Here is a 69,666-nt window from a genome sequence, read left to right as displayed (position 1 = left end):
AAAATTAGAATGGAAACAGGTAATTGGGGGGGGGGCAGGAATCTTTGTAACATTTCTCTGATAAAACAAACTCTGACGTCTAAGCTATAGGAGAAATGGGTACAAATCTGCCAATAAATCAGTGGTCAAAGGATATGAACAAGGCGCTTTTCAAAGGAGGAAATCAAAGTTGTCAGGAACCATATGAAAATGTGTTTGTTCTAAACCACAAACAAAGAAATTCAAGAATGAAAAATGCCTCCCTTAGAAAAGAAAACAGCAATGTGACATCCCAGAGTGTCATAAATTTGGGCAGGAGGTTCCCACAGAGGTTATTTATGGTTAAATCCCTCATTCTGCAAATAAGAAAAAGGAGTTTCATTGAAGTCAAGAAGTTTGCCAGGATACAGGTAGCAAGGGGCAAATATAGGATTTGAATTCAGATCCTCACAGGCTAAATCCATTGACCTTTCCACTGTATCACTTTGTAAGAGGGGCTACTTAGGTCTAGAAAATAGTATGAAAAAGATATGAAGGATTTAGTAGAATGCAAGCTTGAGAGGCAGCTAGGTGGCTCAGTGGATAGAGAGCTAAGCCTGGAGCTGGGTTCAAATCTGTCAGAAAGAAGGAAGGAAGGAAGGAAGGAAGGAAGGAAGGAAGGAAGGAAGGAAGGAAGGAAGGAAGGAAGGAAGGAAGGAAGGAAGGAAGGAAGGAAGGAAGGAAGGAAGGAAGGAAGAAGAGAGAAAGAAGGAGAGAAAGGAAGGAAGGAAGGAAGGAAGGAAGGAAGGAAGGAAGGAAGGAAGGAAGGAAGGAAGGAAGGAAGGAAGAAGAGAGAAAGAAGGAGAGAAAGGAAGGAAGGAAGGAAGGAAGGAAGGAAGGAAGGAAGGAAGGAAGGAAGGAAGGAAGGAAGGAAGGAAGGAAGGAAGGGAGGGAGGGAGGGAGAGAGGAAGAAGAAAGACAGACCCTTGGACTTCGTCCCCCAGAAGTAATTCAGTATTTCTCAGAATTCCTCTCCTCTCTCCACCACATTGTATGGTCACGTCTGTATGTAGTTCGGTGTCTCTTCCACTTTTCTTTCTCATGGCTTGAGTTAGCTCCCTTTTAACTCTAGTTTTTATTTTAATTAATCTTATAGTACTTGAGTTAATGTATACTAATTTTAATTCTCACATAGTGAGACTCGAACTCAGGCCTTCCTGGCTCAGAGGAAGCTCCTCCCTCACACGGGCACTGTACCCCCAGAAACTCGGGCAGACTATTAGCAGGGAAATTCCCCGGCTCCCTTCTCTCCTTGTGACTGACCCTGAGAGGGTTGTCCTCCTTGGATGGTCCTGTAGACTGGAGATGGACAGAGAGGTACTGCTCCAGTTGGGTCTCTGGGGGCGGCCCCCTCTGCCTCCCCCGCACGCCTCTCTTCAGCGCTCACCACTCTACAGTCTCGTCTTCCCTGCAGTAAGGAGTCTAAAAGGCCCAGGACTGCTGCGCTCTGGGGGCAGCTCTCCATCCAGATCCAGCATTCCCTTCCAAGGGGATCGAGGTCTCGTTTACTTTTAGGCTCCCTTCAGGCTTGCGGCCGCACGGGGCGCCTCCCGAGCTCGCCTCGAGCCCCCACGACACCAACAAGGGGAGAAGCACCAAGTTCGAAGAAACCGCTTGTGGGCCAGAAGAAGGGATCCATTTAGTGGGGCCCGAATGGACGGCAGCCACCTGCGGGGATGGCTTGTTCTAGGGCACCCCCTCCGCTGCCCAGGAAGCTCTCCATCTCCGGGGAAGCCGGAATCCTTCTGGCCAATGTGGGTGCCCCGAGGTGCTCCTGGGCTTCTCAGGGCTGGAGAGGGATGAAGAAGCCTCAGGAATCTCAGAGGAAGGAGTGGCGGGAGGGGAGGGGAGGGTGCTTGCGCTAAGGCCGCTGGACTGTCCTTTGGCCTCCTCATGATCTCCCTATCTTCAGTCGGAGCTCCTTGACTCCCTACTGGCTCATTATTACTGTCGTAAGAGTTAAATGAATATCAATAAGGGCCAGCTGCGTGGCTCGGTGGATTGAGAGCCAGGCCTAGAGATGGGAGGTCCTGGGTTCAAATCTGCCCTGACACTTCCCAGCTGTGTGACCCTGGGCCAGTCACATAGCCCCCATGGCCTAGCCCTTCCCACTCTTCTGCCTTGGAGACAAGGTGGAAGGTGAGGGTTTAAAAAATAATTCATTCATTTCAATAACGCCAAGTATCATCGTTTATAGGGTTTGTTAGTCATCACTTGAAATAGAAGGGGAAAAATTAGGAGTGCACAGCTTAAGGCTGACCCCATGAGTCAACTTTCCTGCCAAGCTCGCCCCCAGCCTCCACAGCCCCATTGAGGGAAGAAGAGAGAGCGGGGTGCGGATACATCGAAATATATCCTCCCTCCTTTGGCACGGAGCGGAAACACGCAAATGGGATGCTGGGTAAGAGAGTCCTGGGGAGCAAATTCTATCCACCCGCCATCCTCTGCATCCTCTTCCCTTCAACTTCATCCTGTGGTGCAGCGTACAGACCTCTTCACCTGCCCTCAGGAAGACCTGAGTTCGAATGCTGTCTCCGCTACTTCCTAGCTGTGTGACCCTGAGCAAGTCATTTAACCTCTGCCAATCTCAGTTTCTTCAAATGTAAAATGATGAAGCGAATAACAGGACCTCCCTTCCAGGGTTAGTGTGAAGATCAAATGAGATGATACTTTGCAAAGTGCTTTACAAAGCTTACAATCCCGTGTAGACACTTGTGATCATTCATTCACTTCATGACCACCATCGACCTGAAAAAAAGCACAGAACCACCGAAGCAGCTACAAACATCTTCAATCACACACACACACACACACACACACACACACACACACACACACACACACACACAGAGCCGCCCAGCTCTGAGACGCTGCGAACACTGTCTCCAGGACAGGAATTTCTGCTCAGCTAAAGGCCTTGGAGTTCTAGTTCTACCTTAGCGACTAGCCAAAGAGAAACCACTGGCTGGTTCCGGAGGGGCTTGGGAGAAAGTTGTAGCGGAGGCGGGGCCCCCAGGAGAGCCCTAAATACAGCGAGAGAAACCGAAGAACCTAGAAAGGGTGTTCAAGTCTTCCGACATTCGCCACTGGTAGGCAGGAGCTCAGTGGGCGCTGGAGGGCTCGGAGGCCAGGCCAGGACAAGGGCCAGCCTGGGGCTGCCTGAAGGCAAATTCCCACGGGACAAGGGTAAGCGGGAGCTTTCATAAAGCCGCGGGGCCAGCACCAACGTGCGGAATCAATTAAAGCAGATGAAACCCAGTGCCAAGAACTAGAACGTCCCATTGTTAGGTCTGGAAGAGAAGCTTCCCAACTAGCTTCTCTTAGATCCAACAGGAAGCTGTTCTATTACTGTCATGGATGGATGGATGGATAGACACAGACAGACAGACAGACAGATAAATTGATGGAGAGATGATGGAGAGATCGATATAGCTAGCATGATAGATAGATAGATAGATAGATAGATAGATAGATAGACAGACAGGCAGAGAGACAGACAGACAGACAGACAGACAGACAGACAGACAGACAGACAGACAGACAGATAGATAGGTAGATAGGTAGATAGGTAGATAGATTGATTGATATGTAAGATAAATTAATAGATGGATAGAAAGACTGTAGATAGATTGATTGACTGGTATAGGTAGATTGATAGATAAACTATAGATAGATAGATTGATAGACTGGAGATTGATTGATTGATTGATTGATGGACAGATTGTAGATAGATTGATAGATTATAGATTGATTGATCAATATAGATAGATAGATTGACTGATAGATAGAGATGGGTTGATAAATGGGTAAATAGACTGTAGATAGATAGGTTGATTGATTGATAGATAAACTAAACATAGATGGGTAAACTGTAGATTGATCAATATAGCTAGATTGATAGATTTAGATAAATGGATAGATAAGTAGATAGATAAATAGTCAGACAGATAAATAGACAGACAAACAGACAGATAGATAGATAATCTCATTTTTATATGTGAGAGGTATGGCTTACAAATACAGAGATTAAAGGCAGAAACCAGAGACCTTAAAGGACATAGAATCCATCCCACTCATTTTACAGATGAGGAAACTGAGGCCTAGAAAGATGAAGTGACTTACCCCGGGATACACAGTTAATAAGCACATGAGGCAGGATTTGAACTTGACTCTACCTGACTCCAATCAAGTGCTCTAACCATTATGCCACTTAGCTCCTCTTTGGGCATGGTCTGTCTGAAAAAGTTCTGGGGGTTTTAGGGGACCAAAAGCTCAATATAAATCAAGATGATGAACAAGGCAGCCAAGAAATTGAATGCAGTCTTGAGAAGCTTGTTTCCAGGAATAAAGAAGTCATAATTCCTCTGTATTCTGCCTGGGTCAAGTCAAGTCTAGAATGCTATGTTCAATTGGGAGTTGGTCACTTTAAAAGGATATTGAGGGGCAGCTAGGATGCTCAATGGTTAGATCATTCAGCCTGGAGTCAGGAGCACCTGGGTTCAAAATTGGCCTCAGATACTTCCTAGCTTTGTAACTTTGGGCATGTTGTTAAATCCCAACTGCCTGGACCTCCCCACTCTTCTGCCTTAGAATCAATACTTAGTATCTCTACTAAGGCAGAAGGGAAGGGTTGTTTTTTGTTGTTTTTTTTTTAAGAATTAAAAAATAAAAAATGAAAGGACTGATCATTTGGACAACATGCAGAGATGGCAACCAGGATGGGGAAGGACCTCAAATATCTTCCATCTGAGTATTTATTGAATGAGCAGAGATGGGGAAATCTCAAGTAGGACTGGACAGCTCTCTTCAAAAAATATAAAGGTTTGGAAGTACATGGAAGACATTGTTTTCTGTGTTTGGCCCCAAAGCACAGAACTAGGAACAATAGGGAGAAGTTGCCCAATAGCTGAGGTTAACTTTGTTGTCACAAGAAACATCCTATTACTGAGAACTGTCCGAGAGTGGGATGGGCTGTCCAAGAGCTCTGTCCACTGGGCCCGCTAGGACATGGGTTAAACTAAATGGCTGCCAAGGCCCCTTCTGATACCGAGATTCTAGGATTCCTAGGACACAGTGAGCAAGACATCTGCTATAAGATCAACAAGCTCACAGTCTAATGAAGGAGTTTAAACTAAGAAAGACTGTCCTGGGCATCTCACACAGGAAGGAGGGAAAGAGGGAAGGAAGGAAGGAAGGAAGGAAGGAAGGAAGGAAGGAAGGAAGGAAGGAAGGAAGGAAGGAAGGGAGGAAGGGAGGAAGGGAGGAAGGGAGGAAGGGAGGAAGGGAGGAAGGGAGGAAGGGAGGAAGGGAGGAAGGGAGGAAGGAAGGAAGGAAGGAAGGAAGGAAGGAAGGAAGGAAGGAAGGAAGGAAGGAAGGAAGGAAGGAAGGAAGGGAGGAAGGGAGGGAGGGAGGGAGGGAGGGAAGGAGGGAAAGAGGGAAAGAGGGAAGGAAGGAAGGAAAGAAGGAAGGAAGGAAGGAAGGAAGGAAGGAAGGAAGGAAGGAAGCAAGGAAGCAAGGAAGCAAGGAAGGAGGGAGGGAGGGAGGAAAGGAAGAAGGGAGGGAGGGAGGAAGGAAAGGAGGCTGCCCCAGGCAATGAACCCACCAAGCTCTTCTTGTGGGGACCCTTGCAGATCAAAAGTGTTCCAGCCCCCACAAAGATCCTCTGGTCCCTTTCTTTGTCTGCTCCTGGAGCCTGATGGCCCAGGGCATGATGCCAGACTTGGGGTGAGGGGTTCAACTCCCCCTCTGACTTGTCCCAGGGGCGTGATCATGGGAGATCACATCCTCATGTGTAAAAGGGAAGTGAAGCCCAACCACAGAGTCCATGTGGTGTCTTGAAGTTTACCAGCTGTTTCCTGTCTGATCTTCAGAGCTTTCTGAGGCCACCCTGGAGGGGGGCTTCTGGACCCTTTTGGTGCCTTCAGCTGCTGCCTCTAGTGCAGTCCCCAGAGGCTGGCCCCTGCTCAGAGTCCGTACTGAATGGGATCCCAGAGGAGCCCCCAGGCTGCGCGCCCCCATTGGGCAGTTAGTGAGCTGGACCCAAGGATGGCCCCTAAACGCCAGGGATGAAGGAAGGCAACCAGGACCAGGACTGTCTGAATCTGGCTGGGAGGGTGCCGAAAGGCTCTGCCCAGCCTGAGATCTCCGCCGGAGGCTGATGAAGATGTCCCTGGTGGTCAGATGCCCTCCATTCTCCATCTCCCCCGGCTGGCCTGCTGGATGTCCTCATTAAGGGAAGGGAATTAGAGCTCTTCACAAGGGGGCACCACAGGACTCTCTTTCTTTCTTTGTTCTGGGTGTTTTTTAAAATAAATGTTTAAGTGATGTTTTTCGTCTTCCCAGAGTAAGGCCCTTTCCCAAGCCTTCCCCTCGTCCCTAACGAAACAAAGAAGCACAACTAACCCAGCCAAATGGCCACACTGCCCGTGCTTGGCGGGCATGCCTTATTCTTCACCCATAGGTACCACCTCTTTGCAGAGGGGAGAGAATGCGGGGTCATCATCATCAGCCCTCTAAAGTCAAGGATGAGGCAGCTGGGTGACTCAGGGGATGGAGAGCCAGACCAGAGATGGGAGGTCCTGGGTTCAAATCCGATCTCAGACACTTCCTAGCTGTGGGACCCTGGGCTAGTCACTTCACCCCCATTGCCTAGCCCTCACCACTCTTCTGCTGTGGAACAGGCGGCAAATATAGATTCTAAGACAGAAAGTAAAGTTTTAAAAGAAATCAAACGTCTTCTGCTCCAGGAAGTTCTCCCTGATCTTTCTGCACCCTGAGCCTCTCTCAACATCTGCTTCAGGCAGGGGCTCCCTCTTTTCCTCCAGTGGAAGCTCTGTGAGGGCAGGGATGGGGAGCAGGGGGTGCCCTAGACAGAACCACAGTACCCCGCCAAAAAGTAAATCAAAGAACCAGGCCTATTGGCCAAGGGAAAGAGAGGCTCTGGAAAGCCCCTCACATGGACCAAGAACATCCAAGAAACCTGACTTAAGCTAGAATAAAACGAAGAAAAAAGACTTTCTCTTTAAAAAGAGAGCAGGCAGGAAATGGGGAGGAAACCACAGATCTGAGTAAGGACCAGGGGTGGGAGGGGGGAGGTCCCTCCCTTCCTTTCACTGATTGGCTATAAAAACAGAAGCATCCCAAGCGTCTCAGTTCAGAGTAGAGGAATGGGGAAGGATCCTCCCCCCAATTTAAAAAACTACACATTCATTTCTAATCAGATTAGAATTAATTGTCTAATTAATTCTAAAAGTCTGAAATGAACATCAAGTGGGGTTCTGAACCCAACCAGCAGCCCCAGCCCCCCACTAGCTTGGATTAGATGTGATTACGATTTTCTTTCTTTTAGCGCCACAGATAGGGTTGTTACCCCCATCCTTCCCTACGTCCAGCCTCCCTCCCTGCTCCCCTCCTACACGCCTGCCTGTATCATCTCAGAATCCCAGGCTGGAGAAGGCTGGAGATTCTCATTTCCCAGAGGAGACCTCTGGGGCCCAGGGGAAGGGAAAGGACTTGCCCAAGGTCATACAATGCTAAAGTGAAGGCCTTCTGATACTCAGTGGCTCTCTCTGTTACTTGGACTGCTCTCTCCTTATCATAAAAATAACTAACTAACAAACAATAACTTCATGATGTAATCCTATGAGCAGCCTCCTACTCTGGTCCAGAGTATATTTAAACCTCTTATGGTTATTTAACTTTTCAGGGGCCTATTTTTCTCCCTGTGTAGGGTAATCAAGCAAGCAACAAGCATTTATTAAGTTGTTGTTCATCCACCATTTTCTTATTTTAATTTAATTTCAAAGATATTTTAATATTAAACCAGCCCCACATTCCCAGTATAAATCCCCACCTTGTGATATATTGCCATAGTCTCTTTGCTAGTATTTTATTTAAAATTTTTGCATCTGTATTCATTAATGAAATTGGCCTGTCATTCTCTTTCTCTGTTTTTGGTCTTCCTAAGCTTAGGTATCAGTATCATATTTGTGCCACAAAAAAGAATTTGGCAGGACTTCTTTGCCTATTTCACCAAATAGTTTATATTGTATTAGCATTGATTGATTTTTAAATGTCTAATTAAATTCACTTGTGAATCCATCTTGCCCTGGGGATTTTTTCTGAGGGAGTTCCCTGATGCTGATTCAATTTCTTTTTCTGATGGGATTATTTACATATTCTAGTTCCTCTTTTGTTAATCTGGGCAATTTATATTTTTGTAAATATTCACCCATTTCTCTTAGATTTTCAGATCTACTGGCTTGTAATTGGGCAAAATAGCTCCTAATAATTGCTTTCATTTCCAGAAACAGGAGAGCATTATACACGGTGCCTGAAACGTTGTGGGATGATCAAATGTAATTGACCGCTACTAAAAGCAAAGCAATGATCCAGGACAACTCTAAGAGACTTATGAAGAAGAATGCTATGCCTATCTACAGAAAGAACTGTGGGAGTAGAAACACAGAAGAAAAACATATAATTTATCACTTGAATATATGACTATATGATTTGGAAGTTTGGTTTTAAAAGATAACTATTACAAAAATGAGTAATATGGAAATAAAACAATTATGATCACAGTTAAAATAATTATAAATTTACTTTCCTCTTTATTAGTGGTGAATTCACCCTTTTCTTTTTTGATACTAGTAATTTTATTTTCCTTTTTTAAACCAAATTAACCAATTTTCTATTTGTTTTTTTCATAAAACCAACTCCTAGTCTTATTTATTAGTTCAATGGTTCTCTTACTTTCCATTTCATTAATTTCTCCTTTGTTTTTTAGAATTTCCAATTTAGTCTTTAATTGGAATTTTAAATTTGTTCTTTTTCTTTTTTTATTTGCATGCACCAATTAATTGATCTGCCTTTTCTCTATTCTCTAAGCATTTAGAGCTATAAAATTTCCCCCAAAGTACTGCTTTGGCTATATCACATACATTTTGATGTCTCCTCACTGTCATTCTCTTTAATGCAATTATTGATTGTTTCTATAATGTGTTCTTTGACCCACCCTTTTATTAGAATTAGATTATTTAGTTTCCAATTAATTTTTGATTTGTCTTTCCATAGACCCTTATTGATTATAATTTTTATTGCATTATGATATGAAAAGGATGCATTTATTATTTCCACTTTTCAGCCTTTTATTATTGTTTTTATACCCTGATACTTGGGTCAGTTTTTGTGTAGGTGCCATGCACTGATGAAAAAAAGGTATAGGAGTTTCAGTTCCAGAGCCAAGATGGCAGAGGAGAAGCAGGGAAGCTTGAAACCACCATGAGAATCCCCTCCAACAAATCTTAAAGTAATGCCACAAAACGAATACCAGGATGAAAGAACCAACAAGGAGACAGAGTGAAAGAACTTTCAAGAAGAGAAAAACCTAAAAGTTAGGCAAAGAGCATCTAAAGCACTGGGGTAAGAGAGGAGCACAGTCAGTATAGCATAGCATAGCATAGCATAGCATAGCATAGCATACAGTATAGCAGTATAACCATACACCCACACCCTACATCTGCTGTTCTAGGAATAGAACCTAAGCTCAAGGCAACATCCAGACCCTAAGACTCTGCCTGGGCAAATAGAGGTCCAAACCAATGCACACCACTTGAGGTTCCAAGTGAACCTGCAGTGGGGTCTCAAATTTCAGCCCAGGGCAGTTTGTGCTGAAGCAGCCTGATCTTTGTGGACCCAGAGCAAGTCCAGGGGTCCCAGGCAGGGCCTGTGGTGAGGACATAGATCCCAGTTCGGGGTAGTTGGTAGACACAAAGCTGGGTCCTCCAAGCTTCTTGCCAAAGGTTCAAGGACAGGACAGTCTTCTGTGTGCCTGATTTGATCAAGCTCACAGTGAGACCAAAAGCCTACACATCTAAGTCTAAGGGAAGAACTTCAGTTATCAGTATCTCAAGAGTTAATTGACAGGGGCAGCTGGATTGCTCAGAGGATTGAGAGTCAGGCCCAGAGATGGGAGGCCTTGCATTCAAATATGACCTTAGACACTTCCTAGCTGTGTGACCCTGGGCAAGTCACTTAACCCCCATTGCCTAGCCCTTACCACTCTTCTGCCTTAGAACCAATACATAGTTTTGATTCTAAGACAGAAGGTAAAGGTTTTACTTTTTTTTTTTAAGAGAGAGTTAATTGATGGGGGCAGCTGGGTGGCTCAGTGGATTGAGAGTCAGGCCCAGAGATGGGAAGTTCTGGGTTCAAATCTGACCTTAGACACTTCCTAGCTGTGTGACCCTGGGCAAGTCACTTAACCCCCATTGCCTAGCCCTTACCACTCTTCTGCCTTGGAAACAACACACAGTATTGATTCTAAGATGGAAAGCAAAGGTTTAAAAAAAAGAGTTAATTGAATCAGCAGTGGGAGGTAAATCTCAGCGCTCCCAGCCCACAGACCATCATATCATCTTGGAAAAACTGAAACTGGCAGAAACCCAGAAATAAAGCTAAGGGGTAGCATCTAGGAAGGATTGAAGTTTAGGAGGGTACCCTAACCTCCAAGAGAACAGAGCCTACCTATAAAAAAGGTTGGAAAAATAAGCAGACAACAAAAAAAGCATCTAACTATAGAGAATTTTTATGAAGATAAAGGGCAAGGTACAGACACAGGAGGGGACAGTGAAAGCAAAGCTAACACATGCAAAATCCAAAAGAAAAATTAGAAACAGAATCTGAATAGGTTTAAAGAGGATTTCAAAAAGCAATTAAGAGAGGCAGAGGAAAAATAGGGAAGAGAAATGAAAGCAATATAAGAAGAAATGGACCAAATTAAAAAGGAGGCTCAAAAGATGATGGTGAAAAATCATTTCTTAAAAATTAGAATTGGAAGGGGGCAGCTGGGTAGCTCAGTGGATTGAAAGCCAGGACTAGAGATGAGAGGTCCTAGGTTAGAATCTGGCCTCAGACTCTTCCTAGCTGATATTCTGGGCAAGTCACTTAATCTCCATTGCCTAGACCTTACCACTCTTCTGCCTTGGAACCAATTCATAGTATTGATTCTCAGAAAGTAAGAATTTCTTGTTTTTTGTTTTTTTAATTAGAATTGGACAACTAGAAGCTAATGATTTCATGAATCATCAAGAAACAATAAAACAAAATCAAAAGAATAAAAAAAAATGAAATATCTCATTGGGGGGAGGGGAACCCCACAACTGACCTAAAAATAGATCCAAGAGAAACAATTTAAGAAATATTGGACTACCTGAAAGCCATGATTTAAAAAAAAAAAAGCTTGGACATCATAATACAATGTAATGGAGGGGGGAAAGGGGAAAAGGGATGGAGTCTCCCACCACTGAGTTCAGGACCAGAGTGTGGTAGAGATGAAATGGAGCTAAAGGGTGGAGAGAGAGGATAGTTTCTCCCCTCTCCTTCCGTTAGAAAGATATATATTCCTTTCCTTTTGTATATATTCCTTTCTATTCCCATTCAGTTTTCTCCTAACTTTCCTAAAATTTCATTCACTTCACTTCTTTCTTGTTTATTTTTTGGTTCAATGTATCTAAATCTGAGAGGAGAAAGTTGAGGTCTCCCACTAGTACAGTATTGCTTTTTGTTTCCTCCTTAAGCTCATTTAATTTCTCCTTTTAAAAATTGGAGTCTATACCATTTGATGCATATATGTTTAATATTGTATTACTTCATTGTCTATGGTACTTTTTTTAATCAAGATACAATTTCCTTCCATATCTCTTTTAATTAGATCTATTTTTGCTTAAGTGTTGTCTGAGATCATAATTGCTTCTCCAACTTTTTTTACTTCAACTGAAGCACAATAAATTTTGCTCCGGCTTCTTACCATTACTCTATATGTATCTCCCTGCCTCAAATTTGTTTTTTTGTAAACAACGTATATCAGGATTCTGGCTTTTAATTCACTCTGCTATTGATTTCCATTTTGTGGGCAAGTTCATATTCATAGTTATGATTACCATGTATTCTCCTCCATCTTATTTTCCCCTTTTGATCCTAATCTCTCTCTCCTTTCCTTCCTCACAATTCTTTTGCTTTTAATCATCACCTCCTTGCTTCTCCTTCCTTTCTACTAACTTCTCCCCCCCTTTATTCCCCTCCTATTTCTCTATAGCATAAGATAGAAAAGAAAGTATCTTTATAAAAAATTTTATCTCTTGGATCTATTTTCTAGGTCACTCATTTTTTTCAATGAGATACTTGTTTTTATTCTTTTGATTTTGTTTTATTGTTTCTTGATGTCTCATGAAGTCATTGGCTTCTACTTGCCTAATTCTAATTTTCAAGGAATTATTTTTTTTCTGTGAGCTCTTGAAACTTCTTTTCCATTTGATCAATTCTACTTTTTAAATAATTCTTTTCTTCATTGGATTTTTGTACCTTTTTTTATTTGTCCAATTCTGCTTTGATTTCTCTTCCCCATTTTTCCTCTGTCTCTTTTGATTTTTGAAATCCTTTTTGAGCTCTTCCAGAGCCTGAGGCCAATTTATTTTTTTTTTGAAGTTTTCACATAGCTGCTTTGCTTTTACTGTCCTTTTCTGAGTCTGTGCCTTCTTTTTTTATCTCCATAATAATTTTCTATGGTTAGGTGTTATTTTGTTGTTTGCTCATTTTCCTAGCCTTTTTCTCAACTTTTATTTTTATCTTAAAGGTGGGCTCTATTCTCAGGGTAGAGTGGTCACTCTCTTAAACTTCAGTTTTTCCTTGCTCTTACTCTCAGCCCTAGCTCTGGGTTTCTGCACATTTCAATTGTTCCAGGGTCCAGGTCCTCACTAAAGGCTTGGGCAGAGGTGCTAGGTCTCCCCTTGAGCTTGTACCTGCTAGATGCGCTGTTAACTGCCTGGCACTAGGTCTCAGGCAGGGACTCAGTAGACCCTCTTGTCCTTCATTCTCTAAGATGATAGATGGCTTCACAGTGTGATGTCTTGACTTGTGAATGAACTGCACTGAAATGAAGTGGACCTGCACAGTCTTCCCTGCCTTTGTCAGCATCTCTGAAGACCAGAGGCCAGACAGATGTCGGCATGTCGGGGATGGCCGAGGATACAGTGGACAACCTCAGAGTCTCCCACGTCTGACCAAGCTCTACGTGCTCAGAGTACCTGCTGCAGCACCATCCCAGCCCTCAGAACCTACTGCTCCCATTCTTGGGGAGTCCTCCCAGGCGTGGGGCAGGCACTGTCCTAGCTCACCCGTTGGATGCCCCAACAACCCGGTGTAACCGCCCTCTCAGATGGCTCTACCATGGGATGGCTGCCTCACTGCTACAGTGTCCTGGAGCCTCGGGGTCTCACCAGAAGAGGGGCCTTTGGACACCAAAGGTAGATGAGCAGCCCTGAAAAGGGCTCAGCAAGTCCTCCCAGCAGCTTGAGGTGCCACAGTGCATGGAACACTTGCCTTCCCAGCAAGATCCTCTCTGGGCTACTAGGGGGAGCCATAGCACCCAGACCACTCCTCATCCCCACCATACATCCCTTCACAGTTCCAGAAATTGAGGGGCTTTCTCAAGGCCACACAGGCAGCAGAGAGGGTAGAGCTGGGACCATCTCCCCCTGTCTGGCTCTCAATCCTGTGCTCTCTCCACTGAACCGCACTGCCTCTATACAAGAAATGCCTGCTGTTCCTCCAGTGCTGTGTCTGTTTCTGGCTCCAGTTTCTGGGCTGTCTCTCAAAATTCAGGCTTTCCCAGTCCATTAATCTGAGTCCCAAAGCTGTCTCTGTGTCTGTCTGTCTCTGTTTGTCTGTCTCTCTTCTGGGCCTCCCACCTGGCTGCTCCTTCCTTCTCTCCGGCTCTGTAGAAGAGGGTGAGAGCTGAAGGCAGCTTTTGCTTCCTCATTACCAATTGATGCTCCGGGATTAACTTTCCTGTGGTTGGTCTCAGGGCCCAGAGCAAGTCTACGCTGAGGCGCCATTTTGTAGATGAGAAGAGAGCCGCACTGAGCCTCCACACAGTGCAGTGAATTCAGGATTCTCCTTTTTTCAGGACAGGAATTGGCTAAAGTGTCTTGAGCTGCGGCAGGCTAAGACGGTTTGTCAGTACAAAAGGCCAAGTTCTTCTTTGATGGGGGGGGGGCTTTCCCTGCCCCCTTTGCCCCGATAGCAGCAGCCCAGCCCCTCCATGAACCCCCATCTGCCCTGATGGGGGAGTGTCCATGCCAGCTTCATCTTGGGGCCTGCCAGGACGGACCAGGTTTTGAGTTTTCTTTTATCTCACTGAGTTCTTTCCCCTCCCACTTGGGACAAAAGTGAGGGGGTGGCCTGTCTTCCGTGGCCTTCTGCCCAACCCTCTGCAGGGCCCCCCAGCCCCAGCCCCTCAGTCCAAGCCTCCCCAAGTCCATTGCCCGGGAGGCTCCTTTCTGGGGACTGCTTCACCCTTCAGAGCATCTCCACAAACATGTCAAGCTGCTGATAGGCAGGAAATAGAGAGCTGAGAGAGAGCCCTCGGGGAGCGGAAGCCGAAACCTGGCCTTTTGCACAGATCTGAAGAGGAAATGCCATGCCATTGGCTGAGAGAAGTCAGGGGACAAAATTTCAGGCACAGGCTAGCCCTTTCCCCCAATTTAGTCTTGGGAGGCTTAGCCATTCAGTCACACAGCCAGCAGGAGTCCGAGGAGGCTCTGTCTACTGTCCCAGAGGCGGCACATATGGAGAGAACCACATTGAAATGGAACTGGGGATGGAGGGGCAGCTAAGTAGCTCAGTGGATCGGGAGATGGGAGGTCCTGGGTTCAAATCTGGCCTCAGACACTTCCTAGCGGTGTGACCCTGGGCAAGTCACTTCACCCCCACTGCCAGCCTTTACTGTTCCGCCTTGGAACTGATACTCAGTCTTGATTTTATCCTGAGACTCAGTCTTGATTCTAAGCTGGAAGGTAAAGGCTGTGTGTGTGTGTGTTTAATGGAATTGGGAAATGCCTAACAAAAGAAATAAAAATGCAACAAAGCGTGTAATAATGTCGCTTTGTCCCGTGTTTTACCTGGTAATGAGCCTGTATAATCCGGATCAAAAGCCACCCCCAAATCCCCCCAATACTTCGCATAGCAAAGCCCCTGGCTGCTTCGCCTCACCCAGGCCAAAGGCCATGGATTGGGCACAGGGCGGAGCCATCTGGGCGCCCCAGGGATGCTGCCGGCTTTTCTAGCTCCTCCGGTATAGGCTGTAGATATGAATATCCGGAGCTATTTGAGAATCACACACTCATTTCTCACTCCGGGCCTTGGGGGCGGCTCCTGGGATCCCTGTGGAGGCTTTAGTGGTCCCCATTCTAGCTGGCTCTGCCCCCCGGACCTGGCCGCTGTTGCCTTCCAGAATATGATGGCCCAGCCCAGGCAGTTCCAGTTATTTCTTTTTCCATGAACATATTTCGGATTTCCCTGTCAGAGGCAGACTTGTTCCTGCGGTGCAGCCTAGAGCCAGGTGACTTATCCAAGATCTCTCTGCCCACGGGGCAGAAGGGCTGGGGAGCGGACACTATCGGGCCCCGGGCCACAGCTTCCTCCTTAAGGTCCATTAGATGGGCAGGAGCCGTCAAGCTAAAGCTGGGAATTCCAGGCTGGGGAGAGTGTCTGGAGGAAGCACTTGGGGAAGGGAGCCCTTGGGGGCAAAGAGGGCCTTGGGATGGACCGTGTCGGGGCCAGGGATACCCCAGGTCCTGTAGAACGGGTGAAACTGTGGCCCGGAGGATGTGGCGTTCCATCCCGCCCCAGCCGAAGCTGTGACCTTGACCTTGGCCCCCACCACTTCCTTCACCCCCCTTCCATCCCCTTCACCCCCGCGGTGCCGCAGAGCCCCCGGGCGGAGGGAGGGGAGCAGCCTCGGACGCTGATTGGCCGTGCCCTCCAAGGAGCCGGGCGGAAAGGGGCGACCTCGGCCATTGATTGGCCGCGCCTTAGAGCCGGTGAGAAGCAAGCCTCTGCCGCTGATTGGCCATACCCTCTGCGATTCGGCCGCTGATTGGCCACGTCCTCGGGGCTCCGCGGGGTTCCCCGTCCCTTCCTCGTTCTTGCCCCCGACTAGAGGAAGGGGGCGCGCCTCTCGCGAGAGCTGCGCCAGTTCCGCATTTCGGAGCAGGGGGCTCAGGCGCGGGTGGGCGGCTCCGGGATCCATCCGTGCATCCGTGTGTCGGTCCGTGAGGTCCGGGGCCCCTCCGCCCCCTCCTCCCCGGGGCCCAGTCTCCTGCCGTTTGCCCGCTCTGCGTCCCCCGCCCCACCCCACAGACGAGATGAGCTTCCTCTTGTGAGTGCGGGGAGCTATCTTAGGGTCTGGGTGCGGGAGAGTGGAGTGGAGGGGTCGGGCTGGGGCGCCCCGGCTGTGTGGGAGCGGGGAGAAAAAGGGAGACGGAGGGGAGAGGATGGGACGGGCGGGAGGCCTCCTTCCGGCCTGCGGGCTCCCCCTTTCCTCGCGCTGCCATTGTCTCTGCGAGGGCTCCGGGGGGTCATTAATCACGTCTAGGCCGCCGCGCTCAGGCCCTCGCTCTGGGGGATCCCCAGCCCAGCCTCTCCTCTGCCCTGGACCTCCGTGTCTCTTCTTGGGGAATGGGCAGCGGGCCGCTTCTAGCCGGTGCTGAATGAATGCCGGCTCCTTTCTTCGTGGGGGCGTCCTGTGTCCTCAGGGAGAGGCCAGAACGTCTGAACCCATTGGCTCGTAGATGGGGAAACTTGAGTCCCGAAGTGACCTGCCCGGACACTCAGTATGGGGGGGGGGTGCCTTGAGCAGCCTCTGTCTTCCGATCTGTAGAATGGGCTAGCAGTGAGGGCAGTGGGCATGGCTGATCTCTCCCCTCGGCAGTATCGCTCTGGCCTCCCAGCCCTCTCCTCAAACTCCCCGGAGCAGCCCTCTCTGCCTTCTGAGGAACGACCTGGGGGCTCACATTCAGACTTAGTGCAGCCTTCAAGGCCTTCCACCTTCCGGCTCCTCTTTTTGTTTTGTTTTTAAACCCTGCACCTGGGTCTTCGCAGCTTCCGTCCTGTGTGTTGGTTCTTAAGCGTTGGGGTTAAGTGACTTGTCCAGGGTCACCCAGCTAGGACTTGGCGGAGGTCACATTGGTGCTCTCTTCACTGAGCCACCCAGTGGCCCCCCTGTTCTTTTCCTGCCTCAGCTCAGCCTTTCCTCCCCTGCAGCCTTCCTTTGTCTCAGCGTCTCTGGCTGCCAGGATGAAGCTGTCACTTGATCTCCTCATCCGTCCTTTTGGGCCCAGCGTCTGTCTCTGGGCTTGGAGAAGAGGCCAGGGCAGGGACAACAAACCAGGCAGGGCCAGCTCCCACTGGGGTTCTTCCTGCCCCCACGTTACCACTTAATAACAAGCGTGACTGGCCAGCAATCTGAGGCACTCAGGGGAGGCAAAGCCATTTCCTTACAGCAACTCCCACAGGGAGGCAGCAGTATTATTATCCCCATTTTACACTCAAGGAAACTGAGGCAGTCTTTCCCAAAGTCACTTGGCTAGTCAACCTCTGAGTCAGGACTAGAACCCAGGTCTGATGCTCTGTACCCTCTTCAAGCATCCACAAACAGCACTGGGGGGGTAGGAGGAGGTTTTCCTAGAGTGCTGGGATCAGGCTTCAGAAGAGGCACTGGGGAGCCACAGAGTGTTCTTAGGAGGGGAGTAAGGTCATCTCCTTCAGCGCTCAGGAGCTGGGCTTCCTCATCCCAGGTTTTTAGAAACATGGAATAAGTATTACAGAAAACCTGCATTCCCTTCTTGGGCCCTTTGTCTTTCCTCCCTCCCTCTCTGGGGCTCCTGGACACAGACTGCTGTGGGGGCTCATTCACCCTCTGTGAGGGGCAGCACCCCAGCCTCCAGTGGGTCCTCCAGGTGGGGCCGGGTCCTCTCTGGCCTACAGCCCCCGAGCCCAGTTTGGGCCACTCTCCCTCCCTGTCTTCTAAGCACGGTCCACCTTCTCCAGGAAGCCCCTTCTGGTTTCTCTAGCCCCTGGAACTCTGACTTCCAAGACTCCCCCAGCCAGAAGCATTGCTTGCCTCCTTCCTGACTCATTTGATTTGTGGAGAAAAGGCGGGGGGGGGGGGGGCAGCGTGTCTCAAGACCCCTGACTGTTCCCTTGGGCTTATTCATTTGAATATCTACTATATGGAAAGGGGAGACAGTTGGGCCCCGTCTGAGTCGAACTCGAGCCTGTGGCCTCCCCTGTACTTGTTCAATGCTTCAATTTTAGTATTGCCATCAGCGCCCTCATAAAAGGCCTCACAGAAAAGGACAAGAACCCAAGAGGGGAGGAAGGGGCAGCCTTAGTTCTCTGCTTAAACGTTGTGGCTCCGTAGCTCCTGGATTCAAATCCTCCCACTAACACTGCGTGCCCTTGGGCTTGTCCTAGCCTTCCTGTCCCTCGATTTCCTCACGTGTAAAATGAGGGGGTGGCCCAGACGGGGCCCCAGGGTGGCATCTTTTTCATCCTCCTCCTCACTAGCGCTTCTCTAGAGGTTGGAGAGTTTCGGAGTGCTTTTGTATACGTTTTCGCCTTCACTCTGAGCCCTGAGAGGAAGGAGAGAAAAGTCTATTAAATGTCTATTCTGTGCCAAGCGCTGAGGATACAAACAGCATCAGGGCTCTTCGCCCCGTTTTAGAGAAGAGGAAAGGTGGGGGGCTCCTTCCATCGGAGGCTTGACTCGCACTCGTGGCTCCAAGTGAAGAAGGGGGGCTGGGGAAGCTTTAGGGAGGCCCTTCCGTGCGGGGGCGCTGATGGCACCTTGTCCCTCGCCCCTGCAGCAGCAGCCGGTCCTCCAAGACCTTCAAGCCCAAGAAGAACATCCCGGAAGGCTCCCATCAGTACGAGCTCCTGAAGCATGCCGAGGCCACGCTGGGCAGTGGGAACCTGCGGCAGGCCGTCATGCTGCCCGAAGGCGAGGACCTCAACGAGTGGATCGCCGTCAACAGTAAGTGCTGCTCGACGGGGGCCTGCCAAGCCCCCTCGCTTCCTGGGCCTCGCTTTCACCCTCTGTGAAATGGGATAATTAGACGTGCACAGTAGACATGGTGGGGGCAGAGGAGGCGGCTGCCCACAAGTCTGGAGGTAGGAAAGGAAGAGAGGCAGCTCGGCTGGCCCGGAGGCCGTGGGGGCCGCAGGGTCAGGGACTCGGGCCGTGGGCCGGGGACGACTTTCAGAGGGTGCCAGAGGCCGTGTGGAAAAGCCTGGGAGGGGTGGGGGAGCTCAGTGGAGAGAGCAGGCCTGGGCTCCCGGGGGACCTCGGACACTTCCCAGCTGGGGGGCCCTGCACGAGTCACCCAGGGCCCAGCCCTTTCGGCTCCTTTCTCGTAGGACCACGGCTTGTGTCAAGTCTAAGACGCAGGGAAAAGGGTTAAAAAGACCCCGACTCTGGGCCGGGCTCTCTGCTGGGCCCTGGAGTTGCAGAGACAAAGGAAGCTCTTTGCCCAGGACTCCCCTCTTCCTGCCCCCTCGGGCCTTGGCTCAGGCACCGGCGCGGCGTCACCTCACGGGCCAGCGCTGTCCCAGGGGCCATCTTGGCCAGCCTGCGGGGCACCCAGGGAGGCTCAAGACAGCCAGCACACCGCTGGTGGGGGACTCCTCTGGGGACGGAGGCTCCGTGCAGCCCGGCCTGTGGCCAGCTGACCCACCCCGGGTCCCCGTGGAGCCCTGCGCCCCCCTTGTTGCTGCTGTCCAGATGCCCCATCCCGGGCCCAGTCTCCTTCTCTGCCTGGCCCCAGGGCCTCCCACTCTGGCGGCTCCCATCCCGCCCGGGAGGGGGCCTTGTGGTTCCCGGAAGACGTCCCGGAGTCGCTCTTGGGCTCGTTGTGGCTAACCAGGGAGGCCGCGTCAGTGTCCCATGATGGGTGACTCAGCCCGGAGTCCAGGCTGCTCTCCAGAGACTCGGGGAGGCTCCGGTTCCCCCCTGTGGTTCATCCCGCTGTCTGAGCGTCGCCCAGTAAGCAAAGGCGGAGCCGGGTGCCCAATGTCCCCCCTCCCCCAGCTGCCTCCTTGGCAGATGGTGGCTGGCCTGAGGCGGAGGGACTCTTTCTGGCTCTCTCTGTCCCCCCACGCTCAGCCCTGTGCTCCACAAAGCCTCAGGGCAGATCCCTCAATCTCGCCGTGCCTCGGTTCCCCCCTTTGTCAGAAGAGGAGCTTCCACCCCGTCTCTAAGGGCCCTTCCGGCTCCCAATGGGCCGAGACCCCAGAAGTCTCACCCATCAGTCAGCGTCAGAGAGGCTCCTGCTCTTTTCTCTCCCCAGGCACATTCTGTGGGGGGTGGGCAGAGGGCTGGGTGAGCCCGAGGAGCTCACTCTCACCAGAGGCCTGTGAGCCTAAGCCACCACAGGGAGCTCGCTCTCACCAGTGAGGGCTGCGGGGGGAACGCCTTCCTCCTCTGTTCCCAACCGCACTTCCAGGCTCCGGCCTCGGAGACCCAGGCCGGTCGCCCTAAGAAGCAGGGGCAGGGCTTCCCCCGCCTTGGGCTCTGGCCTCACTAGTGGGCGGGCCTCGGGCACTAATGAAGTGCCAGGAAAGAAGGGAGAGCACGGCCTTGCCCCATTCAGCTCTCTGCGCACCTCCCCGGCAGAAGATCCAGGACGTAGAAGGGCCAAAGCAGAACGCGTGATCTTGGCCTTCCCGTCCCTCGGGCGCCCCCTCCTCATCCCCGGCCTCCTGGCCTCCCCGACGTCCCTCCCTCTACAGGAAGCCTTTCCCCATCGCATGAGCATCACCCCGCGCTATCCTGTCTGTACCTTCTTTGTCCATAATGTTGGTACCTTTTGTCCCCCAGCAGCCTTTGAGCTCCTCCCAGGCAGGCCTGGCTTTCCCTCCTTCTTATCCCCAGGGCTTAGCCATACAGCAGGGGACTAAGCGGTGCTTGCTGGCCAAGTGTCCGAGAAGCCATTCCGGGGTTGGTTTGTGTACGGCTTTGGCTGTCGTCTCCCACTCCCCGATTCTGCGATTTGGGCACAGTCTCTGGTCTCCACGGCAGGAGAGTGGGCCAGGGTAGAGCGCCTGGCATCATGGCCATGGATGGGGAGAGACTGGAGATGTGGCTGGAGACGAGGGGAGCGTGCAGGGAGGGACCACGTGAGTCCCTGGAGGAGTCAGAGGCCTCCATGGCAAGGAGAGCACCCACCTCTGCCCCTTCCCTGCGGCGGCCTGCCTGGGCCTCTGCGCCCTCGCCTGCCCTAAGGCCTTGGTGCCTGGGCCTCTGCGCCCTCGCCTGCCCTAAGGCCTTGGTGCCTGGGCCTCTGCCTCCTCGCCTGCCCTAAGGCCTTGGTGGGGAGAGAATTCTTGTGAGCGTCTCCCATTTCCTGGTCTTTTTGTGGGTAAAGCAAATGGTTGGAAGCGGTCACTTTGGAGCCCCTCGAGGAGCTCCCCGAGGGAGGGCCTTCTTGTCTCTGCCCTGGCAGTGCCCCACTTCACAAATGACTGGCTGCTGGCCTCAGGCAAGGCCCTTCCCCTCCCCAGGCCTCTTGGACTTTCACGGGCCTTGGAGGAAGGGACGCTTGGCGTCTGCGCTGGGCCCTGCTCTTGGTCTCTAAACCCGAAGTGGGCTTCTTCCTGAGCTCATCCTGCCTGTGGGCGGGCCTATTCTGGGAAAGAGCTGGGCGTCCCCGCCGCCCTGGGGGATGCCCCAGCCCTTAGCGGAGACTCCCTGGCGTAGGCCATTTTTGTGCCTGCTTTTGGCCCAACTCTCTGTTCTCTGCTTAGCAGAACCTCAGGTTTAACAAGCCGGGGAGAGCCGCGGGGGCCCTACGGTCATCGAGCCCCCCTCTGGCTCGGGGACCAGTTGTCCTCTGACAAGTCGTCTTCCCCATCAGGGACACTCCTGGCTGAGTGACCTTGGGCAAGTCTCTGAATGCTTGACAAGGGGTCCGGTGCGGTAGCAGAGTGCTGGGCCTGCCGTCAGGGAGAAGCCGGCCTCAGACACTTGGTAGCTGGGCGACCCTGTTTGCCTCGGTTTCCTCCTCTGTCCAGTGAGCTAAAGAAGGAAATGGCCAACGTCTCCGCCGTCTTTGCCAAGAAACCCCCAGTGGGGCCGCAGAGCGCCGGATGTGCCTGAAAGCACTCCGGACACTTCCTCAGACTAAACGCCCCCCGCGCTCCGCTGGGCGGGAGCTCTGAAGCCATCCGCCCTCTGACCTCATTGGACAGTCCAGGAAGCCGAGACCCAGGGAAGGAAGTGCGGCTTGGCTGTGGCCAGCTGCGTGGTGCCCCTGCCGACCTCCTCTCGAATGCAGATGCCTGGGGCAGGGACAGGCCTGTCGGTGCTAGAGCGTGGCCAGCCCCGACCATTCTTCTCCCTGGCAGGCACGAGCTCCCTGAATGGCCCCTGCCGTGGCTCCCGCCCTTGGATCCCGGCTCCCTGATTCCCTCGAGCTCCTGTCTTCCAGAGAAGGGGTCAGGGAGCTCTGGGGAGGCTCCCGAAGTCATGTGACAGCCGTCAGGATCCGAAGCCGGGTCCTTGGAGCGCCAACTGCTGGGGCCAGCGGGGCAGGTCTGGCCCTGCGAAGGGAGAACCCTTTCTTCTCTTTGTTCTGAGTGGACACTTGTGACGGGGACACTGACAGAAGTCCCCCTCCATGGCGCCCCTCCAGACCGTGAAGGCGGGATGAGCCCCCCTTTGTCCATTCGGAAGTGAATCACTGGGGAGAACTCATGCCCGCAGCAGCCAGCCCGCCCGGACTCTGGGGCCGGGGCTGAGAATTCACCCCTTGGGAGGGCGAGACGGGGACCTCCCAGACGCTGTCCGGGCCGCGCTGGGCAGTCTGGAAACGGCGATTGGCCCCTGCGAAGAAGGGACGAGACCGGAGGTCGCTGTGAAAGCCCGCCGTGCTGGGCTGGAGGCGGCTTGTCTCCTGGAGAGCCTTCCAGGGAGCTTCGCCGGAGACGTCCGCGTGCCTCCTGGCTCACCTTGCTTCAGACGCCTGCTCGGCTTCGTGGGCGAGCGGAACGGCCTCCGTCTTGGAGGAGCGCCCGCCTGGCTCGGGACTAGGCCCGGAGGTTCTCTGGCCTCTCGCACGGGTCTCTGTTTGGTCAACCAGCTTCTGACTTGAGATAGAGCAGCTTCCGCAACCGCGTCATTCCGAGTCCAGCCATTCAATTTGGCCCTTGCGCCGGGGGAGTCCTGACGGCCTGACCGTGCCGCCTGCCTCCGTTTCCTCATCTGTAAAATGGGCGCAGCACTAGGCCCCATTCGTAAAACTCCCCACACGCTAGCCATTCCCATTGGTGTTCCGGTTTGATTGCGGCCCCACTGCTGACCTGGAGGAGCTGCAGGCGTCTGCCATGTGCCCGGCACCGTGCCAGCGGATGGGCCTGAAGGTGCTGTCAAAGGCTGTAAAGCTGCAGGTGCCTGGACGCCGGGCCCCTCGCCTGTCCGAGGGCCCTCTGAGCCGCCCCTTGCTGGCCCCCCGGACTGCCTCACCTTCCTCTCGTTGGCCATTTCTCCCCCCCCCCCCCCCCTTTATAAAACCCTCACCTTCCGCCTTGGAGTCAACACTGTGTATTAGTTCCAAGGCAGAAGAGTGGTCAGGGCTAGGCCATGGGGGTCAAGTGACTTGCCCAGGGTCACACAGTAGGAAGTGTCTGAGGCCAGATTTGAACCCAGGACCTCCCGTCTCTAGACCTGGCTCTCCATCCACTGAGCCACCCAGCTGCCCCCTTGTTGGCCATTTCTTCAAGATCTGGGCTGTGGGGAGGCCACAGGTGCTTGGTGGGTCTGACAGGTTCCAGGGGGACCTCAGGCACTTCCTAGCTGCCCCTTGACCCCCATTGCCTAGCTCGTGCCGCCCCTCTGTCCTAGGACTGATCCTGAGACAAGGTCGGGCTTAGAAGACTGAGGCCGTTTCGGCCTTTGTCTTGGGCTCTTTTCCTCCTGTTTGAGGTGGTTTCTGGGTCTCTACAGAACTCGCTTATGGGAAGATGCCCGTTTCTCAGCTTGGGGCCATGTGCTCTTCCTCCTTTCTCTGAACTCTGAAGTCTGCCTCCTCCCACTAGGCACACTCTCGGGCCCGGGAGCTCCCCGAGGCTTTTCACGGCTCCCTTTCGGTGAGCCTCTCTGTTTATTAGTCAGGAATGGGTCGAGGCCGGACGTTCCTTCTCTGCGGAAGGCTGAGGGCCTCCACTCCTACTTTTGCAGTTGCAATTGTCTGGATAATGGAAGTTTCCGCTTGCTATTGCATCACACTTCCGCCAGGCTGGCCTCCTGCCCTGCTTCTCAAGCTCAGCATGTCCTCTTCCTGGGCAGGTGGCTTGTCGCAGGCTCCCAGGCTGGGTTCTCCTCCTGAGCACTTTTACTTCTTGCTCTTAGATTTCCTACATGGCCCTCCCTCCTCCTCCCAGAGAGCCGGACTTAGAACAAACAGAATTCTTTTTTTCAGAGAAAAAGAGGAAGAGAAAAAGTAGTCGACTACAAGGAACAAATGGAGCGTGCCTGGGGTCCTTCCGAGGGTGGGGGAAGGGTCGTCTCACCTCTCTGGGCCATGCTTCATTTTGTCACTTTTTATTCTGGGTTTCGGAGGCAGAAAGGGGGTTCTTTCTTTCTCAGCTTCTGTTAACCTTCCCCTAAATGCTTGGGGTCCAGGATTTCCTCCCAGGAGTCTTAATGGGTTGTTACTGGCCCCCAGCCCGCATCCCCCATCCCTCAAACACGTGCCTTTGGCCCGTGCGTGGCCTTTTATTTATTTTTAAGCCCTCACCTTCTGTCTTGGAGTGAATACTGTGCATTGGCTCCAAGGCAGAAGAGTGGTCAGGGCGAGGCCATGGGGGTCAAGTGACTTGCCCAGGGTCACCCAGCTGGGAGTGTCTGAGGCCAGATTTGAACCTAGGACCTCCCATCTCTAGGCCTGGCTCTCCATCCACTGAGCCACCCAGCTGCCCCCCTGTGCTTTGCCTTTTAAACAATGTTCTACAACAGTGTTGAGGCCCCGTCGCCTATCCAGGCCTGCCGGACTTCAACGGTGGGGTTCGGGGAGCAGCCACCTAAAAAGAACCCATAGGGGGAGAGAGGGGGAGACCAAGCACGCAATAGAGAGACAGAGTCAATCTGGTAGTGTCAAGGCTCCGTTTATTGCAGGTGTAAGGTAGAATATATATGCTTGAGGTAAAGGGGGGGTGGTGGTGGTGACTAAAGACTGCTTGTACCAGGAGGGAACATGAAGAATGGTTATTGTTATGTTTTGTGGCTGTTGGTCTTGGCGACGCCTGGGAGGTAACTTGTTTGGTAAGTTTCCCTAGGATCTTAAATCTTGTTTCAGGTCAAGTTGTCCCCGAATATGGTCTCTGACAGTCGCCCTGTCTCGTGAGAGGGCTGGACTGGACGGTCCAGGCCTGTGGCCTGTGGCCTTGCCTCTGCGTGTCAGGATCGACAGTTCACTCTCTCACTCCCTCTGTGTTGGGATTTTCAGTCGGGCCACGTAGTGAGCGGCTCCTCTGACTTGGCAGGGGCAGGTTCCCCCCGGATCAGACTTCAGACACTCCAGCAGGAGCCCATCGTGCTCAAGTTGGCGGCAGAGGCTGGAGGCCTTTTCACGGGTCCTCCTTCCTGAGGCCCTTTTCTGGGCTCTTTCTGGCTGCATTTTTGGCCCTCGGGCTCAGGCAGCCTGCAAACCACTGTGTCTGTACAGTGTAAAGAGGAGGGAATCTCTGAGGGAAGAGGGAAGGCTTCCTGCTGGGGGTGGGTCTTGCTGAGGGCGAAACGGGAGTGTCCGAGGGCCGAGGGTCACCCAGGCCAGCCTTCTTGTCCCCACGAAGGAGCTGATGTCCAGGAGAGGAAGGTTTGGCGCCCAGACTCAGCACTTAGGCCGCGCTCCTCCCGCCCTGGCATGAAAACCCAGCGGATGCTCCTGGCCCTTGGCCTCGGGGACTCGGGTCCTGCTCTGGCCTCACCTGGCCTGACCGTCCCGGGAAGCTCCAGAACAGAGAACAGCCACATCTCGCTCTGCTGTTCTTGAGCGTTTATGGTGCTATTTCTCTGACCATCCAGCCTGTTTACTTAGTGCTGCAGGTCCTCGGGGAGACAGCGTGGGCCCAGAGGGAAGGCCAGCAGCCGGGGGCACCTGGCACGGGTGGCATCTGAACTGTGTCATGAAGGAATCCCGGCATGCTGGGAGCCAGAGGCCAGGAGAGTGAGCGCCCTGCCCAGGAGTGGCCTGGCCAGCCGGCCCTGGGGCAGAAGACCGAAGGGCCCATGCTGGAGTCCAGGAGGTCCCTGAGAGTCAGACACAAGCCTTCCAGGCTTGGGTTTGAATCCTTTAGGCAGCCCTCTCCAAGATGATTTAGTTTCAGAAAAGTTGCCAACCAATACCGGTAGAGGGACTTTCCTCATCGGGGAGTTCCCAACCCCAGCTCTGGGACAAAGAAAGGCCAGTTCTTCTGCGGGGAAGGCAGGCAGCAATCCACTTTGGTGAAAGGGTTTCTCAGAGGATGATCCTGGAAAGCAGGCAGGTCAGCAGAGGCCATGGGGAGGGAACCAAACCCAGGCTCTGCCCAGGAGTCTGGTGTCCCCACCTCCAGCCTCCCCTCAGAGGGGAGACAGGTGATGAGCTTGGGAGGGGCATCCAGGCAACAGATACAAAAGGGGGAAAGACCCCAGACCAGACTGTGGGAGACTGAGAGCTCCCATTCTCCCAGGAGAGGAGAGAGAACACGCACACCTGGGAGAAATCAAGAAAGGCTTCCTGTAGGAAGGGGCCTTAGGGATTCTAAGAGCCAGAGAAGAGGAGGGAAGGCATTCTGGGCATGGGGCATAGCTTGGGAAAAGGCCCCTATGGGAGGTAGAATGACCAAATTGGTGACCTGCACATAGGCTGGTTTAGCTGAATTGTTGAGCGTGTAAAGGAGAATCACGGGAGGTTAAGGTAGGATGGAACAACGCAGGGGAGGGCTTCGAATCAAAGTCAGAGAGTTTGTATTTCATCCTGAAAGCCATAGGGAGCCAGTGACCATTTTTGACCACCCATCTAGGCTCAGATAGTTACTGCTGGATGACCCTGGGCAAGTCCCTTTGCCTCAGTTTCCTTCTCTTTTAAAATGGTGGCCCATAACATATGCTTCTTCTAGGAGCCCAAGCTCCTGCTCTTCATTTCTATCTACCCTGCATTCCATTTATGTTTAAAATGTTCGTCTGATAAAGCCTGGCATATGAGATAATCATCCTTCAGTCCCAAAGCCCCGGGTTCAAGGCCTGACTGTCCCATGCTGGCTGAGTGACCCAGGCCAAATCACCTCCTCTCTCACTTCTTGGGGCTCTGGGCAGTTTAAGGTTACCATCATAGCTATTGCTATCCTGCACCAGGAAAGGGGGTTTCCTCCTCCTGGAGTGCTGTTTAACCATTCAAATCCAACACTTAGCCTCCATACTGACCTTTCAGAAGGGTTTTTACTTTGTCTATACTGCCTGCCATCAAGTTCTGGGGTTTTCTTTTTTGAACGTTTTAGGGGAATTGTGTCCTGTGAAGCCAAGCCCTTCTGGGAATAATTGGTCCCTCCTCTCCCCCTAACTGCCTCCTCTTTTCATGGGCCTTGCTGGGGCTGGAGGGTCCCCCAAGTATGGGCCCCTTATTGGGCCACATTGGCTGCTATGTTATATTTATTCTTTTTTTTTTTTTAATAAACCCTTATCTTCCATCTTAGAGTCAATACCGTGTATTGGCTCCAAGGCAGAAGAGTGGTAAGAGTTAGGCAATGGGGGTCAAGTGACTTGCCCAGGGTCATACAGCTGGGAAGTGTCTGAGGCCAGATTTGAACCTAGGACCTCCCGTCTCTAGGCCTGGCTCTCAATCCACTGAGCCACCCAGCTGCCCCCTGTTATATTTATTCTGCATACATGTGAATGTCCTTTGAAGACCTGCCTGGCTGGCTGGAATGGGCCTTAGAGGCCTCCAGGGTCAGACTGTCTGCCCACTAAGGACGGAAGTTCCCCAAGGGTGGGAGCATCTCCAGCGCCTGCTGGGAGCCATCCGTCACAACAGCGGCTGACATCGATGAAACACTTACAGGTTTGGCTGAGAAGCCCTGGCCATGCCACCTGTCCTCTTAGGTAACTGAGCTGGTAGATGTCAGAGGCAGTCCTTGAACCCAGGATCCCCTGAGGCAGCCCTCTGTCCATCTCGGCCATTGTTATCCTCATTGTACAGAGGAAGAAACTGAGGCTCAGGGGAGGCAAGGAGCCCCCTCCCCGGCTCACACACTGTGGGTTAAGATTGGGAGCAGGAAGGGGCCCGTTCTCCAGGCCAGTGTCTCAGTTTACAGGTGGGGAAACTGAGACCCCACAGCGAGGACAGACTGTCTTGGGTCTCATAGGTAAAATAAAAGGACCTTTAAGTGATGCTGATGCAGGACTGTCTTCTCTCCGTAGCTGTGGATTTTTTTAACCAGATCAACATGCTCTATGGGACGATCACTGAATTTTGCACAGAAGCGAGCTGCCCTGTGATGTCTGCAGGCCCCAGGTAAGAGGCACCCCCAGGGCTCCCAATAACTACCCCTGTGCCCATGCCATCCAAAATGTCCGCTTCTCTGTGGTGGCCTTTTATGGAGCTCCATTCTCCAGGGGAAGCCACATACTGACCCAAGCACGTGCCAGACCTGTAAGAGCTAATGGGGGCACGAGCAGCCGCGCTGTCATCAAGGTGGCATTGAGCTGCTGGGCACTCCTGGCACGGGCTGGGGAGATGGTGTGTCCTGCAGGAGGAACAGCAGGATGACCAATGTGCCTGGACCTCTAAGAGTACAAGAAGCACATGAAGATCTAATGGAGCCAGAGAGAGTCAGCTTGTGGAGGTCTCTGGATGCCAGACACAGGAGGCCCTAGAGCGGATCAAGTCAGGCTGGGGGAGACTGAGGCAGGCAGAGCCCCAGCTCTGCCATGGTCCAGGCATGAGGGGATGAGGATCCACACCAGCATATGGATGTGGTCAGAGGAGACAAGGAGACAGATCCAAAAGATGGACAGAGGGGAAATTCGCCAGAGATGGGCAGAGGGGAAATTCGCCAGAGATGGGCAGAGGGGAAATTCACCAGAGATGGGCAGAGGGGAAATTCGCCAGAGATGGGCAGAGGGGAAATTCGCCAGAGATGGGCAGAGGGGAAATTCGCCAGAGATGGGCAGAGGGGAAATTCACCAGAGATGGGCAGAGGGGAAATTCGCCAGAGATGGGCAGAGGGGAAATTCGCCAGAGATGGGCAGAGGGGAAATTCGCCAGAGATGGGCAGAGGGGAAATTCACCAGAGATGGGCAGAGGGGAAATTCGCCAGAGATGGGCAGAGGGGAAACTCACCAGAGATGGGCAGAGGGGACATTGACAGACCTTGACACCATCTTGGATGTGGAAGGTGAGAGAAAGTGTGGGGTCTAGGATGACCCCTGGGTTATGAGCCTGAAGGATCCTGGAGGATGGGAGCACCCCAGGGGGTAGAAGGGAAGGGGGCGTCACAAGTCAGCTTTGGGCTCCCTGGAGTCTGGGCCTGTCAGAGTTCTGCTCCTGCAGCCAAGGCTGGGTCCCCGGGCCCTTTGAGTTTGGGGCTAGCCCAGGCTCAGGGGAGGCTGTTTCTCCACTGGAAGGGCTTCCTCTTTCAGCCATCAGAGTGGCCTCTCCTTGGTGCTGTTTTTGTGGACGTTCTCCTTAATGGTGGAAGCTTTCAGGTGGCCCTTGTTAGTGAGGAGTCAGTCCACAGGCATTTCTCAGTCTCTTCTCCTGTGGGAAAGGGGAAATGCTTGTGAGGGCTTCCCCCGGGCACAGGCTGTGAGGACCAGGGAGGGGTGCTTTGTTCTTCTGTGCACATGGTGTGGCCGATCTCCGTCTTCCCAGCATCCCGGGGATGCTCCTTCCTTGTCTCCACTGGGCCGCTGGGATGAAGGGCTCAGAGCTTCTCTTGGCCACTGGCCCCACTTTACTGAGGAGGGCCAGAGAGGGCTTGGTGAGGGGCCCTCTCAGAATGAAGAAAGGACCGTCTGGGGGGGGGGATAAGGAAGTTGGGGGGGAGGTGGGGAGGGGGCCGCTCTGACCCTCCCTGTGGATGGCCACCTGCCAGCTGGTCGGTCCTGGTCGGGATTCTCTAGCTGTGATAGGTTGGCCCAGGGAACCCCAAGAGCTCTTCCCGTTTCCATTCTCTCGCCTATTCCTGCCTTGGAATCTTGAGGTTCCTTCCGGGCCCAGCACACTCCCTGAGCCCCCCTGGCTGGACTGAAGCCCCTCATGGGCAGGAGCTCTTTGGTTTCTGCCCCCTCAGCACCCAGGCAGTGCTTCGCCATCTGTACGTGGGTGCTTGTGGCCTGAGGGAGTGCAGGAAGTCCTGAGCCTTTGGCATCTGCTCCTCCAGGGCAGACGGGACCCCCTTAAGGGTCTTTGTGCCTGCAGGTCTGGCACGTAGCAGGCCCCTCTAAGGGTCGGGCCGGGCTGGCTCTCGCCCACAGATACGAGTACCACTGGGCCGACGGCACCAACATCAAGAAGCCGGTCAAGTGCTCCGCTCCCAAGTACATCGACTACCTGATGACGTGGGTCCAGGACCAGCTGGACGACGAGACCCTTTTCCCCTCCAAGATTGGTGAGTGAGCGCCAGAGCCCGGCTGGCCCTCCTGTGGTGATGGGGCCAGGGGAGGCCACCCGCGGCACGTTGTAATCTTGGAAACTGATGTTTGTCCACAACTTTGGGGGTTCCCCCTTCCACCTTCCCCTGTCCCCCGGCAGAGTCATCCTTTAACTGCCTGGCGAGGTCTGTAGTCTTCTGTCCCCATGGACCCACCCCTACTTCTCAAAGACTTGTCTGTGGTCACCCCACTCACTAAGTGGCTGAGGTGAGACCGGAACCCAGGGCTCCCTGACTTCCCACAGGTTCCTGTCTCTTGGGCCTCTCTGGCCTCTCCACTGATCTGTCCTGAGAGCCTCAGACATTTTTTCCTTCTAATATCATGGCTCATCATGCAGTCCACTTTCCTATGGTATTTGCCGTGGACATTGAACCCAGCTCTTCCTGGGTGCCCAGCTTGGTGAGGGCCCCTTCCTGGAGAGGCTCTGCCACTGGCCACCTGGGAGACTAGACAAGGTGGACCTCAGTTTCTTCATCTGTAAAGTGAGGGCGGTTCCACAGAGGTCCTCCAGCTCAGTCAGCATTTATTAGAGCTTCTCCTGCGGCCCTGCTGGATCCTGAGCCCGGTGCCTGGTGCCACCAAGGCGACTAACATGCTTGGTGACCAGCCCTTGCCCGTGGGAGACCCTGAAGAGGCTTGGAGGGGGGAGGCTGCCTTTAAGAAGGCGGCAGGCTGGATTCACAGAGCCTCTGCCTAGTGACTGAGGGACAGACGGACAGGCTGACTGACTGAGGGGCCAGCTGGCTGACTGACCAACCGACCGACTGACTGACTGACAGACTGGCTGGCTGGCTGACTGACTGAGGGGTTTGCTGACTGACTGACTGACTGACAGGCTATCTGGCTGACTGACTGACTGAGGGACTAGCCAGCTGACAGGCTGACTGACTGGCTGACTGACTGAGGGACTAGCCAGCTGACAGGCTGACTGACAGGCTGACAGGCTGACTGACTGGCTGAGGGGCTAGCCAGCTGACTGACTGACTGGCTGACTGACTGGCTGAGGGGCTAGCCAGCTGACTGGCTGACTGACTGGCTGACTGACTGAGCGACTGGCTGACAGGCTGACTGACTGGCTGAGGGGCTAGCCAGCTGACTGACTGACTGACTGGCTGACTGACTGAGGGGCTAGCCAGCTGACAGGCTGACTGACTGGCTGAGGGGCTAGCCAGCTGACTGGCTGACTGACTGGCTGACTGACTGAGGGGCTAGCCAGCTGACTGGCTGACTGACTGGCTGACTGACTGAGGGGCTAGCCAGCTGACAGGCTGACTGACTGGCTGAGGGGCTAGCCAGCTGACTGACTGACTGGCTGACTGACTGGCTGAGGGGCTAGCCAGCTGACTGGCTGACTGACTGGCTGACTGACTGAGCGACTGGCTGACAGGCTGACTGACTGGCTGAGGGGCTAGCCAGCTGACTGACTGACAGACTGACGGAGGGGCCAGCCGGCTGACTGACTGACAGGCTGACAGCCCTGTGCAGCGAGTGGCTGGCTGAGGTGTGTCTGTCCCCAGGGGTCCCGTTCCCCAAGAACTTCATGTCGGTGGCCAAGACCATCCTGAAGCGCCTGTTCCGGGTCTACGCGCACATCTATTACCAGCACTTTGATGCCGTGATGCAGCTCCAGGAGGAGGCGCACCTCAACACCTCCTTCAAGCACTTCATCTTTTTCGTGCAGGTGCGCTGGGCCCCCGGGGAGGGGGAGCGCGAGGGGCTGCCCCCCAGGGAAGGCTCGGGCCACTTCACGGTCTTGCCCTGCCTCGGCGCTGTCCCCATGATTAAGGTGGGAGCGTGGCGTGACACGCACCAACTGGAAAGGTGGGATTTGGAGCTCTGGCCCTTTGGGCCCCCAGAGGCAGGGCCAGGCACTCCGGCCGGGCCTTCCCCCAGTGTAGGCAGCCCCCGGCCCTCCCTGAAAGCTCTGTCCGGAGAGTTGTCCAGAGCGGTGAGAGGCAGCGGCTGACCTTTTGCCCCAGGTCCGAGGGCCTCGTTGAGTCTTCCTGGCTCCAGGCACGCTCTGGCCAGCTTCTGCATCCGGAGTCTGTGAACTTTAACAGGCTGTATTGTAATGGCGGGACTGGGTGCAAGAAGGCTCAGCCCGTGAGCCAGCCTGCCCCCCCCCCCCCCGCAGGCTCCCTGCAGGAGCGGGGCTCCGGGGGCAGGCCTTGGCCGGCTCGGGCTTCCTGGGCTCTGGGGCGTCGTGCAGTGGGTGGGAGAACTGTCAGGCCCGAGCTGGTGGGCGCCTTCTCGTTCAGTCACTCCACGTGTGGGCAGCCTCTCCTCTCCTCCAGGGACCTTCGGCAGGCAGCTAGTCTCGGGGAGCCGGGCGCGGGGGCAGCCGCCTCACGAGGGCTTGTGGACGGCGGGCGGGCGGGCGGGAGCGACGAGGAGGAGGAGGAGGATTCTCTGCCGCTGGTCTCTCCCCTCCGCAGTCTCACGCCTCCCCTCTCCGCCCGCCCTCCAGGAGTTCAATCTGATTGACCGCCGGGAGCTGGCCCCCCTGCAGGAGCTGATCGAGAAGCTCGGCTCCAAGGACAGATAGACGCCCCCGCCGCCGCCGGCCAGCCTGAACCGCCCGGTCTCAGCCCTGATCGAGGGCAGCTTCCTCTGCTCCTGCCATGCCTTCCTCTCCTTCAGTCAGGGTGCCTCGCTGGGCCCGGATCCCCCTAGCCTCGCCGGGAGCCAGACTGGCCAGAGCCTTCGCACCCCTCGCCTCGGGCCCCGGCCCTCCCGCTCCTGCACCCGGGGCCCTTCCTCGCAGCCCCGGGGACGGTACTTGTGCCCCTCCTCGCGCCCTTCATTGGCTTTTACTTCTGAGCAGAGCTCGGGGCCCGCCAGCCCCCCGCCGCCTGCTGCTCATTACAGTATTTGAAGTGCTGGCTGGGGGGGGGCTGGGCATGGGTTGAGGGGAGACTCCGTCTGGGAGAAAGTCTAGAAAGGCCCCCCAGCAGCTCTTTGACCAGCACAGCTTCTCCAAGCCTCCCCTACAAGTTTAGAAAAAGCTGCCTTTGGGCCTCGACTACGCCATCTTTCTTCTCCAAGCACAAGCCTGTGTCTCATGGAGGAGAACAAAAGATCTAGGCTGGGGTTGGGGTGCTGCAGGAGGCTGAGCTGCCGCTCTTGGCCCGCCTGCTGCTAGCAGGCTTGGGGGGCACCTTAAAAGTCGCCCCCCAACAACCAAAGGACGCGACTGATCTGGGGCATTGATTCCCTTCTCGAGGGAGCCTGGTGCTTTTTTTGTTTGTGTCAGTGACTCCTTCCAGGATTTCTAAACACAGACTTCAGGGTGCGAGAGGGCCCCTTCCAGTCCCCGATCCTTAGGAGCTTTGGGGTTCTTGGGAGATTGGGGGGCATCATTTGTTTCTTTGCAAAACCAGCTCTCAGAGCCACCGTGGGGCTGTGTCTGGCCTTCATTCCCACATTTGGAATGCTGGACGGGGCGAGAACCCCCTGAATCTTTGTTTCCACTTTACCTGTTCTTTTTCAGCGTTTTCTCCATGCACTTTGAATGAACCTAAAAGCCTTAAGTAGGCCATTAGCCATGGGCAGGAAGGTCTGTGGCCCTTTCCATCTCCCTAGTGGGGCGCTGGGGACGCCACTGAGAAAGCCATCTTTGTGGAGGGGGCCATGGCTGGATTCTGGGCCTTGGAGGGCTGCAGCCAAAAGGGCTTCCCAACACCAACCGCCATCCTGGCCTGTTGGATTCTCCCAGCGTTGGACCCTGGGAACAAAAGGTGCATTTTTGTATCTGGGCCCTCCGGGCAGCAGTGCTGCTTCTCTTTGTGGGGAGCCTTTTCTAGAGAGACCTTGCTCTGTCCAGGTCCTGCTGAGTCTGCCTTCTCCCTCACCCCTAGGGTCTTGGGCGCATCGCTTCCTTTCTAGGCCTCTCTCCTCCTTAAAATGAGCAATCCGACTAGCAAGGCACCGGTGGAAGCCTGGCCACATCATCTAGCCCTGTGGGCCTCCGTTTCCTCATCTGTAAAATGTGGGGATTGGACCGGATGGCCCCTGAGGCCCCTCCTGGCTCAAGCTTGGCACAGGAAAGGCTGAGGCCAAGGGCAGGACCAGCTTCCAGGCACCAAACAGAGAGGAAGAGTGAAGACCCAATCATTAGTCTGTTTGCTGCCTCCCTTCAGGGAACAACCAGCCTTGAACCTAGACAGGAAAAACTGTCAAGCTGGGAAGGCCCGCCATGCCCCAGGGAGACCCCAGCCCTCCCTCCTGCCAGAGAGGATCTGCCCAGGACTGTACATGCCTTCCCCGGCCTGCCTCCAGACCCCTAGGGCAGCCTCCCGTCCAGGAGCTCCCTCCCTCCCACCGTGGTGACGGGTGACCCTGGGGAGAAGCCCAGCGATGAACCTGACGGGCAGGTTTTATCCTAGCAGGATGGAGGCCCCGAAGGAGCCCTTTCGGCTTTTTTCTTTTTAGATTCCTCCCCTCCTCCCCTCATGGCCAAGGTCAGGATTTAGCGTGACGGATGCTCCGCGTGTAATCTGGAGGGGGCGGATGGCTCTCCTCCCAGCCGCAGCCCATCCTCCGGGCTCTGTTTTATCAAGTTCCATCTCCAGCCTGACCTTGGTGGCTGGAAGAGGAGCTTGTGTTCCTAATCTTTTCTACTTTGACATTAGAAATACGACGGAGGGCCCAGTCACTGCCCTTAGCCCCCACTGCCTGGCCTTTACTGCCCGTCTCTAAGACTGGAGGTGAGGGCTTAAAAAGCGTGCGGACGCCTCCGACTCCCCCGAGTGCCCACAGTGCTGGGGACTTCCCAAGCTTCCGGCCTCCAGGCCAAAGACCTGAGTGCTGCTGGAGCTGGAAGGCACCCTCGCCCAGTCCATCGACCCTCCCCTCTTTATAGATGAGAAAAGGAAGGCCCAGAGAGGAGCCGTGTCGGGCCTGAAGTCACACATCCTGAACGTGGCTCTCTCAGGGCCCAGCCCCGAGCTCTCTCCTGGGTGCCTCAGCTCCATCTGTACGAATTCAGGCTAGAAGCGGGGTAGAGACCATCTCTGGTGCCGGGGCTCCTCGCCTGGCGGGGATCTGCCCAGTTGGTTTATCTGTTTCAGTGGCTTTATTTCAAGAGAATCTTTGCCTTTGGAACCCTTCCTAGTTTACTGTATGCATTTATTCATGCCTTTAGAGTCAGCCCCCTCCCCATCGCACCTCCCTTTGGTGACTGAGCCAGCCGGCCCTTTGGATAGCATGTTCTCAGCCCCACTGAAGTACCACCTGGCTAGGACAAGCCATGGCCTCCAGGGCCCCTTTCTTAGTCTAAGAATATGATTCTTACCTTTGAAGACTGAGGAGAAAGTCTTTGATTTGGACTAGCCAGAATTAAGGCAGTTTAAACCAGTCTGTAGGGTAGGAATGAAACTGTTGGCTAATGAGAACTTCCTCCTTCCTCCCTCCTTCTTTCCTTCCTCCCTCCCTTTCCTTTCTTCTTTCCTTCCTTCCTTCCTCTTCCCCTTCTTCCTTCTTCCCTTCCTTTCTTCCTCCCTCCCTTTCCTTTCCTCTTTCCCTCCTTCCTTCCTCTTTCCCTTCTTCCCTTCCTTTCTTCCCTCCCTCCCTTCCTTCCTCTCTCCCTCCCTTTCCTTTCCTCTTTTCCTCCCTCCTTCCTTCCTCTTTCCCTTCTTCCTCCCTCCCTTCCTTTCTTCCCACCTTCTTTGCTTCCTCTTTCCCTCCTTCCCTCCTTCCTTCCTCCTGTCCTTTCTCTCTGCCCTTCCTTTCCACCTATCCAGGCTGTTGGCAGGTACGATTCCAAAGACAAAGGGAACAGCACTTAGCAGGCACTAAGCACAGGGCTGGAAGGGGCGGATCACGAGAGGGCTCCTGGTTGAGCTGCCTCTGCGGTCCATCCCTTCCATCTGTGATGGTCTGCAGCCTCCTTGTCCAGCCTGCTTGTTCACTGAGGCAGGAACCGAGGCCAAAGTGAGCAACGTGCGCTTGCTGTCAGCATCCTGACAGGAAAGCAGAGTAGGTCGCGGTTGGGTTTTGTTCTTTTTTCTGTCTGGCTTTTCTCAGGGCATCCTCCCAGGACGAGGGTGTGCATTCGAGGAGGAGAAGCTGCCTTAGAATGAGATCTGTCGGGGCCAGAATCTTCTGCATTCCCTCAGTGGCTTGTTAGCGTTCAGGGGCTTGAAGACTTTGCACCCGAACCCCCTCGGGGTCTTTTCTGTCAATACCAAATGCTGTGTGTCCCTGGACAGGGCTCTGGGAATGGGAAAGAGGGCGGTCAAGTCACCCCGTCCCGGCCCGTTCGACCTGTTCCCTTCGCTCCCTTCCGAAGTAGTTCCCCTCGGTTGTACCCAGAAGGTTTTTATAATGTTTTTACATGGATTCCAGAAGCTTTAGTGACTTTCCCTCAGCGAGTTTCCTCAACTTTTTAAAAGAGTGTTTTGTATCGACTTTTGTACCTTTATTTTCACTAGAATAAAGCATGTGGAAAGAAAGTTCGGCCTCGGCGTGCTTTCTGGGGTGCTGGGAAATGGCAGCCTCGTTTTCTCTCTGGTTGGTGCCTCATTGGGGCCTCCCAAGTTGTGCCAGCCAGCAGAGCAGTCTGGCCGGACCCCCCCAAACCAGAAGGCCTTCATGTGGAGGCCCCCGCCGGAGGACTGGCCAACAAAGTAATAATACGGTTATTAATGCCTGGCCTAGTCTCGCTCCGCATCACGAGAGGGAGCCCCCACCGAGGGCCTGAGGTGGGTCCAAGGATGGCGTTTGGCTGTGAATGGCCACTGAAAAGGGCTTTGTCCAGGGCACAGGACAGGCTGAGCTGGTCCATGCTCATGGAACACAGGGTGCCGTTGAGTGCCTCGTGACGCCTCTGTCCTCGGGAAGCTCCGAAGCACAGATGGCCCCAGGGAAGATTCCCCCAGGCCGGGGTGGCCCCCCTCTCACAGCCTCACCAGGCGGACGGACCAGTTCCAGGGGAGCACCGGGGAGAGGAGGGTGGCCTCGTCTCAATGCATTCCTCTGGTCGTTTCAGTCAGTAGAAAGCCTACCACCGTGTCAGGAAAGGCTGTGGGTGCGGAGAAGTCCTGGCGAGGGGAGGAGGCCCCTGGGTAAGGCCCGAGTGGACTTTGGGATCCCCAAAGATGGAGACGTGGGCGGAGGGAGAACACTGGAAGCGTTCTGGCCAAGCTGGAGGGGACTCCACGGAGGCCAGTGTGCCCAGAGCTAGAGGACGGAGGGATCTGAGCTCGAGATCGTCATTGCTGTGGCAAAACCGTGGCGGAAAATGGCGCTTCCCACCGGAGTCGCACCGGGTCTGGGCCTGGGCATCACGTCTTAGCAGACATTGGCTGAAGAGAGGCCGAGCTGGGGGACTTTAACATTGCCTGAAGAGAATTAGGAGGGCCTGGGGGTTGGGCAGGAAGCTTGAGCGGAGGGAGGGAGGCTCAGAGAGATGGGAGGAGAGGCTTCAGGAGTTGGCAGGCTGGTCCTGGGCAGGAAGACATTTTCCCTCTCTGTTCTCAAAGGGCGAAGACAGTCAATGGGTGGAGGCCGCAGGGAGCCAATTGTGGGCTCATCCTTAAAAAGAACTTCTCAACGGTTCTGAAAATGGAAATGGGCTGCCTTGGGACCAGGGAGCTCCCTGAGCCGGGAATGCTTTCAGTAGTATCTGGGTGACCAAGGCTAGCTCAGGAGTCTGACCCTTCCCATGCCAAAATCTGACGAGGATCTGGTGGCCAAAGCCCGGAAGACCCGGGTTCCGATTCCACTTCAGATTATTTACTTGCTGGGTAACCCTGGGCAAGTCGCCTTAGTTTCTTCATTTGCAACTCGACAATTATGCCTTTGAAAGCTATGATCGAGCGACTCGGAAGTCACAGACGGTCCACAGCGCTTCCGTCTTGTCTCATCCATTAGAATTGGAGCTCCTCAAGGGCCAGACCATGTGTTCGCCCTCAGTGCTTGGCACACATTATAAATGCTTGTTGACTGAGACCAAGGGGCGAGGCTGTGTCTGAGGACGTGGCAGAGGGGGCTGCTTCTCCTCCTCTTCCTCCCACCTGAGGACGTTTTGGGCATGCTACACCCCTCTGTCCAGTAGACCAACGCAAGCACTAATTCTGCTCTCTGGGCTAAGGCGGGGGCTCGCTGGCAGCTTGAAGGTGCAGTTTGGGCATGTGATCTCTAAAAGGTTCACCAACACTGGGCTAGATGATAATCTAAAAGGTTCTCCAAGGGGCCAAGTTGGGGAGGGAAGACTGGCCATTGGGGGGGGGGAAGGGGTGAAGGCCTGGAGGCCACAGTGAGGAGAAAGAAGAGAGATCCAGTGATGAGACTGTGATGGGATAAAGGAACTTGGAGGCTTGTGAATAGGAAGTGAAACGCTCAGGACGGCCAGGTCAAGAGTAAGGCTCAGAAGAGCAGATCATGGCAGACGTCTGCGTGGAGGACATGAGAAGCCAACGTGTTTGAGGGAACATCAGCAAGGATGGTGAAGTCCCTTAGCGGGAGGCTGTGAGCCAGCCGCTGAATTCACCCAGGAAGGAAGGAAAATGCTTGGATGTTGACACGGCCCTCTCCGGGCTCTCCGTCTCTGATCCTGATTTCAGTCAGGTCCTACCTGCTAGCTGGGTGTCCCCAAGGCTCTGTCCTGGGTCCTCTTCTCCCTCCTCTTTAGCTCATGTGATGATCTCATCGATTGGATGTTCTCAATGCTCATGATTCTCAGATCCATTTATCAAGTCTGAACCTCTCTGCTGACCTCAGTCTCACAGACATCTTCAAGTCCGGCCCTTCTAAACTAGAACTCGTGCACCCCCCAAATCCTCTCCTGATTACCGTTCCAGGCACCACTGATTGCCAAGCTCCCAGGCTCACTACCAGACTCTTCATGTGCACTCACCCCACATAGCCAGTCTGTTACCAAGTCTTACCCTAACCCTAATTATAAGGCCCAGGTGCTGATCACCTATCCCTTGGGCTCCTACAGTAGTCATGCTCTCTCCCCCTCTGTCTCTCCCTCTTTCTCTCTCCGTCTCCCTCCCTCTTTATCTGTCTCCCTCCATGTCTCTCCCTCTTTCTCTCTTCCCTCTTTTCTCTCACTGTCTCCCTCCCTGTCTCTCCCTCTTTATCTGTCTCCCTCTGTCTCTCCCTCTTTCTCTCTCCATCTCCCTCCCTCTCTCTCCCTCTTTCTCTCTTCCCTCTTTTCTCTCACTGTCTCCCTCCCTGTCTCTCCCTCTTTATCTGTCTCCCTCCATGTCTCTCCCTCTTTCTCTCTTCCCTCTCTCCGCCTCCCTCCCTCTTTTCTCTCTCCGTCTCCCTCCCTCTCTCCCTTTCTCTTCCCTCTTTTCTCTCTCCGTCTCCCTCCCTCTCTCTCCCCTTCTTTCTCTGTCTCGCTCCCTGTCTCTCCCTCTTTCTCTCTTCCCTCTCTCCGTCTCCCTCCCTCTTTCTCTTCCCTCTCTTTTCTCTCTCCGTCTCCCTCCCTCCCTCTCCCTTTCTCTTCCCTCTTTTCTCTCTCCGTCTCCCTCCTCTCTCTCCCTTTATCTGTCTCCCTCCCTGTCTCTCCCTCTTTCTCTTCCCTCTCTCCATCTCCCTCCCTCTTTATCTGTCTCCCTCCCTGTCTCTCCCTCTTTCTCTCTTCCCTCTCAGTCTCCCTCCCTCTCCATCCATCTCTCTCCCTCCCTCCATCTCTCTTCTCCCGACTCCCAGTCCATTCTCCACTCAGCCGTCAAATTGCTCTTAAAGCACAACCAGTGGCCAGGTTACCCCAGACTTCAGTGCCTCCCTCTCACCTCCAGGATCCACTAGACTGACTGTGGGGGTCCTCCACCATCTGGCCCCTTCTTCATTACCCCCTCAGCTCCCTCTAGGACCCAGAGGCCCCCCCACCTCTGACTGGGAAGGAGGCCACCTGGCCCAGCCTCCTCTGCACTTCTCCCTTTGGCTTCCTCCCTTATAAGGGTTCTAGAGTTCCCTGTTGGACCGGTGGAGGCACACAGCATGGCCCCAAGCAGCCCAGTTGGTGCTTAATAAATGCCCGTCGGCCCTCCCTGCTCTCCTTTGCACTTGGACGTGGCTGGCGCTGGCCCCGCTGAGCAAGGCTGCATGGAGGCTGCCTCTCTGGCTCTCCCCTGCTGGGGGGGGGGCGCAGGAGGACAGGAGCCCCTCCCAAGGACCAAGGCCGGCCGCTCTGCCTGGCTCTTTCCCAGCCTCATCCTGCCGGCCCATTTCTCTGCCCTCCTCCCCTGGCCCAGCATGTCCAGTCAGTGACTTGGAGTCAAGGCAACAAGCGTTTATTAAGCGCCTACGACGCGGCTGACGGCGAGGAATCTGGGACGGGCAAGGCGGCAGGATGAGGCGAGCCGGCTTGGGCTGCCCAGTGGCACAGGGAGGGCGAGGGAGCCCCCGGGGAGGGTCTCGCATGCAGCCCTCTGGCCAAGCTCTGGGCGAGTCTCTTCTCCCCAGCCGCCTCTGGTGCCTCCGAAGGGAGCGAGCCCACTCCGAGCCGGGCCTGCGCCGAGGAGGAGGAGGAGAGAAGAGCCTCAAGCCACGGCCGGGCGACCAGGCACCGGCTGAGCCTCCTCCTGGGCGCTTCCCCTGCCGGCTCCCGGCTCCTTTTCAGCCTTTGCCTTCAGTCTTCAAATCCGTCCTGTGCCTCCATCCCCTGGCAGAGGGCAAGGGGGTGAAATGACTCGTCCAGGGCCACCCGGCTGCTCTCATCCGCAAACACTGCTGCAGCATCCCCCTCCTCGCCCCCAGGACATGGGAAAGGGATCACCGGGAGGCCAGGAGGGCTTCCTGGAGAAGGAGGTACCGGAGCCGAGCCCCAAAGTAAGTAGGGATCCCAAGAGGAGCCGGTCAGGGTGGATGAAGAGGACAAGGAAGGCCAGTGTGGCAGTGCCCACAGGACATCCGGGCAGGCATCGAAGGACACTCGATGGCTGGCAGAGGAGCTCCAGACGGGTCCCAAGTCTTGGAGGTGATGCTGGCAGCCACCTGGGGGGGTCTCCTCCACAGGAAGCCAAGCCTCAGCGGCCCGCCCTGTGGGCACCAGCAGTCATGGCACCATTCTCACCCAGCTCCATGGGGCCCCAGGCACGTGCCTAGGGCCCCGCGGGGCAGTGCGGGCTGCTCTTCTGCCCAGGAAGGTGCCAGGCGTGCCCACCCCGGGCAGAGCACCCCCGGAGAAAGCAAAGGACACGGAGAGAGGCCGCCCGAGTCCGGGGAGTCTTTAATGAGCAGCTGCAGGCCCGGGAGCTCCCTGAGCCGGAGGGTGCAGGAGGCCGGAGGCTGGGAGACACCGGGGGGGCACAGGAGGGGCAGCGGGGGGGCCTCAGGGAGTCGTCCATCCCCTCCCGGGGTCTGGTCTCAGCGGGGCGGCCCAGCCCGGCTCTGGCCTTCAGGGCTTCGGGATGGAGGTGAAGATGCGGAGGCCGTGCATCCCTTTGATCTCTTCCTTCAGGGCCTGGGCAGACAGAAGGTCAGCAATGCGTGAGGAGTGCCTGGCAGTGGGTTTGGGCCCCAAGAGCGCCAAAGGGGCGGCGCCTCCGACTCTTCAGGGCCTGCGTCAGGCTCTTCTGGGGGGGGGGGGGGGATGCCAGGCCGTTTTATAGAGGAGGAAACTGAGACAGGGAGAAGGGACTCGGCCAGGGTCTCCTAGCCCAGTCCTCGGCTGCCCAGAAAGGAGGGCTCAGGAGGCCCCCTGAAACCCACCTCAAGAATCCGCGGCCTCCCCAGTGCTTGGACCTTCTGGTGTGGGGGCTCCCTCCCTCCCCAGGCCCAGCTGGAGCGGCAGAGGTGACCGAGGGGAGGGAATGAGCCCGGGCTGGGCCGCTCCGGGCGGCCACTCACCTGGTTCACCATCTGGTGCTGCTGGACCGTCCGCTTGTCTTTGAACTCCTCCGACTCGATGTGGATCTCGTACATGGCCCCGCAGCCCCCTGCCGGAGACCCTCAGCTCAGACCCCGCCGGACCGGCCCCAGGGGTGGAGCAGGGGCTCCGGAGCCCCCTTTTCTGTCTGGCCTGGAGCCCTCCCCCCTCCCCCTTCTGGTTAGACACGCTCCAGTCGGGTCCCTCACAGCCCCCCCAGGCCCAGGGGGTAAACTGAGGCAGGGTGGACACAGCTGTGACCAGCAGGCGGCTCTGATGGAGCTTCTCCCTCCGGAGGGTTCAGCCTGGAAAAGGGCCACCTGCCCTGCTGGGGCCCCTTATCTGGTCCGTCCAGCTTCCAGGCAGACACAGACACTCCCCACCGGGCAGGCCCACCCTGGGGGAGAGGCGAGTTCAAATCCTGCCCCGCTGTGAGCGGGCTCTGCCCTTGGCCAGCCCCATACCTGAGATGTCCGTGACACGGATAGCAGCCGCCCGAGGGAACTTCTCCTGCAGGACTTGGGTCACCCGGAGCTCCCCCGACGTCTGGGAGGCCGAGGCCAGAGTCCTCCGGGCACAGCAGAGAGCCGGGACCTGCCCCGGGAGAGAGGAGGGTGAGAGCCGCCCCCGAGCTCCCCCCGATGTGCCCAGGCTCAAAGGGCACCCGCTTCTGTTCCATAAAACATTGGTCCAAGACTGACTGGGCACCGGGCACTTTTGCCAACCTGTCTACCGGACAGAGGAGGAAACTGAGGCTCCAGGAGAGTCAGGAGCTCGAGGCTGGCCAGGAGCTAGCGAGCTCTGAATCTATTCCACCTCTAGCATGTCCAGAGAGCTTTCCCCTGGCCGACGTGGCCCCTGGCTCTTAGCAAGGGCAAGGACAGACTTGAGCCTCTGCCCCAATCATGTGGCCCAGCCAGCAGTGGGAGGCTGCAGGGAGAACCTGGCCTTGGAGGCAGGAAGACCTGGATTCAAATTCTGCCTAACATACTGGCAGGTCCTCGAGCTCCAAGGAGGGACTCCGGAAGTTCACCAGGATCATTAAACTGCTCCTGAGGGTGTCGTGTAGACAGGGCCTCCACCCCCCCACCCAACGCCTATCCAGGGCGGAGGGAAGCAGGGCCGCTGAGTCCCAGGGACTGACTGCAGATCCAGCCTCATTCCTTCTGGGCCGTGAGACCCTGGCCATGTCATTTAAGCTGCTTCTGCCTCAGTTTCCTCATCTGTCCCCCGAGCTGGAGGAGGAGTTGGTGCCAATTAAAGCCCCAGGAGGTTCAAGAAGGGTCGGCCACAAGCCAACACTGAGGCTCCCCTACACTCCGGACAAATCCCGTAAACGCGTGCGCGGCTCTCCGGCCCCAGGTCAGGGGCGCGCGTCTCAGCCCTAGGCCCCGGCACTGCCCGGAGGTCCTTAATGCACTCCTCTTTCCTCCTCTCCAGCGGGGGCTGGGACTCCAGCTTCGGCTCTCTCTGCCTCCGGTGGGTGCGAGGTCACTCCGTCCCCTCCCTCCCCCCCCCCCCCCCCCCCGGCCCACGTTCTTCCAGCCCCGCCCCCAACGTGGGGCCCCCAGCCTCGGTTCACGTCACCTCGGTCCGCCGCCGGAGGTCCCCCCTTCCCTCTCGGTCCCCCTCCCCGGAGTCTCCCCGCTCTCACCACGCCCAGGCTCCTCCGGCCGAGAAGCTGCGAAGCGGCCGCCGCAGCGCCCGAAGCCGCCATAATGGGCGCGGGGGCGGGGAAAGCCGGAGCAGTGCCTGCACTCTGGCCCGCTCAATGTCACCCGCGCGGGGGAAGGGGGGCCGGGCCGGGGGCGGGGAGAGAGCCAGGACCGAGCCCGCCCTCTGCCGCCTGGAGGCCGCCCCCTCACGGACCGCAGGAGTGAAGAGCGGGACCGGGGAGAGGCGTGGGAGTCCTTGCTCCAGGCTGGTCTGGGCCTAGACCAGGGGGAGGGGAGGGGCCGGGGCCTTTGGGCTCCTTTGAGGTCGCAAGTCCCAAAGCTTCCTGACGCGGGCCTCGGTGTAGCCCCGCGATACTCCCGGTTCTCTAGTCTGTTTCAGCCCGGAAGCTGATTTCCTCCAGTCAATTCCACCCCCGAAGCCGAGATTCTCTGGTCAGTTTCAGCCCCCCCCCCCCCCCCCCAGCCGGCTCCCAGCCTTTTCTCTTGTCATTTTCAGCTCGAGGCCTAGTTCTCTGCTCTGTTTCCGCCCCAGAACCCAAGCTTTCAGCTGCTAGCCCGGGTTCTCCGGTTAGTTTCAGCCCTGGGGCGGGAGCTCGCTGCTCAATTTCGCTGAGTCTCCAGTTACTTAGTCCCTGACAGTGTCCGGCCACTCCACGCACCAGGCGCCGAGCTGAGCAAAAATTCACGGAAGAAAACGACTTGATTCTTTATGAGATCATTTTTATTATTATTTACTACGACGATCCTTATTTTAATTACACGCCTCCACAGAAGTTTTTCAAAGTTACGATTCCTGTTGTCTCCCTCCTTTCTTCCCTCCCTACTGAATTCTTTAAAGAGCAAAATTGGCCACACGGAAAAAGAGGTACAGAAGCTCACTGAAGAAAATAATGCCCTGTGACCCCATTTAAGGTTTTCTGGGCAAAGATTCTGGCGGGATTTCCCTTTCCATTTTACAGATGCAGAAACTGAGGCAAATAAAAACAAGTGACTTGAATAGGGTCACGCAGCTAGTAAGCTCTGTTTCTATAGTAATCTACTACAGCACCTAGTGACCCACTTGTACAGATATGCATATTTGTAATGAGTAGTTTTTTGTTTTTGTTTTGCTTTCTCAATGGATGGAGAACGGGAAGAACGAGAGAGAAAATTCAGAACTGAAATTAAAATAAAACTTAATTTAAAGTGAAAATAAATGTTTTCTTGATTTGAAAAAAGAAGAGAACACCAGGGGCTGATATCCAAGATCTACAAGGAACTTACACATATGTAAAAGAACCAAGTAATCAGGGGGCAGCTGGGTGGCTCAGTGGATTGAGAGCCAGGCCTAGAGGTGGGAGGTCCTGGGTTCAAATTTGACCTCAGACACTTCCCAGCTGTGTGACCCTGGGCAAGTCCCTTACCCCCCATTGCCTAGCCCTTACTGCTCTTCTGCCTTGGAACCAATACACAGTGTTCACTCCAAGACGGAAGGTGAGGGTTTAAAAAAAAAAAAGAACCAAGTAATCAAAGGATAAAAAAAAGAATCACAAGCTATTAGCAATGGGAATATGAAAGAGTCCTCTAAGTTACTACTAATACGAGAAATCAAAATAAAAACAAAGCAGGTTTCACCTCACACTCAGCAAATTGGTCTAGAGGCCTTCTAGAAAGACAAACTTGCTAATACAGTCTTAAAAAAAATAACCCTTAAAAAATAAGCCTTATTATATTGGAATCAATACTGTGTATTCAATCCAAAACCAACAAAACCCAAGGCACGTATCTCCATAGGAATCAACGTAAAGCCAATTCATTCATTCTAGAATTAGCCCAAACACCCATTTTGTAGAGAATATGGTGTTTCAGACTAAAAATAATCCAAAATTAATCTAAAAGACTCACGTAAAGGATAAATCAACATTGAAATGGTATTTACCTTTCTGGAGACACTGTTGGCGCATGGAAACCCATGAGGAGGGGACAGGGGAGTGTTTGGAAGGGGAATCCCCCTCCGTAAGGACTTTAGGCATCAAGGCGTTATCTGGAAAGACTTTGGAAAGACTAGTTGTTGCCCGGATTGTGCCCCTCTTCTCAGCTTGACAGAGATGAACTATCTCACTCCCAAAGAGAGCACATGTGCGGCGTTCATTTGGGGCTTTGTCAGGTAGGGATTCTTTTCCATATTCTTTCTCTGATTCTTGTTTGCTATCTGTATGGAGAAATGGTCTGATTTGCTTTTCAATACATGTATTGCTCATACTGAGCAGGAGAACGCCTGGGTCGCCCTTTGTTTTTGCAAAACTAGCATTGAGATTTTAAGAGTTAAAATAGTTTTAAAAATAGTTAAAATGAGAAAAATAGTAAAATTAAAATAGTTTTAAAAAGGTAAAAAGGCCAAATGTAATAGTTAAAATTTTGTTTGACAAAAATAATAAAGAATTGTCATGGTCGCCATTTATAAATGTTAGTTAAACTACGAGTCACTAGACTGTTAGTCGCTTTATTTACAGCAAGGCAGAGATATTAAAGTGGGAAATATAAGAAAGAGGTAGAAAATATCACCTAGCTAAAAATGCCCTAAGTCCTAATCTTAGAGCCTCAAGAATCTGAATGCGAATCTCACCAGAATCCAAAGTCTGGATCAGGAAGCCAAAATCTAAAGAGCCAAAGACACCAAAAAACCACCAAGAACCTTCAGCCTACAGGAAGCCAAGACTGCTAAGAGAGCCCAAGAATTCACCAAGCAATGAAAATGAATCTTTCTCAGACTCCCGCTTATATACAGTTTTCTCCACCCATTAGCTGGCCTCCTCACATCTCAGGAATCAATCACAGCCTTTCAGTGAGGGAGGGGCAGTGTTTGTGGCCTGTTAGGGTGTGAACTTTCTTTGTTAGTAACTAAGTGTTCAGTAGGGATACTTTTTCACAAGGTCAAGTGGGCACACTATAACCAATGAAAACTGAGACACATTTTTCATGGAAAAATATCAAAGAAAACTGAAACTGATGATAATTGATGTCAATAAAAACCTGATATTCTCCGGGTTCTGCTTATTTTACTCTGCATCAGTTCATGGAGGTCTTTCCAGCTCTTTCTGAAATCATCCTGTTCATCATTCCTTAGAGTTCAATAGTGTTCCATCACCATCATCTGCCACAATTTGTTCAAACATTCCCAATTGATTGGCCTCCCTCGATTTCTAATTCTTTGAGCAGCTATAAATATTTTTGTACAAATCAGTCTTTCTCCCTTTTTTATTATCTCTTTGGGATATAGACCCAATAGTGATATTACCAGATCAAAGGATATGACCTTTGGAAATGGTGGAAAGCAATAGCCTGGTAGTAACAAAGAAATGGAGAGGAGGAAGGTGCTTATCAACTGGAGAATGGCTGAACCAAATTGTGGTTTGAGAATGCCATGGATCACTCTTGTGCTAAAAGAAACCGTGAGTGTGTGTGACGAATTCTGAGAAGCATGAGAAGGTTTAGATGGACAATACAAAGCAAAGTAAGCAGCCCACACAGTGACTGAGCACACCAGGGTAAGGGGACAGAACGATGGCAAAGAGAAACAAATGACATGTCATTTCAGAGACTAAGTTTGGCCCTGAAACAAGATGAGAAAATTCTCCTCCTACCCACAAAGTTCCTTTGTTTCAGCTGCTTTTCCTTCACTTTTTTTTCCCCTTGGTTACCAGGAACAGCTCTCAGGGTGGAGGAGGGAGAAGGATGATGCATTCAGAAATGAAGGTGATATAAGAACATACCAATAAAAATGAACTTTACACAGGAGGACAAAAATGAAGAAAACAACACTGAAATCCTTAACCGAGGGACTTTTGTTCTCAAAGACAAACAAAACTCCCAAGTCTTCATTATGAACTCTCCTGTTTCAAAGGTCCTGAGTTTGGGCATCTAGATCTCAGTCACTGTGTCACATCTCCAATTGCCTCTCCAACATCTCCAACTGGATGTCCAGTAGATAGCTTAAATTCAACATGTCCAAAACTAGCTTGTTATTTTTCCCCCTAATCCCCCTCCCAACTGCCTTATTACAATAGAGGGAAACACCATTCTTCTCCCCCCACAAAGAATATAGGTCTCTTCCTCAGCTCCTTACTCTTCCTCACCTCTCCCATATCCTCCTATAACTGAGACTTAAAAGATTTCAACTTTGAAACATCTCTCTTCAGATATTGCCCCTATTGGTGCAGACCCTCATCACTTTATACCTGGCCTACTATAATAGCTCACTGGCTGGTCTACCAGCCTCAGGTCTTTCCCCTCTCTAGTCTATTCTTTATTTGGTTGTCAAATTGATCTTTCTAAGTGCAGGTTTAATGAGGAACTTCTTGATTTCCATAGGAGCTAGAAGGACTTCCATAAACTGATGCAGAGTGAAAGGAGCAGAACCAGAACATTGTATACAGAAAGTGATACATTGTAGCATAATCAAACATAACAGAACCAGGAGAACATTGAATACAAAAAGTGATACATTGTAGTACAAGAGAATGTAATAGAACATGTACATAGAGACTGATACATTGTAGCACAATCAAATGTAACTGACTGCTATTAACAGCAATGCAACATTGAGAGAAAACTATGGGAGTAGAAATCCAGAAGAAAAGCATAGGATTCATCACTTATTTATGCAAGTACAGGATCTGGGGTTTCAGTTTTAAAAGAAGGAATAACTCTGGGGTCTGATGAGCCCACGTTCCCTCAGAGCAGAGCCCAAGAAAATGCAGGCTTCCCCATATTGTCATGAATATTGCTGCCTTGTAGATGTTCATTCATTATTAACGATCATCACTCACTTAGAAGCACCCTGCTGCGTGCTCACAAGTACACCATCAATTAGACGTACTCTCAAGGATGAGAAATACAATGATGGAAATGGGCACTAGCATGTGCTGGGCAGGAACTGGAAATGTTGTTAGAAGATACTGTTTTAGGAGGCAGCTGAGGGGCTCAGTAGACGGAGAGCCAGGCCCAAAGATGGGAGGTCCTGGGTTCAAATTTGACCTCAGACACTTTCTAATTGTGTGACCCTGGGCAAGTCACTTCACTCCCATTGCCTCACCCTTACCCCTCTTCTGCCTTAGAACCAAATACACAGTACTGATTCTAAGATGGAAATCTTAGATGAAAAGATACTGCTTTATAAGAGAAATATGGCATGACAAATTATAGCATGCTGTCAGGCACAGCTGAAAATTTGTAGTGTGAACTATACTGATGTGACTCTCTTGGCTCTCCGACCTGAAGCAAGGACAGAATCATTCTTGTTGGATTTAAGGATTTTCTTTTGCCATCTCACATACACATCAGGTTTACAACACTGCATTGTAGTTTGAAAATATTCATCTTTAAATACTGGTATGAGTAATATATTCTCCAGCTGTTGTTGTTTGTCCATCCTCTTTTATTTTTATTTTTTAATAAATTAATTTATTTAGTCAATTTAGAACATTCCACCCTCTTTTATTTATTTATTTATTTATTTTAAACCCTTACCTTCCATCTTGGAGTCAATACTGTGTATTGGCTCCAAGGCAGAGAGTGGTAAGGACTAAGCAATGGGGGTCAAGTGACTTGCCCAGGCTCACACAGCTGGGAAGTGTCTGAGGCCAGATTTGAACCCAGGACCTTCTGTCTCTAGGCCCGGCTCTCAATCCACTCAGCTACCCAGCTGCCCCCACCACCCTCTTTTAAAAAGAAAGTTTTCCATTTTTTCCCAGATGCCATGTTGGTGCATTTTTCACCAATCGTTTTTCTGACGCTTTGAGATCCATGTTCTCTTTTTTCCTCCCACCTCTCCCCCTTCCCCAAGGCAGCAGGTAATATGATACAGGTTGCACATATGTTGTTATAGAACACATATTCCATGTTCATCAGGTTGTGAAAGAAGATACTTCTTCTAGAGCAGTGGGTAGTCTTTTTCATCATGGGTCCCATAGAGTAGTCTTGGATCATTGCATTGTTCATAATGGTTATCATTCACCATTGATCATTATACCTTATTGTTGCTACTGTGTCCAGGGTTGTCCTGGTTCTGCTCATTTCTCTTTACATCTTTACATTTATTTAAGTCTTTCCAGGTTTTCTTGTCATCATCTTGTTTGTCATTTCTTATGGCACCTCAGTATTCCATTCCAATCAGTCTGAGATCATAATTGCTACCCCTGCTTTTTTAGCTTTGGCTGAAGTTCCAGCCCTTTATCTTTACTCTGTGTGTATCTCTGCTTTAAATATGTTTCTTGTTGACAGCATTTTGCTGGATTCCAGCTTTTAATCCATTTTGCTATCTCTTCCATTTTATGAGTGAGTTTATCCTGTTCCCATTTACAGTATGATTACTAATTGTGTGTTTCCCTCCATCTGATTTTTCCCATTTATCCTTCTCTTCTCTCCTTTCATCATTTTCCTTGTTCACAAATATTTTTGTTTCTGACTACCACCTCCCCAAATTCAACCTCCCTTTTATCCACCCCTTTCTTTTTTCTTTCCTCTTTTTATTTATAGGGTAACATGGGTTTCTATAGCTATTTAATGTGAAGATGTTTTTCCTGCTTTGCACCAATTCTGGTGAGAGTAAGATTCAAGCATTGCCTGCTGACACCTCCCCATTTCTCCCTCATTCTTATGTGCTTTCTCATGTGAGATCATGTACCTCCAAATTTTTCTTTTTCTAGTGTATTTCCTCTTTCTTTTCTGTTGATTTGTTTTGCTTTGGTGTTTTTGTTGTTGTTGTTTTATTGTATGCCATCCCATCATATTCAACTTAAGTCCTACTCTCTCTATCTGTGCTCCCATTAACTCCCCTAACAGTGAGAAAACTTCTTAACTACTTCCATATATAAGTATTCTAAGTAGTTTAGGTATCTTAGTCACTTCAAGTATCATGGATATCTTAAGGATCTTAGTTATCACTTTATGTAATAATGCAATCAGTTTAACCCCATTGTACCTTAAGTATCCTAGTTAACGGTTTCCCTTGTACAAATGTGATCAATTAAACCCCATTGAATACCTTGAGTGTTTTCTTTGTCTTTTTTTCCTTTTTCTGCCTCCCTTGAGTGTTGAATTTTATCATCAAATTTCTTTTCAGTTTTGGTTATTTCATAAAGAATGACTGGAAGCCCTCTATTTCATTGTATGTGTAATTCTTCCCCTAGAATATTATGTTTGGCTTTGCTTGGTGATTGCCCTTCAGAATATCATATTCCATACCTTTAAGTCTTTTAATGTAAAAGCTAGTAGGTCCTATGTAATCCTGACTGTAGTTCCTTAGTCTCCAATAATTTTTTTTGGCTGCTTAAAGTATTTTTCCTTTGCCCTGGGAGTTCTAGAATTTTACAATAATAGTCCCAGGATTGTTAAATTTGGGATCTCTTTTAGGTAGCAATAGGTGGATTCTTTGAATTTGTATTTTTGACCTCTTGTTCAAGAATATCAAGGCAGTTCAATGATTATTAGATTATTTCTTATGGATCTGTTTTCTAAGTCAGTTGTTTTTCCAGTGAGATATTTCAGATTTTCTTCTATTTTTTTTTTCATTTTTAAAAGTTTGTTTTGAATGTTTCCTGCTGTCTTATGGGAACATTAGCTTTCATTTGCCCAATTCTCATTTTTAGGGAGCAATTTTTTTTCTTTGAGGTTTTGTACTTCTTTTTTTAGAAAGTTATTTTCCATCTGAGGTTCTGTGTTGCCATTTTTAGAGATGTTTTCTTCAGTGAGTTTTGGCTCTAAGCTGTTGGCTTTTTCTACCATTTTCTTTTCTAATTTTTTCCTAAGTATTTTCTTGGTTTTTTTTGTTGTTTGTTTGTTTTTGTTTTTAATCCTGTTTCTCTTTCAGGAATCCATTTTGGGCCTAATATCCTTTCAAATTTGCCTTTGAGGGTTCACACATTTCCATTTTGGCATTGCTGTTCTCCTCTGAGCTTGATTTTTGGTCTTCTCTTTTGCTGAAATAACTTTTTCCAGGTTTCTTTTACTTATTGGGGGAGGCTTTTTCATGATTGATGTTGAGGCTCAGCTTCACCTCTAGGGTGGAGAGAGTACAGTCCCTGGGTTCCCCCAAGTGTCATGTGCAATGGATTTAGTTGGATTCCATTCCTATGCTACCAGCACCCCCTGCAGTTGAGTCCCAGGGTTGTTCCTTCCAATCAGGTCCCCCACCCCCACGTATGATAACTTGGGATCACTCCTCATGCTGCTCATTCCACTTCTCTCACCTCTTACCCCTGTGAGATGTGCCCTTCCTGCTGCCCTTCTACACTTGCTTTGGCTTCATTCTGCCTTCTATTGCTTCTGTCACTCCAAAATTTGTTTGGGGGTATTTTCCCCTTGAGGGTTGTTTGGAGGTGGCTTTGGGCAAGGCAGGAATGTTCCTTACTCTGATGTCTTGACTTCCCTATGAATTGGATCGGAGTGAGGCAGAGTTGTACAAAGTCGGTGGCCTCACTCTCTCTTGCAGAGTCACCAAAGTCAAATGGCAAAACAAAAGTCAGGACTACTGGGCCTGGCTTAGGATGCAGTGGGTGACTTTGGCATTTTTTATGTCTGACCAAGTTCTAGAACCTGTTTCAGCCATCTTCATGGCCTTTAGAACCAGTTGTTCTCATCTGCCCATCCTGTGGTGGAGGTAGAGCAGGGGGAGGGGGAGGCAGATAAGTCTTCCTTCCTATGCTTGGGATAGACACCCCCCTCTAACTCACTGATGGTCTTTATCCTTGTTTTGCTTCTTAACATTTCTAACATGTCCCACATCTAATCAAAATTCTGAGTGCTTTAGCTAAATTCATTGTTATATGATTAATCTTTATTTTTTCTCAATCACATGTAGACAAATTTTTAGCATTCTTTAAAAAAATCTGAGCTGCAAGTTCTCTCCCCCCCTCCTTGAGAAGACAAGAAGTTTGCTATAGATTAAACATTCCTACAAAACATTTCCATATTAGTCATGCTGCAAAAGGAAATGCAGTCCAAAGGCCCAAGAAGAGTAAAATAAAACATGCTTCCATCTCAAATTCAGACTCCATCAGTTCTCTCTCTGGAAGTGCAGAGCTTTTTTTGTCGAGAGTCCTTTAGAATTTTCTTGGATCGTTGTATGACTGTATGTCATTCGCAGTTGACTATCCTTACATTATTGCTCTTACTGTATATAATATTCTCCTGGTTCTGCTCACTTCGTTCTGCATGAGTTCATATAAGCTTCCCCATTTGCCTAAATTCTTAGTAATTCACAAACTAAGCCACCATTTTTTCCAGTTTGTTTTTTTTTAACTATATCATCTTTCATTTGATTACTAAGACGGTGATCATAATAACAACTAGCATTTTTTACATTCATTACTTTAAGGTTTGCAAAATATTTTTTAAGTATTATCACATTGGATCTTCAAGCCAACCCTGGGAGAGAGGGACTATTGCTATCCTGTCCTACACAGGAGGAAACTGAGTTAGAAAGACAGTGACTTGTCCAGGTCATGCCACCAATAAATATCTTATGCCATATTTGAACCCAGATCTTCCTGACTCCAGGTACTGTGCTTTATCCACCACCCCACCTAGACTCATGATTGCCATCAAAGTGCACAGGGGCCCTCGATCATCATATTGCATAGAGACCGCATAGTTGGTGTATAGACTGGAATATTTCCGTTTTGTATTTTTTGAGTTGACACTCTTGTAAACAATACTGAAAACAACCACCACCAAAGAATCCTCACTTGGTGCATTTCAAATATGAAAATAATGTTATAAATCTGCATTAACAATCGAAACCAAAGTTTCACTTGGTTTCATTTCCTTAAATTATGCTTTTGATGGAGTTTGTATATTTAATGCAAAGTGATTATTCTTTTGATTTTGAGATAGTTATCCTGAAAAGTCAAAAATCAGGGCATTAGAAAATCTACAGCCAGGGGGGCAGCTGGGTGGCTCAGTGGATTGAGATCCAGGCCTAGAGATGGGAGGTCCTAGGTTCAAATCTGACCTCAGACACTTCCCAGCTGGATGACTCTGGACAAGTCACCTAACCCCCATTGCCTAGCCCTTACCGCTCTTCTGTCTTGTTGACTCCAAGACAGAAGGTGAGGGTTTACAAGAAGAAGAAGAAGAAGAAGAAGAAGAAGAAGAAGAAGAAGAAGAAGAAGAAGAAGAAGAAGAAGAAACACACACCCAGTATCAGCATTCCATTTTCTGATTTATTTCTATCATCAACACAACAAATAATACTGGAAAAATAACCATTTAAGAGGCAACACAAATGATCCTTACAATTATCCATTCCACAAGGGGAGCTGAATGACCCTGGAGTCTTTGAGGTTTATTACTGGATGTCTGGGATTATGAGGGGGACTCAACTGCCCTCACCACCCTTCCCTAAGTGCCTAGAAACAAAGAGATTTTTGGACATATTCTCTGATACAAGTGCAAGCAGTGCCCAATCCTTGGTACCAAAACCATAACAAGAGAGGCTTCTTTTGCAGTGTCCCCTATGTGGACTAGCCTGTCAGACTGAGGCTTGAGAAGTGTTTACATGATGAAAATCAATGAAAAATGTGAAAAGAAAGAACCCATTTCAAACCAAGTTTCCACACACATATGCCGAAGCCTCAGACTGGCATTTCACCAAGGATACAGGGAACTCTTAATTTGATAGTTTCTTTACTTTTCTGTCTATTTCACCCTAGTAATCACAGACTTTTTTCTTCATTTAAACTGTTCTTTTGGGCTGGTAAATATATCAATGTAGAGTCAAGGCGAATGGCTTATTTTGAAAAAGATATCTCAGAGAAATGTAACATTTCATGAAAACAACTTTTATCAGAGTATTCTTCGTGGGAAACTCAAGGAGAAAGTTCTGATCTGTGCTGGTGTTTTTATTAACTGTGTCTTTTCTTTGACACAAGCTGTTCCCAAAAAGAGCAACATTCTTGTTTTCCTCGGAATATATCTTTTGGGAGAGTGATAGGGAGCTGTCCAATGTATTCTCACTTCTGGGAGTCAGCTGTCTTTTTGCAAAGGCTTTCTGCAATGAGGCTCTGAATATCTGTGGCTGTTTTGAGGGCACAAGCAGCCCAGGATGAGGTGATCCATCAAGGATAAGTACAATCTGCAGGGATCTAAAAAAAAATACTACCCACAAGCAGAGGATAAACTGTGGGAGTAAAAACACCGATGAAAAGCAACTGCTTGACTACAGGGTTGGAGGAGATAAGACTGAGGAGAGACTCTAAATGAACACTATAATGCAAACTCCAACAACAGGGAAATGGGTTCGAGTCAAGAACACATGTGATAACCAGTGGAATCATGCGTCGGCTATGGGAGAGGGAAAGGCGGGGGGGGGGGGGGGGGGGAAGGGGAAGGGGAGGGGAGGAAAAGAAAACGATCTTTGTTTCCAGTGAATAATGTATGAAAACGACCAAATAAAATAATGTTTAAAAAAAAATTGAAAGTATGATGATACCTAGTAAACGATAAAAGTCTATTGTCACCCTCAGGGATTTGGGCAAAAAAAAAAAGGATAAGTGGAACCAGTTACATATCCTAAGTATAAATAAACCATTTTCTGCATTACCTGACTGGGTTGAAATTTGCCCTGGATGGGGTGGGTTCAGTTTTGAACTGTCATTGGTTGCACAGGTTGCTTGGATTTGTAATGTGAATGGACAATAATGGTTGCCTGTTGTCCTTCCTGCTCCAAGAGAACCAGAATGACATCACTGGTGATGTCTTTTGATTCATGCATAAATTGGATTTGAGTGAGGCAGAATTGCACATTCGTTAGCCTCATGCTCTCTTCCAGAGTCATCAAAGTCCAGTGACAAGACAAAAGTCAACGAGATTGATTATGGCTCAGGATAGAGTAGTGACCTTGGCTTCTTCAATGTCTAACCAAGCTCTAAGGGCTCCACAGCACCTGCTTCTGCCACCTTTCAGGCCATCAGAATCAATTGTTTTCATCTGCCCATTCCACTGGGAGAAATCTTCACATGCCTGGGCTAGGCACCCCCCACCAACACACTGATGGGTTTGGGGTCCACAGGTTACCCTCAACGTGGTTTAGCCTGTTTGCTAAGATATTTATTGAGTTTCCAGGGTATTCAGGGAAGACTAGCCCCTCTTGAACATGAGGGCTCACTGCTTTCTGCTTTTGATATCCACCTGCCACACAGCTCTCACCTGTGACTCCAAGAAGCTGTAGCATGCACAGTGGTGTTATGGTGAAGACAGCTCCTCCAAAGATGGTGTAAACGGGTGACGGGGTTTTGTTGAACCTGGTCTGACTGGTTGTCTCTTCAAGGCCAGGGAGACCAGTAAGCAACCAATCTGATGGCTTCTTCAAGTTAACAGGGTTTAATAAAGTTTGTAGCTAGATATGGTGTGTGGGGTGTGGATTATTCCCTAACTCTAATAACACTAACTTATGACCCTCCAAGCTGGCTTTGCTTTGAAGTCTCTTCAGGGCCCAGCCAAGCCAACCTGGGGCTACTCTGATTACACTCTCTGCCTGATGGTTTCCCCTCTATTCTAAATAAATCTAGGCTAAATCCACGTAGGAACAAGTCTCTAGAATACAGATTGAAATAAAGGTGAAGTCCAGAGTCAGGAGTGATCCTGTCTATCCTGGTGAGGCTTCAGCGATCTTCTGGCTCTAGATAAATTCTCTCTCAGGAACAATTTGAACTTTCCAAGGATCAGAGCTGGGTTTTGGAGATGTTGTGCCTCCAGAGTCAGGAACCAACAATCCTTGGCTGGCCGTTGGAATCCCAACATTGTAAAGATTAAAATTTTAGGGAAACTGAGGCAGGTAGAAATTAGTTTCTCTCTGCAAGGAGTATTATATTTTTATGAGGTTTATTGAAGATTAAAATATAAAGAAAGCACAAGTAATAAAGGCATGTGTCTAAGCCCAGAGAGCCTATTCACGACCACTCACATCTTGCCTGCTAGGTGGAGAGCCCTGTGCTCTGAAGTGGAAGTAAAAAGAGCCCCGAGCCTATTCACAACCAGATTTAAATATCCCATCTCTCTCTCACCCCAGGCGAGAATTCAGTGAGATTAGAGGGCATTCTGGGGAAGTGGAGCAAGGATTTCTGGGGATTGAAGTCCTGGATTCGAGTCTATTTTTACAGCATTCCCCTCTCCTCAAGATTCTAACAGGGTTAACCCCTGTCTGGAAAGGCTTGTTGCCTTTCCAAAATCTCCTCTCACAATGGCCTTGCAATCATAGTAATCCAAATTTAGACAGTCATTTTGGGGGCTTTAATCCCATCACTTCTCATGAAAAGGTGAATGTTGTAAGCCAATGATTCTGAATTCCCATCAATATGTCAGCACGCCTCACATGGGCACATGAATTTTGTCACAGAACTTTTCATCACATTGTTTGTGTAGAACCCAGCAGGAGTGACCCTGCTTTAGTTATGGAGAAGGGTTTGCTTGGCCAAGAAGGGCCACTTCTTCATGAGAGAACCAGATGAAAGAAGACACAGTAGGGGAAGCCATTTGAGTGATGTGAGACAAGGAGGGAGAAAAGATCCCTCTCTCTGAATTGACCCCACCACCACCACCATTTTTTTCCAAGATATGAGGAAAAGTTCTTGGCCAAGAGGATGGAAGTTGAGAAAGGAGTCATGTGATGTTGAGGACGGATAAAAAGTTTTGGAAAAGCCTCTGTGCCGAGATAGCGAATCCCTTTTGGAGGCATAAAAAAGATTGCCTTAAGGTTATGAGCTGCCCCCACCTTTAGATTAAGTAGCATAAATTTCTAGTGGCCCCAGTCTACATGGTCTTGTGATTCTCTGCAACTCTATTCTATGGCATGGAAAGTGGAATAAGGATGGCAGATGGTGGTAGTTATCCAATGTTGTAGGATGGCAAGACTTGATTGGAGAAAAGTGTTGAGGGTGGATGATGCATAGCTGAACTGGTTCACCAAAGGGGTCAAGATGAAGGGAAGAGGGGGAAGCTGGGTAGCCCAGTGGATTGAAAGCCAGGCCTAGAGATAGGAGGTCCTGGGTTCAAATCTGACCTCAGACACTTTCCAACTGTGTAACCCTGGTCTAGTCACTTAACCCCCATTGCCCAGCCCTTACCATTCTTCTGTCTTGGAACCAATGCTTAGTATTGATTCTAAAATGAAGATGAGTTAAAAAAAAAAAGATGTGGGGAGCAGAGCATAGCCTGGAAAGAACTGAAGGGTGGTGGGATTGATTATGGTGAGGATTGGGGATCATAAGGCAAAGGAATTCTATGAGGAATGCTAAAAGGTTATGATCAATTAAAGGAATTTCCCATTTCCCAAACATGGAGGTGGGCAATGAATGGCAAGATCTAAAGTCTGACCATCCCTCTGTAACTGAGGTGGACAGATGAGGAACTCCTGGAAATTGAGGTAATTTGGACCTGGGAAATCAGGACACTTAAGAGAATAGCAGTGTATGTTGATGTTGTCAGAGTGATGATCATCTGCAGTTACCAACATGCATGCTAATGGCAATGGGAAGGCAGGGGGTGGGGTGGAGAGGAAGCCTGGGAGCCTGGCACTAAGGAAAAGGAGCCCAGTTCGGGGGCTATCTTCAGGAGGGCATGCTGGGGGAGGGCTGGAAATAAAGAACTTTGAACAGACAAATGGGAATGGTTTAATGACAGCCAGATTTGGGAATCACTGTGTGAATCTTGAAATTTTTCAGACTTGTGAATGTTAAAAAATTCCCCATTGGGGAATTCTTCATTGGGACAATTCCCTATTGGGACCATTCCCCATTTTAAACAGTGAAGCTAGTTAGATCTAAAATGTGAGAACTCTACTTAGATCAGAAATGGGAAGACCTCTACTCCACCAGTACTTAAGACAGCTTTAGGGGAGAAAACTCCTTGCAGGACAATGAAAAGTACTTAAACCCATACTTAAGCCATGCCTATTTTTAAGACTAATACAAAAGGTTGATAAGTACCTATAAAGGTCAGGCAACTTGTGAATTTACAAGGAACAAAGAACTGGGAAACTTACTCAGAGCTTTCCTGGTGTGAATTACTCAAAAATCCATACCTTCTTAGGTGTGGACTAAGAATGGTCTGTCCTTTGAAAAACATCTACTGTGATTGGTAGATGTAAGAATTTAGGGGAGGTGACAAAGGAAAATTTCCCTTTATAAGGAAAGGAAAAACTGAAAAACAGGATCTCTCTGGAACTCTCAAAAGACAGTCTCTAAGGAGGTTGATGAGAGAAGGACAATCTCTAAGGAGGTCTCTCAAGGGAGGCTGACTCTGGCTGGAACTCCCTCTGGGGAGACTCTATCCCCCTGAATCCTCGATTGAACAGATCTTATGGTGAGTGATTAAGGACTGACTGATCATTTCTTTTAGGGCTTAGGCCTGGGTTGGCCAGGGCTTCCTGGGCCGGCCTATTCTTTTCTCATGTATTTCCTTTCTCTCTCTCTCTCTCTTTTTCTTTAATTCCTCATTGTATTATTAATTAAATTCTCTATAAAACCCAGTTGACTTGGGTATATTCATTATTGGGAATATTTCCCTGGCAACCACCTTATATTTGATTTAAAACAAGACACTGTAGTGAAAACATATTTTCTGCGGTCACAATTTACTCACCCACTCTTATATCTACTACAATTTAAGTCTTCAACTATTTTTACTCACTACAGTTTATAGCCTTCAACCATTTTAACTATTACAGTTTATGGCATATACTCTTTTAAATGCCACAACTGAGATGGGGGCTGTCTGAGGGTCTGGGAATATCTAACCATTGAGCAATTCATTCTGACAGAGTGTGAGTGGCTGGAGAGAAGGCTGCTGAGAGAGGCATACAATTAGGCTGTTCTGAAATCTTGCCTCCAAGGGGCAACTAGTGCCAGGCCAAGAGTTGGGAGGTTTAAATCTGGCCTCAGACACTTCCTAGCTGTATGACCTTGGGCAAGTCACTTAACCCTAGTTGCCTAGTCCTTGCTCCTCTTCTGTTTTAGAAGTAATACTAAGGAGATAAGGGTTAAAAAGCCCTCCCTCCTGAGGCAGTCCGTTCTAGCCTTGGGGCAGCTAAGTGGCTCAGTGAATATTCATAAAAATGTGCTTTAAAAGTAAAGAAAAATGTTATGGGGCAACAGCTTTTAGCAGTGGTTGCAAAAAGTATTTCTGGCCTCCCTTGGGGTCTTTCAAGAACTCAGTGACCAAGAAAGCTCTTCCACTCCCAGCTCTCACCACTTGATTTGGGGATGATTCATTTCTAGAATGAGCCAAATCTTTCCATGAATAAGCCACAGCTAATAAGCTCCACCTTTGTTTCCTCCTCCATAAACTAGAGCCAGGCCATCAAAGCTGGAAGAGACTGAGGGAATCCTCTGATCCAAAAGTCCTGCACAGAGGATCTCATGGAACTGAAAATGCCCACTGCTGCCCCTTACTGGGTGATGGTGGGAAATGCTTTGTTAATGCCGGCAGTCCCAAATGTCATCTATTATTTGCATCATACCTTTCTTTGGATTTAACTCTCCTAGTCAATTCAATTGATGAAGCACTTACTGTACAGGATATCCCAACAGTCTTGGGGACTTTTAAGCTTTGATAGCTTAAAGACTTCTTTTTTTTTTTCTAAAACCCTCACCTTCCATCTTGAAATCAATACTGGGTATTGGTTCTAAGGCAGAAGAGTGGTAAGGGATAGGCAATGGGGGTCAAGTGGCTTGCCCAGGGTCACACAGCTGGGAAGTATCTGGGATCAGATTTGAACCTTGGACTTCCCATTTCTAGGTCTGGCTCTCAATCCACTGAGATACCCAGTTGCCCCCTTAAAGATGTTTGAGACACCATTTAGACTGGACTGATGACAAGAGAAGGGTCAGTGTAGTAGATAAAGAGGTGGCCTTTGAATCAGGATGCCCTGGGTTCAAATTCTATTTCTGGCTGTGTCATTTAAACTCTCAGTGACCCAGGAAATTTTCTAAGAGTGCAAGTTCTACCCCAGGTGCTGATCTACATTTATAATGAATACTCAGTGCAAATAAAGTTGTGGCTCTAGTCCATCCCTGCTTCCCATTCACCTGAACAAATAATGGACCAGCACTGTACAGTCACTAGTGATAGAAAATCCCAAAAAGAAACAAAAAGAAGCAATCCTTGCCTTCAGGGAGAGAAGAAAAGGGAGGGGAGGGAAGGGAAGGGAAGGGAAGAGGAGAAATAGAGCAAGTCAGAGCTGGAGAGGTGGGGGGAAGGCAGAAAAAGAGAAACAGAGACGGAGAACAGAAAGATTGAAAGAGAGAGCCAGTAACAAAGAGACAGAGAGATTGCAAGAATTATCTTTCATTTGATCATTGTGTCTCCAGAGTTTAGGCCAGTGCCTCCTCTATCTGAGCTATTTAAAATGTGTTTCTTGGATTGGATTGGTTTGGAAAGAGTAGGAGGTGCCAAGAAAACCCAGTGAAAGGAGCTTTGTCTGGGATAAATATGGGTAGAGATTACAGTGATCCACTGGAGTGATTCTCTACCAAGGACTATATTTCTTGGATCCCCTCATTCTTTGGATATCAAAAAATGAAAGCTTTTAAAAATGTATCACTTTAGACTGTAATCAAAGAGTCTGTTTTGTGGTATTTGCCCATCTCATGAGCATCTACCTTATTTGTGGCTCTTTGTTACTACAAAAAGTGCCACTAGAAAGAATGTTGGTGCATCTTGGATCTTTCTGGTTTTCCCCTTGGTCCTCTTGGGTTACAATCCCTAGCAGTGGGCCCTCAGGGTCAAAGGATCCCGATGTTGTAGTCACTTTACCTTCACAATATCAAGTTAATTGCCTTCCAGCATGGTTGGACGTGTAGCTCCATCAATAATGTATTAATGTGTCTGTCAGCCCTGGCAACCACCTGACTCCGAGTACATGGCTGCCTCTGTCTCTTTGCATCCTTTCCTGAACTTGAGTGAATGAACAAGTGTTCTGATATTAGAATGACCAAGCCAGCATGTCAGTCCAGGAGATGCTGCATCCCATCAGAGGTCTCATCAGCAATCTGAGTCAGTAGCAGAGTGCACAGGCAATAGCAGCCTCCACAGGAGGCAGGAGATGATCAAACATGCAACCTTGAAATGCAGGTGGACAAGGTGAGACTGGATGAGCACTGCAAGGTCTGGAAAGATGGTAGGGTGGCAGTGAGTGGCCTGATTTACTAGCAGCTTAGCAACCTGCTTCATGCACCTCAGTAAAAGACTGCCCATCCAGCAGAGGGACCATACCCTGCCAGGATCCAGTCCAGCTGAGCAGAGGCATGACAGAACCACCACCAATGCTACAAGTACAGAAACCTTTATAAGGACTGAACAAAGGAGGAAAGGGACTTTTAGGGCCAGGAGTCAGGAGGTCTCGATTTGCTGCACCTATTCTCCATGTTACTCACTAATATTTGCATTTTGAGTTCGAGCCCATTTTCCCCAGGGGCCTTGGATATAAAAGGGGGCAGTGTACCCCCCCTTTGGGGAAAAGGGTATGTTCCAACTGGACTTGCTATAGCCCTTCAGTAAATCCCTAAAAGTTAATGTCACTTAAGTGGTTAATTGATATTGTAGACTTGTGAACAATAGTACTAGAAATTGAGTAGTCAGTCAAACAAAGCCCCCTAGGTTTTCTGAGAACTAGGTCTTGATTTTTCCTTTGTTGCCTTTGGGATGGTAGAGGACTTTGTAAGATAAGAGGTAAATGATAGCAACTTTGTAAAAAGGTATCTGTTTGTTAAATTGTATCACCATATTTTTTTTAACACTTACCTTTCATCTTATTGGTTCTATGCAGAAGAGCAGTTAAGACTAGGCAATGGAGGTTAGCTAGGACGGGTCTGAGACTAGATTTGAACCCAGACCCTCCCCTATCTCTAAGCCTGGGTCTCTATCCACCTAGCTGCCCCCTATCACAATGTATTATGAAATAGGTGGTAACTTGGCAAAATGATATTTTGTTAAGTGATCGCAATATGTCTGGGGAAATCTTGGGAGGAATGATAATTTCCTGACATGAACTGTACCACCCTGATCTTCCAGAGACTCTTTAGAAGGGCTGTACCAGAGCCAGCTTCAAGATCTAAGCGTTCCATGAAATCAGAAATCAACAATGAAAATGGCTATAAATCAGGGGTTGGTTTGTTGTTCTGTTTATTGCAGACTTAAGAAAATCTTGATTATGCAGCTTAAATTCAAAGGGATGCGTGCAGACATCCCCCCATCCATTCTCCCCACCCCCCATGACCCCCCATGAGCCTAGTTGCTAGACCTTTACCAGCACACCTCTGCCTGACGCTATGCACATTGCTTGAGCTCTTCAGGAGTGTAATAGAGGCTGCAGGGCATGAAGTCATAACCAGATTGGAGTCCTGGTGCCAGAGTGGTAGTCAGTCTGTCATTAAATGCCTGCTAGAGTCCTGGTGCCTTAGAGGTAGCCTGTTATTAGCCTAGTAGGCTAAGAACAATAATCAATGTATTGTTAGGAGTTTAACTGGTATTTACATAGTGCGATAAGGTTTGCAAAGTGCTTTCCATTCCTGATCTCTTTGAGGCTTCCTCCTCTTGACTACAAGGCACAGGGGAAAGTATTGGGAAAGGATAATGCTTGCCTTCTCCCAAGTCAATGGAATGTATTTAGAATGGGGGGCCAAAAGCATTCCAGGCAGCAAATACTAATCTAGGGGGAGACTGTGAGGAAGGGCATTCTATACTTCCCACCTCAGTTAAGCAGTTGGAGTTGATGATGAAGTTTCCAATATAGAAACAAGATCTGATGAGGCTTGAACCTTTGGGATTGGCTTAAGGAGGGCGTAACTCATTGGCTGACCAAACAAAGTGGCCTCACACCTTTGGGGCTCTTAATGATCTGGATGTTGATCAGACATCAAATTGCTTCCCAGAAAGATCCAAGAGAGGAGAGGGGGGGAGGGAGGGAGGGAATCTGGATCTTATGACTTCAGAAGGTACATATTGACAATTGGTATTACATACATATCGTTGGGAAAATAAAATCTCTTTTTAAAAATTAATTAGCCAGATACATTTTTGTGGTGTGTCAGTCAGGCAGTAGACAAGGACAAATGAGGGACTCCAAGTTCAGGCCCCTGAGATGGAATTGCTCCAGAGAGGAGGATGGGAAAAAGAATATTTCCCTTTTTCTGCCCCTCCCCATCGATCCTGTCATTAATAGAATAAAAAGTATTTATCTGGCAATATAAGGTTTTTGAAGCACTTCCCATATGCTCCTGTGAGGCAAGTGCTATGTCCCCTCTCACTCCCCATTTTATAGATGAAAAAATAAGAGTGACTGGGGTTAAATGGAGGATCAGAGGCCACTGAGTTTCTGGGGCAGAATTCAAACTCACATCTTATTTATACCAAGTCCAGCATTCCATCCACTCTGTCACTTACCTGGGTGAAAGGGGTCCAAAGCATACAGGCATGAGCAAAGGGAAATACTGACTACAGATTGTCCCTCGAGAAAGGAGGCTGTCCTGTGAGCAGAGAGGCACACTAGGGACACAGACAGAAGGACACAGAAGGCATCTTCAAGGAAGGCACGGAGAATGCCAAATGTGGACACAAAACCACCTTTCAGTAACTAGTTAGATTTTCCCTTTGGTCACCTGTGTTTCCTATGGATGGGCCTCATCACTATTATATATTTAAGCATACTCTGCCACCCCCACCCCCCATATATTTAGGGATCAATCCCTGAGCTTTTTAGGGGAAATGTTTCATACCAATCTTCTAATTTTTAATTTTAATTTTATTTTAAAATCTTTTTCCTTGGAGGCAACTGGGTGGCTCAGTGGATTGAGAGTCAGGCCCAGAGATGGGAGGTCTTGGGTTCAAATCTGGCCTCAGCTACTTCCTAGTTGTGTGACTCTGGACAAGTCACTTAACCCCATTGCTTGGTCTTTACCACTCTTCTGCCTTGAAACCAATACCCAGCATTGATTCTAAGACAGAAGGTAAGGGTTCTAATTTTAAAAAAATAAAGAAATAAATCTCTTTCCTAAAAAGTTAATTGAACAAATAAACAACCATTAATGGAAAGGACAATGAAGAGGGTCTATGTGGAGGCTAGGCAGAAGGGGGAAGTAACCAGCCGCCCTTTGGGGACTCAACCTATCAACCAGAAGGGTGGATGGGGAAGTACTGGGGGGGGGGTGCTACACTGTAGAGGAGAAGGAGAACAATCCATCCCCAGAGGGCCATCTGTTGGAAGATACAGAAGCAAAAGATGGAACGATGAACTCAGGCTGCAATTAGTAGGACAATGGAGCCAGAATGCACTAAATGATAATAGTAATTAGAATTTATTAAACACCTACTATGTGTCAGCCACTATGCTAAGTACTTTCAAAATACTACCTTATTTGACCCTCAAGACAAATCCAGAAGGTAGGTGTTATTATTATCTTCATTTTACAGTTGAGGATACTGAGGCAACAGAGGTTCAGTGACTTGCCAAGAGTCACACAACAAATAACCATAAGAGGTTAAAATTGAACTCAGGTCTTCCTGGATCTAGGTCCAGCACTCCGTCCACTGTTCTACCTAGTTTACTCTATTTGATCTGAAGAAGTTAAAGGGAGAAGAGTATTTTAGATGGTGAGGATTTACAACTTGGATTGAACAGTATTTGGAAGGATGGAGTAATTAGCTGGGTTTTTTCTTCCTGTGGGATTCCCCTAGAAACTGCCAGCTCTTCACCTCACAGGTTTACTCACTTTAAGGTGCCAAGAACTGGGGAAAGACTTGAGAAGCTCATTCTCTAGAAAAGGAGCATCTGTCTGCTTTGTCATTCCATGAATGGGGAATGCTTTGGATTTCATCCAGACTTACTCATGAAAAACAAGTCCTGTCAGTCTCTCTGATTTCCTTTTTTTTTTTAAACAAGGTTACAGGTTGGCAGACTGGGAAAATGCTGCAAGATATATATTTTTCTTTGAACAAAACATTTTGGAAAGTCTGCCTCGATATCCTGGTTGGGGGACGGGTCATATAATTCTGAATTGACCAATGGCTGAAGAATGATACAAAAAGAAAGGTAACAGCCCTAAGGAACCTACAGTCCTGTTCTCCTACTCACTGCCTATATCCCCTGGGCCAGAATAGTCGGTGATTATGGCTTCTCTTTTGGTGTGCGGGGTGGGGAGGTAGTCAAGTAGAAAATGAGAAGCTTTTAGAGGTGCACTACAGTCCTTAGTTTCAGTTCGACATGTCAAGTGAACTTTTTTTTTTTTGGTGTGGTAATGGGGGTTAAGTGACTTGCCCAGGGTCACACAGCTAGGAAGTGTCTGAGGTCAAATTTGAACTCAGGACCTGCCATCTCTGGGCCTGGCTCTCAATCCACTGAGCCACCTAGCTGCTCCCCTCAAGTGAACTTTTGAACAAATATTCAGAAAAAAATACACTGATCATATTTCCAAGTGGTATCAAGACCTAGAAACAGGCTGCATGAGATAGTTTTGAAGGAGTGGAAAGAGCCTTGATTAGGGGATGAGAAGACCAGAGTTCTAATGCTGCTTTTGCTGCCATCTAGCTGTGTGATATGAGGCAATTCACTCTCACACATTCTCCCTGGCCAATCTGTGGTCAGGTAAAATGAGTTGGGGGAGCTCGATGACCTGGGGAGTATTTACCAGCTTCTGACACCCTGACTCCATTTTTATGTCCTGCATTTGGAGTAAAGAGACTCTGGGAAACAATTTGAAATGTAATGAAAGTCGCTAAACTGTTCATATCCTTAGACACAGAGATCTCATTACTGGATCTACATCACCCAAGAGGGTCAAAGGGGGTAGGTAGCAAAGACCTGGAAACAAAGGTGGTGCCCATCGATTGGGGAATGCAGCCTGTGAAGGTAAAAGAATATCACTGTGCTGTCAGAAATGGACAAAAGCATTCATAAAGATCAGAGACAGGACTAAAAAGGCCACTCTTTGTGGCGGCAAAGAACTGGAAAATGGAGGGGGCATCACTTGGGAAATGGCTACACAAGTTGTGAAATATGAATGTGATGGAATACTCATATGCTTCAAGAAATAATGAATGGGATGGGCAGCTGGGTGGCTCAGTGAATTGAGAGTGAGGTCCAGAGCTGGGAGGTCCTGGGTTCAAATTTGACCTCAGACACATCCTAGCTGTGTGACTCTGGGCAAGTCACATAACTCCTATTGCCTAGCCCTTACCACTCTTCTGCCTTGCTACCTATACACAGTATTGATTCCAAGATGGAAGGTAAGGGTAAAAAAAAATAATGAATGAAATGATTTCAGAAAAACCTAGGAAGACTAATATGAACTGATGCAAAGTGAATCAAAGAGAACTTTGAAAGACTTAGTAATTCCAATTCACACAATGACCAACTACAATTCCAGAGGAATCATGATGAAACATTCTACATTCTGCTCACCTTCAAGTGAAAACAGATGGACTCAGGGAGCACTTTGAGGAATATTTCATTCATTCATTCATTTATTACATGGTTAGTGTGGGAATTTGCTTTGTTTGACTATATATATATACATATATAGTTTTTTAAAAACAAGTTGTTTTTCTTGCTTTCCTCAATGTGGGACTGAGGAAAGGGGAAGGGAAAAAATCAGAGGTAAAAATAAAAATTAAATTTTAAATTAAATAAAATTTAATTTAAAATTTAATTTAATTTAAAAAATTTTTTTTAAAAAGCACTATCTGATACCTTGGGCAAGTCTTTCCTCTCCCTGGATCTGTTCCTTTACTTGTAAAAAGGGGTTGAATTAGATGACCTCCAAAGACTTATTTAGTTCAAGATCTGAGATGAACTAATGAATTGAGAGAACAATATACAAGACCATGACGAATGTCACTAGAAGGAACTCTAAAGGGAATCCAGGCTCTGCAGAAATCTAATGACCAATCATAGCCTCAGAGAACATACCCTGAAACCCATATGCCACTTTTTGGCAGGGAATGGGGCACTACAGTGGCAGAATGCTGCATTCCTTGTCAAGATTCATTAGATTGGTTCTCCCCCCCCCCCTTAATTCCCTTGGTTAGGAAGGAAGGATTCATCCTTGTAGGAACGGGGCTTGTCACAGCAGAGCTACATTTAGAAATGACTGTAGCAAAGGCATCAATAACATTTATCAAAAGAAAGGCACTTGCCCAAGTACAAGATGGAGGCAGATCTTTTTGCCTAGCTTAGCAGTCACTCATAGGAAAACCCCCTTCTAGAGACTGATTTCTCCAATATCATTCTCAAAATGGATTGACCCCTTTGGTCACATCTGGGCATCACAAATATGCCCAGCAGCAGATTTTCTGGGTCAAAGGGCTTAGATGTTTTTTCTCCTCATTTTTATAATTCCAAATGGCTCTACCAACAAGACATTAGTCAATACACCAATATTTGGATGTGAGTTAGGAAAAATTTCCCTACACTAAGTACTGTCAATTTCATGCTGCAGTGCTGTGCCTGCTGTTCAGAGATAGGTTAGCCTTCAAGGCCTCAGAGATTGCTTTCCAGCTCTGAAACTTCATGTCCATTGTGCTGAGGTTGTGGGGACTAGACCATCCTCAACTGGACTTATCTTTGGGAAGGGGTTGGGGATTGAAGGCAAAAATTGCTGATCTCAAGCTTTGGCTGCATTCATATCAGAGGTTGGGAGGGAGGTTTCCATTTTCATTTTCTCCTCTCTTCCCAGATTCATGGACACCCATCCCTTCATGGGGGTGGAGGTGGGGGGAGGGAGGGGGAATCTTCTCCTGAAGCAGCATTATTATTCTCCCTACTTCTGTCTTTCCTCCCTTCCCCACAGACCCAGCCATACTCACAAATGGCCCAATGGTACTCAAGCCAAAAGGATTTCCCAGGGTTCACAGACCTTGAGAGTCGGTCACCAGCACTTAGGTGATGCTGGTCAGGGCTCCCCATTGAGCTAAGACAGAAGGGAGAGAGAAGTAAACAAAAGGAGACCAAAAAGGCAAAGGAACTGGGAATGTTTAGCCTGGGAAGGAGGGGCTCATAATCCCCATAAGTGGGGATCACAGCATCTATCTCTGGGGGAGGTGGGAAGATGGAATGAAGGAAGTACTTGCAGCGGGCCTGGAATAGTAATACTATATACCTGCTTATTCCCCTCCCTTCTGCTCATGGCAGGCCTTCCTTCAAATATCCAGAAGGCTGTAAGGTAGAAGGGGCTCAGTTTGTGCCTCCTCCCTTGGCCCTAGAAGCTAAAACATGGTGACAGGGACCAAGCAGCCTTTGCTGAGGCCCCAGGTTTGACTGAATCTTTGCCTTGCCCCCTTCATATCTGTGATCTCGGGCAAGTCTCCCAACATCTTTGGGCTTCAATGTTCTGATGGGGAAAATGAAGTGGAGTACATTCCAGGGCTAAGTCTACCCTCCCATGAACTTGAAATCCAGGGTGGACATTGCAGAGGCAGGTTTCTGTTAAACAAAAAAAGGATTCCAGTCAACTACAAACTGCTCTGGAAAATAAGGAAAGTCTCCTCACTGCAGGTCCTCAAATATATGCAGGGTGATGAGACTCTGGGAGCTGGGCTTCCCTTCATGAGAAGGGGGATGGGAAAAGGGGACACGCCCCCAAACAAGAGTGTAG

The 69,666-nt window shown here is 50.2% G+C and overlaps 2 protein-coding genes across 4 annotated transcripts; one reads left to right on the top strand and one right to left on the bottom strand.

Annotated features, from left to right (window-relative positions):
• The first annotated feature begins 15,958 nt into the window (after positions 1-15,958).
• On the top strand, positions 15,959-36,996 carry MOB1A (MOB kinase activator 1A). Its single transcript, XM_001363244.4, has 6 exons — positions 15,959-16,237; positions 18,726-18,892; positions 28,310-28,403; positions 30,368-30,501; positions 32,062-32,225; positions 33,012-36,996. Exons 1-6 carry the CDS (start codon positions 16,224-16,226, stop codon positions 33,087-33,089), a joined length of 651 nt encoding a protein of 216 aa, XP_001363281.1. The 5' UTR covers positions 15,959-16,223; the 3' UTR covers positions 33,090-36,996.
• A 3,779-nt stretch (positions 36,997-40,775) lies between these two features.
• On the bottom strand, positions 40,776-44,634 carry BOLA3 (bolA family member 3). 3 transcript variants are annotated; one of them, XM_056814703.1, is made up of 4 exons: positions 44,023-44,634; positions 42,833-42,962; positions 42,350-42,438; positions 40,776-41,963 (listed from the first exon to the last, which is right to left on the bottom strand). In XM_056814703.1, the coding sequence occupies exons 1-4, from the start codon at positions 44,083-44,085 to the stop codon at positions 41,898-41,900; spliced, it is 348 nt and encodes a 115-aa protein (XP_056670681.1). In that variant the 5' UTR covers positions 44,086-44,634; the 3' UTR covers positions 40,776-41,897. The 3 variants fall into 3 exon arrangements, with proteins under 3 accessions (XP_056670681.1, XP_056670677.1, XP_007477942.1); XM_056814699.1 differs by having other exon boundaries at positions 43,956-44,396; XM_007477880.3 differs by lacking the exon at positions 44,023-44,634 and adding an exon at positions 43,360-43,881.
• Positions 44,635-69,666: the final 25,032 nt, after the last annotated feature.

This window comes from Monodelphis domestica, chromosome 1 (assembly GCF_027887165.1).
Source record: "Monodelphis domestica isolate mMonDom1 chromosome 1, mMonDom1.pri, whole genome shotgun sequence".
Classification (NCBI taxonomy): domain Eukaryota; kingdom Metazoa; phylum Chordata; class Mammalia; order Didelphimorphia; family Didelphidae; genus Monodelphis; species Monodelphis domestica.
This window is presented reverse-complemented; position numbering and strand designations above follow the sequence as displayed.

Bases quoted from the DNA above. Each gene is read 5' to 3' on its own strand.
- MOB1A (XM_001363244.4), top strand. The intron at 28,404-30,367 runs GTAAGAGGCACC...TCTCGCCCACAG, and splicing joins GTGATGTCTGCAGGCCCCAG to ATACGAGTACCACTGGGCCG. The intron at 32,226-33,011 runs GTGCGCTGGGCC...CCCGCCCTCCAG, and splicing joins ACTTCATCTTTTTCGTGCAG to GAGTTCAATCTGATTGACCG.
- BOLA3 (XM_056814699.1), bottom strand. From the start codon at position 44,085: ATGGCGGCTTCGGGCGCTGCGGCGGCCGCTTCGCAGCTTCTCGGCCGG. The intron at 42,963-43,955 runs GTGACGTGAACC...CTCCCGGGGCAG, and splicing joins ACCTCCGGCGGCGGACCGAG to GTCCCGGCTCTCTGCTGTGC. The intron at 42,439-42,832 runs GTATGGGGCTGG...GGTCTCCGGCAG, and splicing joins CCGTGTCACGGACATCTCAG to GGGGCTGCGGGGCCATGTAC.